General features: G+C 43.4%; 1 protein-coding gene across 1 annotated transcript; it reads left to right on the forward strand.

Moving 5' to 3' along the window:
* Positions 1-2,836: 2,836 nt before the first annotated feature.
* BLOC1S5 (biogenesis of lysosomal organelles complex 1 subunit 5) lies at positions 2,837-42,378 on the forward strand. The gene is made up of 5 exons (XM_075921282.1): positions 2,837-3,243; positions 5,953-6,035; positions 14,658-14,787; positions 18,147-18,205; positions 37,690-42,378. Exons 1-5 carry the CDS (start codon positions 3,138-3,140, stop codon positions 37,867-37,869), a joined length of 558 nt encoding a protein of 185 aa, XP_075777397.1. The 5' UTR covers positions 2,837-3,137; the 3' UTR covers positions 37,870-42,378.
* The last annotated feature ends 16,421 nt before the right edge of the window (positions 42,379-58,799 follow it).

Below are 58,799 nucleotides of genomic sequence, written 5' to 3' on the forward strand. Positions count from 1 at the left end.
GCTAAACTTTAACTATTCTGAAAGAAATTTCCCATATGACAGTCTGTCAATTTTTTTAAAAGTTTCAGCAAAAATATTTCAGCCATTTCCTAGAACAAGACATGGGAAAAATACATTGTTTTCCCATGTATACAAAAAATTTTCTTATAAGCATTCCATTGGTAAGCTCTAGCACTCCCATTCTTTGATGCAAGAACATGATATTTGGTAAGATAACTTTTTTGGCAGGAATAACAATACAGGAATAACAGAAGGCACCCCCCGCCCCCAGACAGGGACTACTCTCTGGTGAACCTGGACCCGCTGAGGGCAGAGGCAACTTTGCGACAGACTCCCCTACCTCAGAGGCAGTTGGTGGGGGGGGGGGGGGGGAGGGGGAGACTGCACCATCAGTGCTGGGGGACCTGGCTTTTAAGCCAGCTCCAGCTCCTGCTCCCCTTCCTCTCCCTCTGGTAGAGAGGCAGCCAGGGGAGAGGGGGAAGAATTGAGTAGTCAACTCAACTACTCAGGTACCTAATATGATCATGTGTTGTAAGACTGTATATCATGATGCATATTTACAAGGGTGCTGAATTAAGGTTGTACAAGCAAATTTAATTCTGGCATCTCCTAACTTTTGAGTGCTTGATTTTGCAATCACAACAATCTGTGAAGCAAAATACAGGACTATGTAGCACTTTAAAGACTAACAAGATGGTTTATTAGATGAGCTTTCGTGGGCCAGACCCACTTCCTCAGATCAAATAGTGGAAGAAAATAGTCACAACCATATATACCAAAGGATACAATTTAAAAAAATGAACACATATGAAAAGGACAAATCATATGTGTTCATTTTTTAAAATTGTATCCTTTGGTATATATGGTTGTGACTATTTTCTTCCACTATTTGATCTGAGGAAGTGGGTCTGGCCCACGAAAGCTCATCATCTAATAAACCATCTTGTTAGTCTTTAAACTGCTACATAGTCCTGTATTTTGCTTCAGCTACACCAGACTAACACGGCTACATTTCTATTACTTAACAATCTGTGAGTAATTGTTCATATGCACATGCCATTAGAAGTGCATCCCACACTGACAAATTCAGTCTTTTTGCCAGCAATGTCTGTCACAGCTACATGTGTACCTTGAGTTTACTTGTACCCCATATAAGGACATAAAAGAGTAGAGCAAACTAACATTCAGTTCCTCTCTCTGTTTCCTGGCTTTAAGATGGACCTGCTTACTGTTCACGGAACTGCTGGCTCTTTCTTCAGTTTCTACAGTACAATTAGTTGTTGCCAACTGACATTTCATTAGTTTTGATTAGAAATGGGTTTAATTTCTTTCTGATATTAGCAGGGCTCAACAAATAATACAATCTACTCGCCCATGGCGAGTATAACTTCCCAGGTGTCTTTATGATCATCTTCTGCTTCAAAATCTGGCAAGTCAACAAGAAATGGGCTGCAAGAGAGATGAGCAGAGATGGGGAGATTCCAGACTAGGTCCCTTACTAAGATCTCCTTGAAGACTTCTGCAAACCACTGAGAGACTTTCTGGCCTAGTATAGTTACTGCTGAAGCTTGACCTCAGCATGGTACCAAAGCTTAAGTATTACACTGGTACTATTTGATGGTCTTCTTCCACCAGAGACTAACCAATCCCCGCCTCCAAACCAGGCAACATTCCACAGAAAAAGACTGATTGCCTCTGCTGCTCATTCCATGCAACTCAGGAGACCTGGATTCTATTCCTGACTTTGCCACTGGCCTGTGAGGTGGGTCACTTTGCCTCTCTCTGTAACCTATAAGGATAATGATACTCACCTCCCTTGTAAAGCTCTTTGAGGTGTATTAATGGGAAGTATTTATTGTTGGAACACAGTGCATAAAGAACCTATCAGCTGATTTAGCCTCAGTTCCTCTTACAAAGACAGGAAAAACAGGTATTTCTGACTTCTCAGAATAACTTCCTAAACCAGGACTCCTCCTAAATAAGAGAAAGCTCAACCACTTGAGGGCTGACTAGAGTTGCACACACCTGGCACTGTAGCACAAACTCAGTCAGCATGTATCAAAATGTGAGGCCCAGAAGCTTGTTTCCCCTTAGGATGCTATTACACATTTTATAAGCATCCTTTTATCTCATTGGATGCTATGAAGAAAATTCTACAATTTTTTTTTCTTTTAAAAAACTACTCTTCTGCATGATTTTACATGAAGGTATTCTTTACAAGAATCCAGACTCTTGCAGTGAAGGCTACTTAATAAACAGCAAAGTACAAAAACAAACAAACAAACAAACAATAACCCAAACCCACTTCTATGTACTTTTACTCCGGCAGTGCCTGGCAAAGATGATCTGAGGAAGTGGGTCTGGCCCATGAAAGCTCATCATCTAATAAACCATCTTGTTAGTCTTTAAAGTGCTACATTGTCCTGCATTTTGCTCCATTTGCAATGCACAGGCACAAAAGGGCAGAGTTAAGGTTGCTCGGGGAGATTTTATTCTGAATGTCCTCCTAGGGCTCTGATTTTCTGTGGCTTTACTTTCCGAGCTGCATCGGCTCAGCTGTTGTACAGAGAACACCATTTTGCACTCTGCCGGCCGCGGCAGGCGCGAGATTACCCCCGGTCCTATGAACAGGGCGAAGTCGGGGCCCAGCTGTCACGGGGAGGGCGGGGCTTGCCCGTATCAGGGCCCTGCCGCGGCTCCGGGACAAGCAGGCGGGGGGCAGAAGCCGCTGCCCAGGACTAAGCCAGGGCCGCACTGGGAGAGACGCGGCGGGGGGCGGGGTCAGCTTAGCGCCAGCGTGACACATGTGGGCGGGTCGTCACGTGACGGGGGCGTGTACTCCCCGCGGCTCAGTCAAGGCCGAAAGGGGGACCACGGTTACCCCGGCAGCAGCGCGAGCAGGAACTCCCCTGACGCGAGGAAGGGCGGCCCAGCCCGGCGCAGCCCAGTGACGTCACACCGAGGCGTTGGGAAGGAAGAGGAAGCTAAAGGGCTGCAGAGGGCGACGTGAAACCGCGGGGACGCCTCAGCGCAGGCGCCTCCCTCCCGCCTTGCCCAGGGTCCGCGGCGCATGCGCGTGGTGGCGCCCGTAGCGCGGTCGGGCGCCCCTGTGCGGCCGGCGCTGGACGCGCGGCACCATGAGCGGCGGCCCCGGCACCCCGGGGAAACCCGCGGCGGCACCCGCGCTCCCCGCCGGCCGGAAACGGGACTCGGTGGGGGCGCCGGCCCATCCCGTTATCAAGGGTAAGGAGCCGCCCTGAGACCTCCCGCCGCTGCCCCGCCTCGCTGGCTCCGCCCGGCCCCCTCACCCCGCTGCCCCGTCCCCCTGGGCGCCTCGGCGCTGGCCGGGAGTCGGGCAGCAGCAAGTGGGGCCCATCAGGCCGGTGGCTGCGCCTGCACGAGCCAGAAGCCCCAAATAGCGGGACTGTCCCCACCTGGTCACCCTAAGTTCTCTCCTTTCTCCCCCCCCCCCCAGCCTGCAGAGCGGCTGAGCGCTCAGCAAGATCCAGGGAGGAGCGAGAACGGGGTTTGGCTAAAGAGCACCCGTGATCATAGGTCCTGGCATTGTGGGTCAGTATCCTGGGACTGGAGCACTCACGGGGATAAATGAGTGGGTGCAGAGTAGGGATGTAAAAGTATAACCATTTAAATGGGTCTTGTTAACTGTTATATACAGGCTCCTGCCCCACTCCTGGTGCACAGGCAGAGCAGGGTGACAGTAGGCAGGAGCTGGTACATGCCAGGAACTAGGGATGTTACATTTAAATTAATCGAATAGTCCATGGAATGTCCATCAACTGACTAGTCCCTTCGTCTTTGAACTGTAGCAGGAGCTGGGCAAAAGTGCAAGCCCCTCAGGGAGCGCAAAGCCAGAGGGGGACTGGCCCCATGCTCCCTGCGCCTCAGCCGTTGAAATGTACAAGAGGGCCAGCAGAGACTCCCTGCTGGCCCCTCACTTCCTGCTGTTCCTCAGCCTTTGTAATGTACAAGAGCCTGGGTGGGGCTAGCAGGACTTTCTACTGGAAGCAAGGGAGGGGAAGGAAGCAACTAGTTGAGTAGTAGCTTACATCCCTACTAGGAACCATCTTAAAAGCTGGCTTACAGCACATACTGGCTCCTGGAGAGCTGGCTGTCACCCCACGCTGTGGGTGCGTGTAGCCACTCAGATTTTCAGTGGTTACATGGTTACCTGATTACCGGCTTTCTAACATCCTTAGTATGGAGTACCCATGGTGCCAAGTTCCTCACCCCCTTTCTCCCCACTTCTTGTCTGTTAGTGGCCCTGCTGATCTATGCCTACCCCACGTCTACACAAGCCACCTGTTATTTCGAAATATTTTTTGAAATAATGGGCACGCTATTTCGCCATCCCGGTAAACTTCATCGCATAAGGGATGTCTCCAAATAGTGTGGTGTTTTGAAATTTGACTCGGTGTAGCTAAACTATTTTGAAATAGTTTTGAAATAAGATATACAATTTGTGCTACACAAATTGCGTATCTTATTTCAAGTTTAGGGTGCTGTGTAGACACACTTTTAGGGACACATTATGGCATAATTTTTCCGTACAGAGTTTCTTGCATCTTTCTCTATGAATCAGTTCATACTTGATCAGAAACCATCTGGTTCTGTATCCTATCTCTGATAGCAAACTAGCCTGTTATAACAATTATTTTATAACACTTGTTTTTGAACTCTTCCTTCTGATGCTACTCTCCACTTCTGAAGTAGGCCTAGCAAGAATGTCATTTTTAATCACTGGACAATACTGTTGCCTTTTCATTTCCTTTCTAGCTTCTGCAGCTCAAAATGCGGTGGTGGCCTGATTTTCGTAGGCTCTCATGTTCGTGTGTTTTCTTGTATTGCGTTCACCCATTGAAATTATATCCTGTTTCTTTGTACTAAGACCCATATTCTCAGATTTAAGTGCCTAATTTTAAACCCATTAATTGTTGTATGGATCTTCAGAGGTGCTGGCCATGCAGCTTTGCTTTGAACAAGTCAGTGAGATTTTCAGAGCCCCACACATTGGAAAATGGATTTACTTAATGAGATCCCCTAACAAACCTCTAACTTTAAGAACCCATATCTTAAAAATGAAGACTTAGAGATCCTTGCACCTATCCTTTAAAATTTTCCACTTTTCTTGCCTTCCTTTTCAAGGGCTGTATGCTCTTCAGATATTAAGTAGAGGTTGAAGTAGGACAAAAATCAGAATTTGTAAGATTCATTAAGTGATGATATGTAGCATTTTACCATAAACAGTATTTATTGCAAACTTTGTCCATAATTTCCATTTTCCCAAACTTGAAATAACTCACTTATCTGGGGCAGGTAGGAAATATTTGTAAGCAAGTTCCCTCAACTGTAGAATCAAGGCTTTCATTTACAAAATATATATCTTAGGCACTAGAGTTGCAAAGAAAACCTTCCAAATTAGTTCCAAACTGGAGTAGTATTGTCTTTTAGAGTTGCAGATGTGCCTTCACTGATGCGTACAGCTTTCCCAAACTGTAGCAGAGTGGAAACTGACAAGAAACAATCACTCTGCTTTGCTTCTTGTCATATCTAAGTAGCATCAGAAGCAGATATTACAGCTATCCTTTGGGGGTGAAACCTCCAACAGTGGGTAATAGGTGGGGGAATAGAAACCCCGCCTGTACTCTCACAGCAGCCAAGAAGCACCTGTATGGCAGAATATTGTTTTTTTTGTGACATTTGTTTGAAGATGGTGGGTTTGTTGAATAGCCAGGAAGTCTATCTAATTTAATACTATCACACAGCATTAGTTGAAATCTTCTATTAGTTTGCTTGTCCTTTGGATAATGGTGTATTTTTATTTTTAACTTCTGCTTTTGTTGACATACATTATGCTTCACAGTGTTCTTTAGCCTATTTCAGATTACTGTATGTATTTAGAAAATAAAACTTTGGATTTCATTACTCTTCTAGATGTTGGAGAAATTTATTCCCGACTGCTGGATCACAGGCCAATTATTCAAGGAGAAATACGTTACTTTATTAAAGAATTTGAAGTAAGTGTTTGTTTTAAAAGAGAAAATGTAGTATAAAATGATACTTCATTGATATGTTTTATATTTCCAGGGACCTTTCTCTCAAACTCATTGTGTAAGGGGAGAAATAAATCATCTTCTATCATGACAGCCATATCTATACCTGTTCCTTTCAAACACAGGGGACAGGGCTTTTACCAATGTTCCCTCTAATTTTTCCCACCAATGTGCAGAGTGCATTTTTAATGTGCACCAACATAGAGGTGTGCAACACATCACCTTCATTTTAGTGGTTGGGGTGGGGCCGAGGTGTTTGCTTTATGGGAGGGAGCTTGAGACTGAGGCAGAGGGTGGAGGTGCATGGGTGTGAGGACTTCAGCTGGGGGTGTGAGCTCTGTGGTAGGGCCAGAAATGAAGGGTTTGGAGTGCAGGAGGGTGTTCTGGGGCTATGGCAGGGAGAGAGGACTTCCTACAGCTTTTTCATCTCAACAGCAGCATCTGGACTGAGGGGAGAGATGCCTCTCCCCCTCATGGGGATGGGGTAACAGGATAGGCACTCTTTCTCTGGCCTAGTAAGTCTGGGCTAGTGCTAAGTTTGGGTCAGGGGAAGGGCGCCCTGGCTATGGCAGGTCCAGGCTGCTCTGGCCATGGCTGGGTTCAGACTAGGGGAGGGGCACCATGGCAGAGAGGGGCCACAGCAGAGTTGGGGCAAGTGGAGGGGTGCTGGCTGCAGCAGGTCTGGTCCAACCCATTACTTTCTGATCCAGAAGAAAACTGGTGGTTGGTGCCCCATCCTGGACCTTTGATGAATTTGTTTAAAATGCAAACTGCAACTCTACAAGATGGTTACTCTTACCACTATTATTGCAGCACTGGAATTATTATTATATTTTTGCTCTACTATTATTGCAGAACTGGTTCTTGACCTTCAATCTTTAAGATGCATTCTTTCATATTATAATTCACCCTGTCCAAAGGTGATTTCTCTGATTTGTTGTAAAAAAAGACTACTATCACTACAGTGTACTGCCTTTCAGGCTGTTAGCAGCCCCCTGGGGGTTCTTCAAGGTCTTTTTGGTTTCCTTTGGAAGAAAACAAGCATTGTCTTTCCATATTTGGATAACTGTCTCCTCAAGGCCCCATCAGAGACTGACACACTCTGAGCCATCTGCATGACAATAGACTTTAGCACTGGTATAACACCTGGAATTCATTGGTGCACAATTGGATGCCATACATGACACTCCAGTGGTGACACAACTGAACAAATTAACGTAAGGCAGTGGTCCCCAACCTTTAGAGGCGCCCGGGGGCAGGGCCACTCACACGCCGGGCGCCCGGGGGTGGGGCTGCACGTCCTGGGGCACGCCAGGGGTGGGGATGCCCTTGCACCCGGCGCCAGCATGTGCCCCGGGGCCGCCCGAGCGCCTTGTGACATCAAGATGCAGACCAAGATTGATGTCTACAATGCCGTAGTCATCCCAGCGTTGTTATATGGAGCTTAAGTTTGGACTCCCTATAGATGACATATTAAAGATCTGGAGAAATTCCACCAAAGGTACCTCAGGAGAATATTGGGCATCACATGGCAGGACCGATTGACCAACATTAGTGTCCTTGCAGAAGCTGATTCCTGCAGCATCGAGGCAGTAGTCGTCCACAGGCAGCTATGATGATCTGGGCACATGGTCAGGATGCCTGACACATGCTTGCCTGAACAAATTTTCTATGCTCCGCTGAGGACTGGAAAGAGGTCTCGTGGTGGGCAGAGGAAGCACTATAGGGATGTCCTTAAGAATACCTTGGTAAAGTGTGGCATTGATGCTGACACCTGGGAGAGGCAGGTGAAGTATCAGGTAACCTGGAGGACCACCATCAAGAACAGTGCACGACACTTTGTGATCAAGTGACGTCTCCATGGAGAAAGTCAGAGAGTCTAACGTAAGGAGGATGCCTAGGTCCGCATCAGCACCGCTGGTGTCGGCGCTGACAGAGATAGAGATCTCACATGCACCCACTGCCAGAGAGTGTTCCTTGCCAGAATTGGCCTATCTTAGCTACATACTCATCAGTTATAGGCGTTCAAGGGAAAAATCTGACTCAATTTGTGGGATACCAGAGAGAGAAACCTGAAGTAAACTTGACCATTTTTGTAGTCTAAACAAAACCTATGTTTTACAGTGTCTGCAACCTAGTGTGGAAGTGCAAAATAGAACAAATATATATTTGTTATATATAGAACAAAATACCTTAATATTCCAGACACCTCCAAATGCCTAAGTGTATTAGAGAGAGTGTGTATTCGTAGGTGCAATACAAATATTTCATCTATTTGGAAATGTACACTGCACTTATCACCAAGGCTTCTTGGTCACTCTATATCAGTGGTCCCCAACCATTTGGGGTTGCTGGGCACCAGGGGGCGTGGCCGTTCACCCGCCGGGGGGGCGGGGCCCCCCCATAGCCGCATTCCGGGGGCCCCCATAGCCGCATTCTGGGGGCCCCCATAGCCGCATTCCGGGGGCCAGCGCTCTACCCTCAAGCGCTGCGCGCCCGGGGCCGGCGCTCTTTCCCCCTCCCCCCAAGCGCCGCGTGCCCGGGGCCGGCGCTGGCGCTCTCTCCCCCCCACCCTCCCCCCAGCGCCGCGCGCCCGGGGCCGGCGCTGGCGCTCTCCCCCCCCCCCATGCGCCGCGGGGGTCAATCCGCGGCGCCCCCAGGGCCGGCGCTCACCGTGCGCCCCCGGGGCCGGCTCCGGCACTGCGCATGCGCCACGTGCCCGGGACCAGGCCAGCCCTGAGCACCGACAAATGTCCCCGCGGGCGCCCGCGGGCACCGTGTTGGGGACCATGGCTCTATATCAATGCAAGCAATGACACCAGACCACTTACTGCTGGCTTAGCATGGAAAGGTGTCCTACCCTGGAGGTGTCCTACTATGGAGGATGGAATAAGGCTGCCCTCCAGAAACCTTGTGAGAAGGCTCAGAGCATTCCTATCTGAGGGTATGTCTACACTACAGCGCTAATTCGAACTAACGCATCCAGACTAAAAAACTAGTTCGAATTAGCGTTTTGCTAATTCAAACTAGCATGTCCACATTAAGTGGACCCTGAACCGGGGTTAAGGATGGCCGGAAGCAGTGCCGGCAGGGACTCAGATGAGGACTTAGAGCGTGGAGCTGCTGTCTCAGGCTAGCCGAGGGCTGTGCTTAAAAGGACCCGACCCCCACCCCGGACAGACAGTTCTCAGGGGTGCCCTGCTTGCAAAGCAGTCCTGGCTTGGATTGCCCGGAGTACCCACACTGGGCACATCACAGCACTAGGCCATCAGACCGGCTGCACTTGCCGCAGGCTGCCATCTGGAGGGGGGCAATTGGGGGGCTGCAGGAGAGGTTCCACCCCCAGAAGCCCGCAGAGACAGCCCAGTCCTCCCCATCGGGGGCTCATACCCCATTCCTCCCTCACCTCCTTCCACTTACCCTTCCCTAGCCCCCCTTCCTGATGTACAAAATAAAGGACAATTGTGTTCAAAAATAGACTCTCTCCTTATTGAACAAAACTGGGGGAGACTGGGAAAAGGAGGTGGGAGAGGGGAGGGCAACTACAATGATGAGGGGTTTGGAACAGGTCCCATATGAAGAGAGGCTAAAGAGACTGGGACTTTTCAGCTTAGAAAAGAGGAGATGGAGGGGGGGATATGATAGAGGTCTATAAAAGCATGAGTGGGGTGGAGAGGGTGCATCCAGAAAAGTTCTTCATTAGTTCCCATAATAGAAGGACTAGAGGACACCAAATGAAATGAATGGGTAGCAGGCTTCAAACTAATAACAGAAAGTTCTTCACAAAGCAAATAGTCAACCTGTGGAACTCCTTGCTGCAGGAGGCTGTGAAGGCTAGAACTAGAACAGAGCTTAAAGAGAAGTGAGATCAATTCATGGAGGTTGGGTCCATGGAGTGGTATTAGCCAGGGGGTAGGAGTGGTGTCCCTGCCCGAAGTTTGTGGAAGGCTGGAGAAGGATGGCACAAGACAAATGGCTTGGTCACTGTCTTTGGTCCATTCCCCTCCAGGGTCCCTAGGGTTGGCCGCTGTCGGCAGACAGGCTACTGGGCTAGATGGACCTTTGGTCTGACCCAGTACGGCCATTCTAAGCTCAGGGCTCAGGGTCGGGGGTCTCAGTGGACCACCTTGATTTTCATGCAAACCTGCTCCTGGGTGGCCAGGCTGGCAGCTCTCCTGCCCCAGACGGCCGCTTTCCTGTGCCTAGTGCGGAGGTCGTGGACGAGGTCCACGATGTCCGCACTAGACCAGGCGGGTGCCCACCTCTTGTGGTCCTGGGCAAGCTCCCGGGAGCCGCCAGCCTGGTCCCGGGAAGAGGGGGAGGGCTGGGGGGCATCAGGTGGGTGGCTCGATCCGTGCCAGGTGCAGGGTCTGCTGGCTGGGTGTTGGCAGGCTTGCACCTGGCACGGGCACCGTAGCCAGCCCGTGCCCCTTTAAAGGGGCCGGGGCCGGGAGGGGGGCAATAGAGTTTCCCTGGTGTTGGCCAGAGTGGCCACCAGGGAAAGCTGGGGAGGGCTAGCCTCCCACTAGTTCGAATTAAGAGGCTATACACCCCTTAATTCGAACTAGTAAGTTCGAACTAGGCTTAGTCCTCGTAGAATGAGGTTTACCTAGTTCGAACTAAGCGCTCCACTAGTTCGAATTAACTTTGTAGTGTAGACATACCCTGAGAGTTTCATGGAGACATGCAGGGAGGATTCCTGCTCCATCTCCAGATGCATTAATAAATTGTTCTGGGCCCCCTGTACTGTGTAAACATAGTGTGTACCACTCATCATATCCAATTGCCTTAGCCTGCTTGTAGCAAGAAAAAAATTGTGAATTCACCAGATGTGCCATTCCCAGGATCAGTGCCCGACTGTGAGGCGTCCTGGGAGTAGGGGATCGTCTCCAAGGTTATAAAAAGTTCTTGGCTCTTGCCGCTCACTGGCTGGCCATGTTCTGTGTCCTCCTCCTCCTCTTCTCCCCCCCCCCTCCACTACACTGTCCTCCACACTGCTGCCTTGTGTCTTGGGAGGATTCCATGATCTAGCTTGGGAAGCTGGTTGGATCCCCTGTAGGAGCACATGCAGCTGGTCGTAGAAGCGGCATGTTTGCAGCGATGCACCAGACAGCCCACTTGCCTCATTTATCTTGTGATAGAACTTCCTCAGCTCCTTTATTTTAACTCCACACTGCTGGGCATCCCTTGGCATATCCTTTCTCCACCATGCACTTGCAATCTTTGCATAGATATTGGGGTTTCTTTTGCTGGTTCAGCATTCAAAGAGAAAGGATTCCTCTGCCCTTGCCTCAGTGAGGTTTAGGATCTTCTTCATACTCAATGCTGGTGCTCATTTGGAGCTCATGGAACTTGAACTCATGGCCACATGTGCTGCTCAGGTGTGCTGCCTGCTCTGAGGTATACTTGAAATGCTGGTCACATGGGAAATGAAATTCAAATTTTCCCAGAACTTTTCCTGTTCATCTGGAGAATAGTAAAGGTTCAAGTTCTGGCCAAAGTGGTCACAGTGGGGCATTGTGAGATGCCTCCTGGAGGCCAAAAATGTCGACTTTCACAATCCTGGGTCTACAATACTGTAAATTTGACCATGCAAGGTTGAATTTTGAATTGCTCAGTGTAAAAGCAGGAGTACTGAAATCAACTTCAGTGGCCCTTAGAGTTGACAGAACGGGCTTGGTAGTGTGCACATATTGTTTAGAAAATCACCCTCATATGGCTAAATTCAACCTTAACTCCTAGTTAGACCAGGTCTAAGTGAGTGAATAGGTGAGTTTTCCTTGATTGTTTGGGAGCTGTGAGCACAAACAAACATAAAGGATCAAATTTTGTTTGGCATATGAAGGGTTAGTCATTTAATGTGTGCAACTACTTACAAGTGTTGATTTGACCAACCTTGTTACTGATTTGGTCTAATGGAATATTTTAAAAATATGTTTGCATGAAAGTGTGCTAGATGCAATCTGTGCATAACATATGATATTACTGGGTCTTAAGCTAAGCAAGGTCTGATTGGCTAATTAGTTCAGTGGGAGAGACATCAGTGAATATATTGCTAGATATGATACAGTATACAGTAACCTTAATTCACAGCGTAATTTGAAGGGGACTGTTATGAGAATTGAGATGCTGATCCTAAAAATAAGCATGATCATTTGTGGATATAGTTGCTATGAGTTCTTTCATTATTGCTGTAGCTATTACCGAATTTGGACTTCTGTCTGGATACAGTAAACTTCCGATAATCTGGCACCTTTAGGACCCAGGGGGTGCCGGATTATCAGATATGTCGGAGTACTGGAAGGGGGACTATGAGGAGTCTGGGGTTGGGGGGTCAGCGGGGAACTGCGCAGTGTGAGAAAGGGCAGTGCTGTGGGACCAACCCGGCAGCACTCTAGGGCTACGTCTACACTGGCCCCTTTTCCGGAAGGGGCATGTTAATTTCAGAGATCGCAATAGGGAAATCCGCGGGGGATTTAAATATCCCCGCGGCATTTAAATAAAAATGTCCGCCGCTTTTTTCCAGCTTTTAGAAAAGCCAGAAAAGAGCGTCTACACTGGCCCCGATCCTCCGGAAAAAGCGCCTTTTTCCGGAGGATCTTATTCCTACTTCAAAGGAATTCCTACTTTGAAGTAGGAATAAGATCCTCCGGAAAAGGGAGCTTTTTCCGGAGGATCGGGGCCAGTGTAGACGCTTTTTTCCGGCTTTTCTAAAAGCCGGAAAAAAGTGGCGGACATTTTTATTTAAATGCCGCGGGGGATATTTAAATCCCCTGCGGATTTCCCTATTGCGATCTCTGAAATTAACATGCCCCTTCCGGAAAAGGGGCCAGTGTAGACGAAGCGTAGCTGTTCTGCCCCTGGCTTCCTCAAGTCAGCCGCTGGTCAGTTTCAGAAGCGGCAGACTTGGGGAAGCTGAGGGCAGAGCAGCTGGGGTGCTCTGCCCTAGGGCTTCCCCAAGTCCACCGCTGCTGAAACTGACCAGCGGTGAACTTGGGGAAGCCGGGGGCAGAGCAGCTCCAATTGTCCAGCTGGTCGGAGTACTTCTGGGTTGCAGTTGGTGCCAGACTATCAGGAGTGCCAGACCACTGGATGCCGGACAATTGGGCTATGTCTACACTGGCGGCTTCTTGCGCAAGAACATCTTGTGCAAGGGTTCTTGTGGAAGAAGTCTTGCAAAAGAAAATGTCCGCACTGCCATGTGCGTGCTGTGCTTTTGCGCAAGAGCTCCCATGGCAGTGTGGACGCTCTCTTGCGCAAAAAAGCTCTGATGGCCATTTTAGCCATAGAGCTTTCTTGCGCAAGAAATCCCTGCCGAGCATCCACACTGCCCTCTTGAGCAAGAGCTCCTGCGCAATAGGGCTTACACCTGATAAAAAAGAGCGTAAATCTTGCGCAGGGAGCCCTCTCTTACCACGCCGTACTGTAAATTTCCTTGTGCAAGAGCGGGCGGGCAGAGTGGATGCTCTGCAGATTCTTGTGCAAGAACAGCTGTACTTGTGCAAGAAGCCGTGAGTGTAGACATAGCCATGGAGTTTTACTGTACTTGGATTAACTGCTTCTACAAAAGTATTAAACTTATCTGGTAGTTTACTAAGTACTGTATTCTTTAGTTCCAATCCTATTATGTTGTATAGGTGCTGGTGATTGGTTTTAAACCATTACTAGTTTCATTTGTGACATTATCTTTGTTACACTAAGACTTATTTTACAAACAGATCTTTGTGGGAGGACTTCTGTTATCTGCCTATATGTACCCCTGTTTGTATCAGTTATACCTAAGTGCAGGGTTTTGCTGCATGGGGCGGTTTGCAGGTTCAGCGCATGAATATATTTGTGAATGAAGAATTCCTGACATGCTAGTTTACAGATTTATTGGGTGCAGAAAGAGGTACAGGACCCACTTGTATTACAACATTCTAACCAGTGCTTTGAATCATAATTTCACTGGCCATCAAATTTACCTGTATTTTTTTAAAATATGTTTTCAGTTAATTTAGTTTTTAGTTCTGTATGGTAGAAATGTCCTTGTTCCATTCTGTGTATTGTTACATTTAAAAACAAATTCAGGCTTAATGTATTATGTGCATATATACATGTATATTTAGTTGCTTTAAGGATGTTGCCACAGTATGATTAACTTCTTGCAGAATATTTAGCTATTGATTCTTTATATTTTTACAAAAGGTAAGAAAACAGTTAAAGAATGATGAATTGTATCCAGCTGTTAACGAATAAGGTTGATGTATTACTGAGGTAAAGGAGAAAATGTTAGTTAGACAAGCTTCATTTTGAACGAGTGAAAAATAATTGCCACAAGATGGCAGTAAAACTTTAGCAAAATAAATAGTATTCTGAGGTTTTAAAAGATTATTTCTAAAAATAATTATTTTCACACACATTTACATTTTGAAGGAAAAGGGTATGGCACTGAAAAGGTTAAGATCTACATCTTATTAGACTCCTTTCCTATCCAGCCTTTCTTTAATATTTGTGCTCATTTTTTTTCTTTTTACAATCATTGTAAAGAGCCACATATGGTATGTGCTAATGAAAAGAACTTTCCATTTTCACTTTTCCTAACAGGAAAAACGTGGCCTCCGAGAAGTGAGAGTTCTTGAAAACCTTAAGACCATGATCTGTGAAACAAATGACCAAACTCTCCCTACATGTGAACAGGTGATGCGTGACAATCTGAATGAAGCATTCAAGAGATGTAAGCAAGAAGTAGTTAGTTTTCTATATCATAGTATTTAAAAAATAATAATTTCAAAAAGTTGGAACTCAAATTATGATCCTTGCTAAAATTGCTATCATATAATAAGTAGGGCTGTCAATTGACATGCGTTAACGCCTGCGATTAACGCAGTCCAGGATTAACACGTTAAATTTTGTAATGCATTAATCGCAGGCGTTAATGTTGCACTGCCCCTTTGAAGCACCGCTGTGGCGTTCAAAGGGGCAGCGCAACGTGGAGCCCGGGATCAGCTGGGGACTCCCCAGCTGACCCCAGGCTCCATTGCTCCTTTGAAACGTGCAGTGGCAGTGTTTCAAAGGAGCCGCCGCCTCACAGCTGAGCCAGGGATCACAATTAAATTTTTTAGTTGCTTGAGAGCCCTAAGAATAAGTCTTGTGCATAAGTCACAGAGGCAGCAGCATGGGCAGGGTCAGGTGGGAGCTGGTGCTTGAGAGGGGGCAATGTGGTGCTCTGCAGGAGCCAGTACACAACCACCAGCTCCCACGGAGCCATTTGGACATCCCCCCACTCCCTGCACTAGTGTCTCTGTATAAAAGGCAGCAGCATGAGAATGGGAGGGGGCACAGGCAGGAGCCATAACACACAGGGAGCCATCTTTTCCCCACTTTGCTGCCTCCCACAGAGGCAGCAGCGTGGGGAGACAGGTGAGAGCTAGTGCTCGGGAGGAGCCAGCTCCCATAGAGCCACATTTCCCCCCTCCCCGCTGCTGCCTCTAATAGAGATAGGGTGACCAGATGGGTATAAAAAAAATACCGGACACACATGATCTCAGAACGGGGGGAGGCGGGAGTCGGCCAGCGGAAGGGGAGTGGGGCTGGTTAGGAGCGGGTTGGGGGGAGCGGAGCTGTCCCGGGGGAACCAGCTGGCAGGAATCAGGGCTGGCCGGGAGTGGGTTGGGGAGAGTGGAGCTAGCCGGGGGCGGGGAACCGGCTGGCAGGGAGCGGGGATGACCCTGGCGCACGCAGATCCCAGGTTGCTCCCTGTCCTGCGTGCGGTCTTAGTGGGGTGCACGGGCAAGTCCAGTCCCACCCTGGCCCCGCCTCCTTTCCTCTCTACTATGTAGCTGCGTACTGCCTGGCTGGTAGACATGCTCGCACTGCGTGAGCATGTCTACCAGCCAGGCACTACGCAACTACATACTGATACTCCTGATAATAATGAAACGTACTTAATTAGAAAATACTGGACATTTATATGTCCAGTATTTTCTCAATTTGTTTCCTGGACAGAAAGCTGAAATACTGGACTGTCCTGTTCAAAACTGGACACCTGGCAACCCTAAATAGAGAGGCAGAAGTGTGAGGGGTGGGCAGGCAGTACACATGGAAGCCGGCTTTCAAGCTGGCTCCCTATACACATCAGCTCTGCAGAGCTACCTTCCCCCTCCACCCTCATGCTGTTGCCTCTGTATTTGGGGGGCGGGCGAGCACCGGCTCCTGCCTGGACCCCTGTGTGTAGATGTGTAACCACAGAATTTTTCAAATTCAAAAATAAACATTTGCTAACATCCCTAATTTACATAGTAAGTTTGGCTGCATTTTTAGAGTCTGAAAACTCCTAGTGAAGCCAATGAAGAGGCTTTAAAGTAATCATAAAAGGAACTGAACTTTCTGTTTTAAACTTTTGGATGTTGAGTGCTCTCTCCGTCATTCTTGTATGTGGATACAGTGTTAGTTTCCTAGTCATAACCATCCAGTTATATCATTTATAGCTTAGACTTTATGCAGTGAAGACTTATGCCTATGCATCCCGCTGGGACTGCACGCGGGACGGGCAGCACTCTGGGGGTCATCCCCACTCCCCACTGGCCGGTTTCCCCCTCCCGCCTCCCCTCCAGCCCCCCTCTCCCCAACCTTCTCCCGGTCAGCTCTGCTTCCCACTGGCCAGTTCCTTCCCCCGATCTCCCCCGGCCAGCTCCGCTCCCCCCAACCCCTTCCCAGCCAGCCCTGTTTCCCACCAGCTGGTTCCTTCCCTTAATCTCACCTGGCCAGCATCGCTACCCGCAAACCCCTCCTAGCCAGCCCTGCTTCCCGCCAGCCGATTCCCCCGGGCCAGTTCTGCTTCCCCCAACCCTCTCCCGGCCAACCCCACTCCCCTTCTGGCTGGTATCCCCACTGTTCTGAGATCATGTGCGTCCGGTATTTTTTTGAAACCCATCTGGTCACCCTATCTCTATTAGAGGCAGCAGTGGGGGGGAATGTGGCTCTTCCAAGGTTTGTATTTTATTAGCTTTGTCACAGCCTCTGTATTTTATACTTTAATTTCACAGCCTTTCTTAGGCATAAATCAAAAGATTATGTAATTAACTACAAAATTCAATCTTGCTGTAAAATTATATAGTTTATATTTTATTCTGTTATATTTAACTTTTAATATGTATATACTTTAATTTTCATGTGGTTTGCCTGGGCTCTGACATATATAAAGTAATACATAGTAGGAGACGCTACATATGCAATAAAAATTGTAGAAAAAATGTATACTTCATATACTACTTCTCAAAGAATACAGTCATGTAAGTAAAGCCTGTAACCAAATATATGCACAGTAGGGGGCATAGCAACTTTGATATTTCTATTGCCTGATTTTTAGGTGCTTAGCTGTGTAATCTGTATGAGAGTACTGCTGCTTTAATGATTATAACGAGAAATGAGAGACTGATACATATTTCAGGAAACTAAGTTTTGTATTGGTGAGTGCAAGACACCTATTGAGGGGGAAAATGAGCGTGTTCCATTGTGCACAGCATGTATGCAATACGATGACCAACAAATCTGAAACTGGCTAGGTATACAGTTACCATTGTCACTAACGCATTTTTGCAGAGCTAGAAAAACAATAGAGCAGAGACTGGCTCCAATTTAAAAATGCTCTCTTCTTATATAATTTTTTGTATTAAATCATTTCTATTTGGGGAAAAAATGAAAACAAGTTATAAAGAAACAACCAAACTTAGTGTTCACCTCATCTGGATCTAGTTATTAGTTTATAAGATGTTTAAGTATTTTGAGGTGCTGAGTAGTGCACAGTAATTTGTCAGCAATATTGTGGAATATGGGCACCGGAGGACTTGGCTGCCTTTTCTTTTTGGCTTCTAGAAAGCACAAGGGTGCAACATATTTAGCATTGTAGAGTACCTTCTCCAAATAATGACCAAGCTTTGCAATCCAAAGGTAAGTGACCCCAGTGAGCAAAACCTACAGTATTTATATATAGTGATAGTCTCACAGTAGCCTCGTGGGTTTTAAGCTTATTTCAGTCTGGCTTCTCTTTGAGCTAGGACAGCTGATTAATAAACTGCAATTTATTTGTTTCAGTGCAAGCAGCCAATGATAAGATCCACAGACTCCAGCAGAGGGAGCAGGAAGAAAGAAAGGTAAAGACCGATGGGTGTATTTATAATATAACCTGGGGTGGAAAACCCTTTTTGGGGTTGAGGTCCACTGATCCTTGGAAAAATCATTTAGGAGCCACACACAAGTGAGAAGCCAAAAAAAAAGCCAACCTTCTCCCCTCACTCCCCCACCCCCCAACAAAAACAACAATCCCTCACTGACGTGGTCCCTGAATGAGAAGGAGAAAGACACTCCCCACATTCTCCCACACACCAGAGCCTGGGGGGGCGGGGCCCAGACTAGCAGATTTTTTGTGTTCCAGCCACTTAGGGGAGGAGCTGGTGTGAGGCTGGAGTACCAGTGCGGGGGCCAGATCCAGGCAAGCTAGGAATTGCATCTGCCCTCCCCTCCACCCCCCGGCCCTTAGGTTCCCCAACCCTGATGTAACCCAAATAGAAGGCTCTCACACTCATCCACAGCAAATCTTCTTGCTACCTAAAAATCCTTCAGTATAATATGATTTAGGAATACATTTTTAATGTCATTTACTAAAAATGCAGCTTCCTTTGGAATAACTTCTTCATATGTAAGAAGGAGTTGAATAAAGCAGACAATACATCAATGTATGTTATAGGAATACTAGCACATTTACCCAGCATTGCTTAGGTCCTTAATTCAGTTGAGCTTGTGCACTTTCCCCTTGCTCCCTGACAATGATGAAGTGAAACAGCTAGCATCGTCCCCATACAATTTGGGGAGAAGGGTTTCACGCATCCCCCACACACTCTGCCTAACTGGTGCCTAGGGATGTGAGCCTACCTTTCACCTGCCTGATGAGTCTGTCTCTTTTTTGAACAGTTTTATGAGAAGCAGTCCCTTTCCAGGCACATCCCATTTTTCTGGCACGACCAAACCCTTACGTTGCTTTATGTTATAAGAGCTGTATACTGAATTTGGTGGCCCTAGCTCTTACCATTTAGGAGTTCTTGAACAAACAGACAAACATTCTAAAATATGTAGTAGACAAGACTAATAGAGCCATCAGCTCCTCCCATACTCTTCAAATATGTGGAAACATCTTTAAAAATTTCTCTCTCTTTGCTCAGAGTGTGGTATTTATCACATATGGACAAAATTTAAAAAAAAAAACCAAAAAACAAAAAAACCCTTATTTTCTGTGGAACAAAAAACATCCACGAACCTACCAGAATGGAAATGTAAAGCTTTCCTGGTTAACTGAAAACATTGAGCATGTTATTGCTTGTTGAAAAGGAAGCATTTCATGCTGGTGCACTGGTTATTTAATGAAAGGCCATATTATAGGAATATGTGAATCACTGGAATCCCTCAATGGGCTGCACTTTTTGCTTGTTTGAATTACATCTAGTCTAAACCTCAAATTTGGAAAATTGTACAAGAAATTAGTTTCCTATGGTACTTCTACATTTTCCCATTTCACCTTTCATGATTGTATTTGAAAATGGTACTTTATAATTATGTGGAGATGCAGAAAATACCAAAGCTCCGATTCTGGCCTAGTCATATGAACTAAGACATGCAGTGGTGTGTATCAGCATTTGTTCACAATTTTCCTTCTTTTCCTTGCAATATGTCCTGCTTTTGATGATCAGCAGAGATGACTAATATAGTTGCAGTTGGGTACTGGCACTGTGCAAAGTATGTTATAGGCTTTGCTAACATTTGGATTCATTGTACCTAACAGTGAAATGTAGATAGAAAATTAGAGGAATCTATTGCCTCTTGGAATTCTGCTTCTTTTTTCTGAGGTGAAATTTAAACAGGTGGCTTGTTTGTTTCAGAATGTTCATTGTACTATATCTCCCCGCTCAAGTATCAAGTTTATAAGTGAAGTATTGGTCATAGCTACAGTTAATGTTGTGTGCATGTTTCTTTTCAGATTGTGTGGCAAAACTTTAACTTCATATGTTGAAACTTCCCATATCTGGTCACTTTCAGGGAGGGTGACTTTTATTTATTTAATTTTATTTTAATTTGAATGACATTATTTAGCCCCTTGCAAATTCCTTTGGTGCAATTCCACTTAGTTACTATTATGAAACTTCTAAATGAAGAAGTACTGTACTGTTCATACATAGTGGGTTAATTTAGGTGTAAAGTGATTTCTGTGTGCCTCCAAAAGTATCCGTTGAATGAGGTAGCATTCTATAGGTTCTCATGTTTATCCACCACTGAGTGTCTAGTCATATATTTCCAGTCTGTGAAATGTTTTTCTTTTTTTCCTGACTTAGGGGATAGATAGGACACCATAAAAATATCCATCTTAAAGTTTTGAGAATGAATTCATATATATATGAATGAGGTGGAGCAGGGCACATAGATAAGATTACCTAACATTTCAAAGTATAAATTCCCATTTCCAGTTGCTTTTAATTTAGATTGAAATGTTCTATGTTTGGACTCTGCCTCAGTTTGAAGCTTTTTGATAGTTTCAAGAAAAATAGTTTAACAGTTTCAAGAGTGAGGTTAGGGAAAAATGAGTATTTTTGCCAAAGTGTGGCTTGTTGTGGTGTTTTGGTTTGCTTGTTTTGGGTTTGTTTGGTTTTTTTTGGCATTTCCATTACTTTTTCTCATAAAGAAGTTAACACAGATTCAGAACAGGTGTCAAATGTCTCAGCAATACTCTAGAAGATCTTGATTTTGCTACCAGCATAACTTTGTGGCAGTTCAACCGATATAAAAAAGACAGGGTTAATAATTACATATGAAAAGCAAAACTGAGAAACTCCAGCAACTCTGAACCAAATATTTGCTTTATGTGGAAAAGGAATACAAGAAATTAGTCAACTTGCATATCTTGATAGTAAAGTACAAGTTAATGGCGATGCTCCCAAGGAAATATCACAAATTGGCAAAGTGGCAGTTGTACTCACCAGTTTAAACAAGATTTGGTGATCAAAAATCTACAATTTAAAGAACAAACCATGAATCTTCAACTCAAATGTTGGTTTCCTCTTCATGTGGGGATGTGACAACTGGAACTTCACCAAATGGTACAGATATCTAAATGCCATCCAAAATAAATGTCTTAGAACTAGGTATTAAATTTAACCACTATATAATAAATACTATGATTCGTCAGAGAGTCCTTTTTTTTTAATCTGTGAATTTCCCAGAAAAGAAGACTATAGACATTTTAAGAATAAAACTAGATAGTCTACCACGTATGTATGCTATTGAATAGGTGGAAGAATCTGTAAAAGGGGTTGATCAAAGGAATCCCTCCAAACCCCACTCTCAAGGAAACTTTATGGTATGGAACAACAGAGAACATGTAAAGAGAGAGTCAGGCAGAGGTTTGTTTGTTCACTAATTTTGTGCATAGCCTTTGATAGAGTAGGAAGAATTCAGAATTTTTAATAATTAAATGTCCGCAGTGTGGAGCAAAAAAATTAAATTTCTAAAGGGATAGCAAGGAATCTTTTGCTATCCCTGTGAAAATTAGGTGAGATTCTGCCAAATTAACAAATAGCCAGGGAAGTTGCCATTTGCATAGCATAGTAGAACTTTTTTAACCTGGATAAAATCTATGGCCTGTATAATGCAAGAGGTCAGACTAGATGATGGCCCGTTCTGGCCTTAAAATCTATAAAAATGTCACTATCTTCTCTAATGAATGATCCACATCGAAGGTAACTACCTATTACTGCTGTAAGTGAAGTTACTCCTTGAAGTAGTTAGAGATCTTTGGTGTTGATTTTGAATTCTTTTGTTTGAATCCTAATGAGGTCTATTATGATTGCATACAATAGAAAATGAGGTGTTTCAAGTTATTTTATTAAAATAAAACTAAGAATAAGGAAAGAAATCCTGTAAGCAGCCTCATTAACTATGTAACCCTACACCAGGAACAGACAACCTTAATTCTAGAATTTCTTGTCTTCTGAGGGCTTGACTTTACAAACGTAATGTTTTTAACATATTTGTTCGATATGGAAAAGAGATACAGACATAATCTACCTTTATCCCATTTATTGCAAACTTTAAGAATATGGTTTATATGTTTCTCTTTTTCCCCCCAGATTAGATTTTTATGCCATACCTGTCACTGTGGTACCAAGTAATCTTAAAAACGGTAATATTGTGTACGTACAAGAAGCCATAGTGGGGTTGCATGTGTATTCTGAGTTTTTTGATCTCTGATGTTTTTCTTAATTCTGACATACCTTGACCTCAGAATTTCTAACAGTGCAACTTTACCACTCTCTGACTATAGCTTTGCTTATGGACTATATTTTTCATATGCCGTATAGTTGCATTGATGTGGTTTAGTCTACACAGCTTCAGAATTTAACAAAGTTCATAAAATAGCTTTCTGTTTTTAAATGTCATCTCTTCCCAGCTGCTGTCTCTCTCAGAAACTTCAAATGGTACTAACCTAACTCTTGAATTTTAAAATATAGTTGAGGATTATTTTATTTTAAAAAATTACATTTGAAAATTCTTTCTTATTCTATCTGTGGGTAAATGAAATACATTGGTATATTATTCTTCCTGTGTGTGTCATTCATTTTTCTGCAGAGCAGTGTTACAGAATTTTATAAAGTGTATGTCTTTTAATGCATTTTCTTTTTAAATGGCATTTTTTCTTTAGAAAAAATATTTTTGTCCAGTATCACCACATTGTTGTGAACTGTTCTGGACATATTTGAACAGCAGGAATTACTGGCTTGTCTGATGTTTAAGGTATAGATTCATACTTATAGATAACTAAGGAGTTAACATTTGACCTGCCTAATGATTCTTGGCTACATGTCCTAGCAGAATTGTGATATATTATGAATTATTTAAGACTTCTTTTCTAATCAAGTATAGTTATGTGTGCATATATGAACTTATACTTCAGTTCTTCCACATGTAAAGAGGCATTAGCATGTCATGTAGTAATGTATCTTTGTGTGTAATATAGGTCAGGATGCAACTTATTACATATGTGGTGATGCATTATACTGTAACCTAATAACATTTGTAAAGAAAATCATGGAGCTTCTTGTGTGTGGATTCTTTGATCAATGGACTGTGATTGTTAGGTAATGCCATCTTATATTTACTTAGGTCTGACTTTAATTTGCTTTTTGGAACACTAGAACATGTATTTAAACATTGGCAAACACTCTATTTTAACTTGCATTTTGGATAGACCTTCCAAAAAGTTTTTCAATACAATGAAAGAATTTCTGTATAGGCAGTCTCATGAATTAGGATTGTTGCACAAATGGAGTTGAGTGAAAATTAGATTATATTTTTTAAAAGCTTCTTTGTTTTTTCAAAAAAAAAAGCGTAGTGAGTTCATTCTTTGTGTCTCTTATCCCAGACAAACATTGTCAGTTTGCAAGTTAAAATGTCTTTTCTAACCAGCAGCCCTGTAACTTTGAAGTGAGATTTGAAAATAAAGTTGTTGTTTTTCTGGTTTATTCATCATGTGCAATCCAGAATCTGCAATTGTAAATTTTAAAATTTTAATCTAAAAATACCCCCACTCCTTGGAGGGGAAAAGTTTACTCTGCTGGTTTTGTCTCTGCCAGAGTATAATCAAGCTCAGGCTACAGCTACATTGCTTCCATAATGCTAACAGAAGTAAAAAGTAATAAAGGCTTACAGAAGAGTAAATAGTTGTTACTGTGACTGCATATAAGGAAAATAAATCTGAGGTGGGGGTAGGGGAAAAGGTGCTGTTTTCATAGTCACTTTTAATACTATAATTGTACTTTAATATCTATAGGTGTGACGGGGCGCTCCCGCCCCGCTCTCGGGGGGGCCGAGGCGAGGGCTGGAGAGCCCGTTGGGTGGCGGGCAGTCAGCCCACCGCGGGTACCCTGGGACGGACCGCGGACCCAGGGGCTGGCACCACGGGACGCGGGGAGCACGGGACGCCGTCGGAGAATGCCCCTGGGGGCGGGGCTAGGGCGGTGCGGACAGATGACGTCATGGGAGGAGGGGGGCTGTTTGGCGTCTCAGGTGTAGTGACGCCAGGAAGCCAAGCCAGCACGGGGTTTAAAACCACGCCTGATCCAGCCTGCGAGAGGGAAGGAGAGGAGGACTGGGCGACGCTGAGCCCAGGGAGCGAGAGTGAGCAGAGGACTCTCGGAGGGGACTGGCCCCTAGGTGGGACGGAGTAGGAAGTGGCCTAGGGCAGGGTCGTGGAGCCCGTGAGCGGGTGTGTTTAGGGGCACTACCCCCATCTGCTAGGCGGGGACCGGCAGCCCCTGCCTTAAGGGCCCTGGGCCAGGGTTTGGAGGGAGGGTGGGCTCGAACCCCCCTACTTCGCCCGGCAGGGCGCAACGCTTCCGTGGGACCGGCGGTTCAGGTCGAAATAGGAGCTATAGGGGCTCGGGATCAAGGGACTGAGCCCTGGGATTACGGTGGGGAAAGGTGACTGGCTAACTGGTGGTTGTAATAAAATAGGCACCGAGAACTCACTATTGGCGAGGGTAGCGTGAGTTCTTTACAATAGGTGTCGTTTATAACTTTGCAGTAGTAAAGACTTTGAATTTAATAAGCCAGTAGGAGTTTTCTATCTGTGTTGACATTTTTTGAAGATTCCAGAAAGTCTAATCCTTTTAGCTCCTAATATGTGAACGTGAATTTATTCAAGGTGCTTGATGCACTTGTTGTGTATAAATAGATGCTTCTCAGCTGGAGTACCTGCATTAAAAAGGAACTAGCAGACTTATCTGGCATTGCCTGGGTCCTTCGGGGCAGGGCCTTGAGAATGTGGGGGGGGGGGCAGGGGACAGGAAGCTGGGGGCCAGGGATATGTTCTCTCCTCTGCAGTATCCCCCTAGCCTGCCTGGGACTGGTTCTCTCCTGTCCCCTGGGCCACCCCCAACCTGCCTAGGGCCTTTTTTCTCCCCTCCGGTCCAGCTCACCACTCCAGCCCATCTAAGGTCTGTTCTCCCCTCACCTTTGTGCTGTGGCCCCCCAGGGAGGTTACTGGTAGGCAAGATAGCAGAGCCGACCACTCCTTAGGTGGGTGGTATGGGAGGATATTCTGAAGAATAGCTCCCCTTTGAGGACTTACTGCCTCCAGTGGCCACTCTTATATCGTGTCCCTCAATAATTAGCCCTTCTATTTGCATGTTATGGAAAACTGCTTTTCGCAGAGCTTCCCGTTGTGTTGGCACAACCAAACCCTGACCTTGTTTCTGATAGAGATGCAGCAGCATGGAGGGTGAAGGGGGCAGGCTGAAGCCAATACACGTGGGAAGCTGGCTTTCAAGGAGGCTCCCCATGCGTGCGTATTGGCTTCCATGGATCCGGCACTCTCCTCTCCCCTTCCCCCCTTTCTCCCCCCCCGCCCCCCGCTGCCTCCTACAGAGGCCGTGAGGGGAGCAGACGGGAACTGGTGCTAGGGGGAGCTGGCTTGAAAGCTGGTTCCCGCACACCAGGTCCATGGTGCCACCTGCCTCCTCCTCCCCCCCCCCCCCCCCCCCAGCACTTCTGCCTCTATTAGTGGTAGCAGCACAGGGCAAGGGGGCAGGGGAGGCTTCTGTGAGGCAGTCTCTGTCCGCAACAGCCCAGGCCCGCTGCACACAGAGGCTGGTCTGTGGCAGCAGTCCCTGTCCACTGGGGGTCTGAGCTCTCCATGGACAGAGGCTACTGCTATGGATCAGCCTCTATCTGTGTGGAGCTCAGACCTTCATGGACAGGGCTGCTGCCATTCTGCACTGCTGCCTCTGTATCAGAGGCAGCAGCGCAGAGCGGCAAGCAGGATCTAGTCTGTGCGGGGAGCTTGTTTTTTACACTGGCTCTCCTGGCCGACCAGCTCCCACCTGCCACCCCGCACTGCTGCCTCTGATAAAGAGGCAGCAGCACAGGGTGTCAGGGGGCTCCTTGGGAGTGGGGCTAAAAGTGCGCTGGCTGCCGCCCCTGCCCCCAAGGACTATCAAATAGTCGTGTAACCACTAAAATTTCATGCAGTTTCATGATTAGTTAACTACATGATATATAACATCCCTAATTTATACATGTGTAGAATTCCATAATGATCTTTTAGTTTGGTAGTCACTTGAATTTAAATAAATCCCCAGAAAAAATACCAAATGCTTGGGTGTTTCTGTGGCAGATTGGATGCTTCTGTGGCACATTAGAGAGAGAAAGTATAATCTGTTCTAAATTATCTTTGGCTTTATAGGAGAGTCAAACAATAACATTTAAAAATTCTGTAAATAAATTACCCAGGATATTTCTTACTAGCATTGCTAAAATTATAAATTAATGTTGTAAGGCTCCCATTTCAGAATCCCAGTTGCTCTAAGCTAGTGGTTCCAAACTGTGGAGTCTGCCCTTCCGCGGACGGAAAGGGGGACAGACAGACAGAGAAACATTTGGGGTGTGCAGCTCCCACAGGGGGTCAGATAGTACACACCACACTTCAAGACCAGCTCCCTCCCTCTCCATCCTCGCTCTTCCCCTAATCTGTTCAGCCCCAGTCCTACTCCACCTCCAAGACCTGGACCAGCCCCCAACGGAATGGAGAGGGAGCGAAAGGCTCTGCCCTCAGCCCAACTCCTGCCCCAACCACAGTTCCATCCTCAGCTCCACTTTCAGCCAAAGCTCCACTGCCGAGAAGTGCTGTGCAGTAATGGAGGACGACACAGACAGGTACTGTTACTGGAGTGCAGGAAAGGGGCAATGAGTGACTGGAAAAGTTTGAACGCCACTGCCCAATGGCATCCACAAACTTCAAAGAGCTGATCACCACAAGTGTCAAAGTTAGACAGGACTCACAGATTTGTCAGACCACTCTGTTTATTCAGCAAAGCTCTGCTAAAATGCATCCAGAAAATGTGAGCACCATAAAATGTTCAAACCCCTTGATTTATACAGTCAAAAAAAGTCAAGTTAACAGGATTAAAAGGAGGGGCAAAACTTCACATGATTAGTGTGAGACTTAGTTAAGTAGCTTCATTTCCACATCAAGGCACACAGCAATCTCCTGTCCATATCTACTTGGTTCTCAATTGCTTTCTCCCTAACACCTAATGTTCCTTTTCCTATTAACTCTGGCTAGCACATTGATCTGCATACCTACAAACAACATTAACATACTTTTCTTCTTCCTGTTCAGAGACAAACAGTATTCCTTCAACTTATTCAATTATTACAGCACAATTCATCTTTCTCTTACATTATAATTCTTTCTACTTTCACACAAGCATAAACCAGATTAGCTGAAAGAGAACTGTGAGGTACTCCAGTGCATGAGGAATCTAAGATTGTTGTCTGAACAGTGGTTCTAGTTCCTGCTGACCTGAAATGCCTGGTCACCAGACTGCTAGGCTAACATGTTAGTCTTTTCTTTTTTTTAAGGCAGTACGGAGACTTTTCAGCCAACATTAGCACTGGAACTGTGAAGCACGTGAGCTTTTCTTCCATAAAATCCAGTTATACCACCGTGTTCACAGTATAGGCTGATTAGCAGGAGTATTCAGCACATAAATCTGCCAATTGATGAGAGAATAGCTCTCGCTTTACAGAGACCCCCTCAGTTTTATGCAACCTCCTATAAATACTGAGAGGTGAAATACAGTACCTACTGAAGTACAGTATTGGTCACCTTCTGGACATCAAAAAATCTTCACCAAGATATCTCTAAGAAGTATTTCTTCAACTAGGCAAAACAAAGATTCTAGTTCTCAGAAGTCTTTTTTGTTCTTTATTTCATACTGCCTTAATCTCAGACAATCACTTTTCTCCTTCCGCTCTGGAAAGAGTTTTTCTGGCTGCAATATCAGCCTTTTATCCTTCAGTTCAGGAACTGATGTATTTTCTCATGTGCTATATTGCCAGGATTCCTAAAATGTCAGCTTCATGTCTTATGTCTGGGAATTACTGCTGCCTTGGGACTTAAATGCAGTGCTTGCCAAACTAATGGAACCACTGCTTGACATGTGGTTTGATCACTGTCTGCACCATATCTTATTAAAGACTGTTCTTAATGATAAGCACATTGGTCCAAAGAGCTTATGAGATTCAGACACTAATGGTTGACCTACCATATACCATGTCCTTTCTCACCTGAAGTTCTCTTCTTGAAGTCATTTCTGATTTCCACTTACATCAGTCTGTTAACATGCTTGTGGTTAACCTCTGCTTCCACCTGTTTCCCAGCCTATTGTGGAGGCTCTGAATTCTTTTATGAGTAAGATTAACCCAAACTGTAAGTCACCCAGAGTATGAATAACATGGAGATTATGCCCGGACCCAGTCAACTTCCACTCCAGGACTGTCAAATTCGATGGAACATTGAATCCATGCTTGAGTAAGTAGGAATGCTAATGCCAGCTGATCTGAGAATGCATTCCTCCATGTCTAAGGTGATCTGTACTGAATGTCTCTAACATACAGGTCATATGCAAGGCTTCTACCCAATGTTTCCTCTGATTTTTTTCCATCCATGTGTGGAATAAGTTTTTTGTTATGTACACTGTGGCACGTGCAGATACGCACCACCAGCTGAAACACATGCTGCCGGCTGTGGCCACTCTGCTAATCTGCTAGGCAGCATTTGAATCTTTCCTGGGTGACCACCCAAATGCTCAGCTTACAGGGAACACTCTTGCTACCTGAAATTCTATCCATATATTACTGCGTTGCTCCCTGGAGTTAGCATTTAGATTTGTATACTCAATTTGCTAGAGTTAGACCTTTATTCTCTTTCACATTTCAGGAGACTTCTTGAGACTCTCCTCACTGAGGTCTAGTGAACAGCTAGTCATTCACCTACTTGCAGGCATTTTCAAAGAAAGAAAAATTAGATGTTTACCATACTAACTGGTTCTTTGAAATAATTGCCTGAATCCACAATTCCCATCCTCCTTCCTTACTATTTCAGAGTTTTACAATAAATTCTTTAGTGAATGGAAGGAAGCAAATGGCATTTAGTGCTGTGCTGGTTTATATGAATGTATGTATTCCTACACCTTTGTGTAGAAATAACTATCTTGTATGCTCTATAGAATATTCTTGTTTTAATTGTGATTTTTTAAAATGTATTTTGAACAAACTGGCAAGTTCTTCTTGGAGTGCTTGTTTAGAATTGATATGAACAGGTGTGCATCCATGTATGTGCATGGTAGCTGGAAGATTTTTCCCATATCTGTAGGGTTGGTATGGGTACCCTCTGGAATCATGCCTTCATGGTGCCCAGTATAGAGCCCTGCCAACCCACTACTCCTTCAGTTCCTTCTTATCACCAGTTATGGTAGGCTGGAACTTCCCATAGCCCCTGCTTTCATAAGCGCTTATATCTTCTGTCATTGTTTCCCACCTGTATATAGTTATAGTTTCTGCCACATTTTTTCTTTTGACTCCCCAGGACCATGGAATGCCCTGGGGTTCAGAAACTCTATGGTCTGCATGAAGTTCATGCCAAAAAGAGATCCTCACTCTTCCTGTTTAAGGGATCATCAAAGGGATTACTGTCTGCAGCGAGTTCCATCCTAGAACTCGTAGAGAGAACAGTAGCTTAAAGTTATCCTCATGGAGGCAGGTCTTCATCCCCATTCAGACCTGGGCTCAGGGGACCCAGCTCTGATCACCTCCTTGTCAGTGTGGAGTGCCTAGCCACCATCTTCTAGTTTGGAGCTGGAGAAAGACTCTTTATGGCACCAACATGACTTGAAGTCTGACAGAGTAGGCACTGATTCCATTCACTGGTACCTCAGAATAGAAAAAAGCTGAAAGGGCAGACCTTGGCTAAGTCAAAGAAAGTAAGAGACTTTTAAGCCGACTCCCCCCAGCACCATCTCCTGCTTCCTTTCCACCCCCTGTTGCTGCCTCTGATATGGAGGCAGCAAGCCGGGGGGAAGCAATAGTCGAGTAGTGACTTGACTACTCGAGAAGCTTAAGCTTATCAGGTAGTCAACTACTAGACTAGCCACTTGCATCCTTATTTCAGAGACCTCAGGATTGGAGTCCAACTCCTACTATTCTAGAAAGAGTTCAAGTCAAGGTCAAGATGGGATTGAAGGCAGCTCCAGACATGCTGGTCTCTGCAGTGGCAGTGTGTGCTACATTGGCATTTCTGGATCCCCTGGGCATTCCACCAAAGCCAGGGAGGGTTCCTGGGACATCACTCAGCACTATCTTCAGTGCTTCAGCCACATTCATCGTATTGCTGTTCATGCACTATACCTGGGTGCCCACCTACATGCCAACACCATCAGTGGCCGCGACAGCTACCTACCATGCTACCACCAACAACCATTTTGACATCAATACTTCTGTTGGCACCATGTGCAACCCACAGCAGTGACCACTACCCCACCTCTGATGGGGTCAGTACCACTGACTTTGGCACTGACATCAACACAGGCATCAGCTCTGCCTCCACCTCTCCAGGAAGCAAGCTTGACACTAATCCCTTTCATGGTGTCAATGGAGTAACCAATGTCTGTACCAGCATTTATTTCTGCATCTCCACCCTCAGTACCAATAGGTGCATTGTTGGTACCAGAGCTGGTCCAAGATCATTGAGAACAATGCGTTCTACCAGGAGTGGACAGCAGAGACTACGCCCCTGTGCTAGTGGCTTTCTCCTTGTGGTCTCCTGATGAGGCATTGGCATGCATGGAAATAGCACTTATGCTATATGACAACAGGGTATTGCAGAATTTCTGCAGAGGGTGGTTCATGGTCTGGGCATTAAGGTTAAGGAACTGAAGAGGCCAATCAAATAGTGTATATTCCTGCCCTCAGACCACTCCTGTATCATACTGCCACATATTAAAGCCATTGTGGACGACACCAAGATCTTATGGCAAACTCCAGCTTCCCTCCAGCCCACTGCCAAGCAGAATGAGAGATACTATTTTGTACCCTTTGTACCCTCCAGACAGGGTCTGCTTTGCAGCAGCCTCCCCTATCCCTCCATGAGAGGCAGCAGGGAGGGGGAGCAAGTGCATCCTGGATGTGGTGCTGGGGGAACTGTCTTTTAAGCTGGCTCCCCCCACAACACTGGCTTGTGTGCCCTCCTCCCACCCCCCTTGCTGCCTCTCATAGAGTGGTCCCTACTCGCTCTGTGTTCCCACTGAAGCGCCTGCAGTTGGAAATGGCATGAATGGGGACTGCTTCAGTCCCTATCTGCTCTGTTTCCCTGCTGTGCCTCTGCCTCTCCTGCTCCGCTTCCCCCTCCCCCCTTGCTGCCTCTGATGAAGGCAGCAAGCGGGGGAAGTGACTAATCGAGTCACTACTCGATTATCCGATAAGCTTGTGCTTATCAGATAGTTGCAGCATGAAATATTAAAACATCACCACAGTTTTTATTTTAACTCATAAGAGAACTTGAATAAGCGCTCATATAAACAAATTGAGATGATCTAGACCTCAGGACATAAAGTTTGGCTGTTTGATATACCTGTGTCAATTAACTCCAAAATACAAAGCGCTCTAACTGTTCCTTTAATTTTTTTTAATTTAATTTCTAGCTTACATTAGCAATAGGAGAGGCTATATTTGTCAGGGGTATAACTGGATCTCTTGTGTGATCAGATCACCTTTTAATGACATGTAAAATCCTTGTGCAGTGTATCTTTTACTCAGCATGATGTGAAAATGAAGTAGTGCTTCACAGGGAATCCTAAGTGTCAGCACTAAGAGGTTAGTGCTTTGTCTAACTTATAAATTAATACATATTGCTACAGTTGTGCCCTGGACTAGTAAGTGGTTTGACTTTGAGGTGTGAAAAATATAACATTAGTGTGTGGAGTATGGAAGGTTCCCATAAATTAGAATATGATTTTGTTGGTGGGGATAATTTTGGGTGTCAGTGAACAAAATATTAGAATTAAGGCTGAGAAACTCCTGGTAATACAAACATTTTGCAAGGGGAGAGGGAACTCCTCAAGATAGTAGGAGAGAACATGGGCTATATACTTTCTAAAATTGTAGCATATGTCAAATGTTTAGGATTGATTGCCCTAGAGAACCAAACCCTCCATTGCAGGAGGCAGCAATACAAGCTTCCGCATAACAGCACTACCTTGTGTGCCTGGGCCTGCAAATAGAGAGGAAGAGAATAGTTCATTCTTTGTTCCTTTTTTTTTTTTCCTGCTGAGCTGCCAAAAGGATGCCAATTGTGAAAGTGTTCTTTGTGAATGGATACCTGTCCTCTTGAATACATTTATTTCACATAGGCCACTCAACAGCCATCAAATAGCACTAATTTAGGGGTTTTTTTCTGAGTTAGGTCAGAGTTTGAACATGTGATCTAGAAGTGAAAGGCTCAATACCCTTAGCCATTCATTCTTTTTTGAGGTTGAAATGTCCACATCACTGTTTGGATGGTCTGTCAGTCTGTCATTCCTATTTGTTGGCTCTGACATAGGCTAGTTTTAAGTCCTCTGAACTTTCTGATTTTTAAAATGTGTAGTGTTCATATCTTCGATTTTTCACTTATATTACCAGCTCAGATCCATTTACAACCTTGTGGACTCATTTTTATTTTGCACATACAATCATTACTCTACTCTATGGAACCTAGGACAATTCTAGTAAGACTAGTCAATTAGCCCGTCATAAGATGGGATTTTCAGGTCTTCTCTCCTGAGCACGCGCGCGCTCTCTTTCTCTCTCCTACTGCCTCCCCCCCCTCTCTCAGCTCTCCTCCACCTCCTGCCTCTCTCTCCGTTTCTTTCTTTCTCTCCTCCCCCTCCTGCCTCTCACTCTCCCTTTCTCTTCTCCTCCTCCTCCTGCCTCTCTCTCTCCTCTGTCTTTCCCTGCCCCCTTCCCCTTCCCACCTGCCGTGGCGCTTGGCTGAGTGCTGCCTGTTCAGCTGGGCTGCCATGAGGGAGGGGGGCGGCGCAGTAACATACATGGCCAGGGAGCAGGGCCGCTTGCCGCCGCTTACTACCCCGCTGGAGGCTGACGGGAGCGCTGCTCAGCTGGGAGCGGCGCAGCGTGCCACAGCGCACCAGGCAGGGAGGGGAAGAGGGTGGGGCTGGCCGGAAGGGGGGTGGAAAGCAGAGCTGGGAGTGGGGATTGGAGGCTGTGGGGCTGGACGGGAGGATGGGGGGGGGCGGAGGAAGGGGGGGAAGCAGCGCTGGTGGGGGGAGTGTCCGGAGGGCCCTGCGGCCGCTTGCCGCCTCGGAGCGAGGGGAAGGGGGGCGCTGACGTACATGGCCAGGAGGCGTGGCCATGTACATCAGCATTACAGACGCACAGACACTGGGCTACTGTATATAAGATATGTTTACTTCCTCATTAGCATGTTGCCAGTATTTATGTAAAGGATGGAGATTATGATAATTATTTTTCAGCATTAAATTGTTTAACTATATTTGATCACATTTTTGAGGAAATCCAAGAGCCTGGCTGTTAATATCCCTCTAACAATGTCATTTCTTTAGTTCAGAACAAACTAGAAAGACTGTTTTGGAGGAGAAGAAGAAGGGGAAAAAGAGTGGGGCAGGAAGCAACCTTCTGCTTTAATTTTGATCAGGTAGTTTAATGTCTTAAATAATTTGGGGAGCCTCAAATACAGGGCCACTAATGGGAGGGGGAAGGAGCAGAGAAATCAAAAACAAACTAGACATCATATAGTGTAAATCTGTCTTAATTTGCTAAAATATTGGATGAATGAGTTTGCACAACTGCATTACTCCTGTGCTGAACTACTGTATGTAGAAAAAATTAGTGGATAGATAAAAATTATGTACTCTCACCCATGGAGGATCAACAGAACGGATATAAAAACAATTGTACAGAGTTATTGTGATTTCTGTATTCTTGGAATAAAATACTTGAAGGTCAGACTGTTACTATTGTTTACAAATATTCAGTGAAAGCTTAAATGTCTCTACACCTTTGTGTCATCCTTTTAAGACAAGGGGGTGAAGAGATTCCTATTTAACAGTACCAATGAATAAGGTAGAAGCTAGAGGGAAAATGCCCAATAAAAATATGTATAAAAACCATAAGGCAAAGTGAGAACTTGATGGCTAAGGGAGAAACACAGTCTACCAATTCCCAAAAGTCAAAATATGAAAATAAGAACTACAAAGATGGTCTGTCTTTTCCTTTGGCCTTAGAGGTTCCTTAATCAAGACTTGTTTATAGTGTTTTAAACACTTGTTTTGTTTTTAGTTTAAAAATATCCATTGGCATACTGATATGCAAACATGTTCTTGTTTCAGTGAACTAAATATTACTTTTTATATTGAGGTTGATGTATAAGTTAATGACCAATAAAAAATGTAACCATCACCATAAAAGGTAGATTGAAATACACTGTATGTACCCACTATTTTGTTACCCATCTTGGTTTGTTGTATAAAATTTATAGTTGTGATGAAATATCAGCCATTACAAGAGATAAAACTTTGAACTTGTCCTTGTGATGTTTGAAGAACCACTTTTTATTCAATAGTGCTGCGAGTTAGGAATCCTCAGTGCAGATATACATACTAAATTGACATATTTGACTGCTTAAAACTGTACTTTATTCCTCTTTCACAGATTTGAAATATAGCGGACACAATATTTTCCAAAAATAACCTTTATTAACACAGACTACCTATATTTTGCAAGCATTGTTACTCGTAAAATCACCTATGCGTCTCTCTGCTGTGCAGGCATAGCTCCATGACTGGTGAGAAAGAACTGGGCAAGTATGTTTAAAAAAACTGAGCTGGGGTTTACTTAAACAATTCCCCTCCCAATTTATAAATTATCCTGAATTAGCTTAAAAATTCTTAAATTATGAGTTGTCCACTAGCAATAGTACTTCCAACATCCCAGGGTTATTAATACAGGCAGTCCCCGACTTACGCGGATCCGACTTATGTCGGATCCTCACTTACGAACGGGGCTTTTCTCGCCCCGGAGCTCGCGGGCAGCGGGACCGCCCAGAGCGCAGCGGTCCCGCCACCGCATCCTCCGGGGCGAGAAAAGCTGCTCTGGGTCTCCCTGGTGTGCTGGGGGGGACTCCCCAGCACAGCAGGAAGACCCGAGCAAAGCCGCACAGGGGGCGGGACCCCGCTGCCCGTGCGGCTTTGCTCCTGTCTCCCTGCTGTGCTGGGGGGGGCGGCTTTGCTCGGGTCTCCCTGCTGTGCTGGGGGGGACTCCCCCAGCACAGCAGGGAGACAGGAGCAAAGCCACAGAGGCGGCAGGACCTCTGTGCCTCCGCGGCTTTGCTCGGGTCTCCCTGGTCTGCTGGGGGGGGAGGGGGCGTAGCTAGTGCGTCCCGCCCCCCCCCCCCCCCAGCAGACCAGGCTTTTGTTGCGGGACGCCTGGGGTAGAGCAGCTGGGGTGCTGCCGGGTTGGTCCTGCGGGGACCTACCCGGCAGTGCCCCAGCTGTTCTGTCCCAGGAGTCCAGATTCAGCCGCTGTTGAAACTGATCAGCGGCTGATTCCAGGAAGCCGGGGGCAGAGCAACTCTGCCTAGGGCTTCCTGTAGTCAGCCGCTGATCAGTTTCAGCAGCGGCTGAATCTGGAGCCAGTTCCAACTTACATACAAATTCAACTTAAGAACAAACCTATAGTCCCTATCTTGTACGTAACCCGGGGACTGCCTGTACCATGGACTATTATCATTGGATAACAAAAATTACTTGGATTATGCCTGAAATGTAGTACTAGCTTTAGTGTTTTATTTTATTTTTTATTTTTTGGCGACTAGACTAGAATGGAGACAAGTTGTCATTGGTTATATCAGTGGTTTTCCAAATTTTTAATGCAAACCTTTCCTCAGACTACCAGCCAACCACCCATGATGACAGAATGCCTTTGCTTATCTTTAAATACCTTAAATACTATATTATTCATATTAGGCTACTGGAGCATAAAAAAGTAAATATGCAGCTATATTATAAGGGGGCATATATAACTGGTAAGAGAGGAACTATTATACATCAAAATCATTAAACAGATTAAACACTTTAACTTTATCATGTTAGTTTACAAAAGTTCATTTTAAATACAGTAAAATATTATTTTTTGTCCAAAACAAAAGGTTTCAACATTGCTTTAATTTATGGCAGGTGTGGGGAACCTTTTTTGGGTTGGAGGTCACTGATCCACCAAAAAATAATTCAGGGGCCTTACAAAAATTAAAAACAAAAAAATAAATAACAACTCCCCCCAACCCTCACTAATGGGGCCCCCAACTGAGACACTTCACACACCTCAACACTCCAGCCCCATAGGGAGAGGGAGGAGGGAAGGGAGGACAGAGGTTCGAAGCTCCGCACAGGCCAAATTAACTCTTCTGGAGTCCCAGGGCTAATAGATTTTGTGGGCCCCACTAGGCTCTGGAGTTGGGACCAAAAATGAGGGGCTCAGGGTGCAGGAAGAGGCTGATAGGGATGGGGATGCAGGAGCAGGATGGGGGTTTGGGTAGATGGTGAGGTGCAGATGCGGGTTGGGGGTGTGGATCGGGGCAGGATATAGGGTGCAGGAGTAGGTTGAGTGGGTGGGGGTCTGACCCAGTAGTTTGAGTGTAGGAGAGAGCTGGGAATGGGGGTCTAGCCTGGAGGTTGGATGCAGGAACAGGCTGAGGGTGGAGGGTCTCAGCAAGAGGTGGGGTGCAGGCAGAGATGCAAGGTCTGGGCATGAGGGAGATATAGGAGCAGGATGAGGGTGCGGGGTCTTGGTGACAGAGGGTGTGTGTGAAGGCAATGGGTATGCAGGGTCTGGGCATGAGGGGGATGGGAGTACTTACCTGGCTCCGCACACCATGCTCCTCCCGTGAGCTGGATCCAGTCCACATGGCTCTGGGATCCCTCACCCCATATTGGGAAGCTGGCACTCCAACGACACTGGGAGGATATGAGGTAGTGTCAGTACCTTGCTGGTTGCTGTGCTTGGGCTGTGGATGACCCCTTCTGGCCTCTGTCTGTAAGCACTGCCCAGCGGGGGGCACCTTGAGGGCCCCCATGACAGTGACCGAACTGGTTCTACTGGTTATGGGAAGGGATGGAACAAAAGAAGGTTGTGTTGGGGGAAGGGTCAGTTTCTGGCTGGAAAACATGAAGGGAACAACCTAACCTGAGGACTGAGGGTCTAGGGTGGGGCGATGGACCTCCTAATCTCAGGGGTCTGAGGCAGCCTGGCCTTGACTCCTGTAACCACATCACGTCTGTGCTGTGCTGTATCCCGGAGAAGCAATAAACCCTCTCTATTCTACTGGCTGTCTGAGTCTGTTCTTGCTGCTACTGGGCTGCATGATCAGGGGGACCCACCAAATCACCGTCACAGAGGGGCGTAGGGTTGGAGAGCCAACATGGGCTCCCCGCTGCAAGACGATCCTGGACCTTTAGTCCACAGACAACACTTTGATTGCTACTGGGTTATGTGATGAGGCTGCGTGGTTATCACTTTTCTTTTGTCTTGTGTGTGACTAGATGAACATAATTTCTACTTTCTGGTGCTATAGTGAAAGCTGGTTTCTTTATTATGTTTGTCTATGTAAGTTCATCAAGTCTGCATTAACCCACTGTCTTCATCTAGAAACAGTTTTTATAACTTTCCTTTCTCCTCCTCTCAGGTTCAGACTGACACACTAATGGCTGGCGAAAAGCAGCATCTAGCCCACTGGGAGGTGTTTATGAAAGACCAACACAGCAAACGAGCTGAAGTGGATGAAGAGCACAGAAAAGCTATGGAACGCCTTAAAGAACAATATGCTGAAATGGAGAAGGACTTGGCTAAATATGCTTCTTTTTAAGACCTTTTTCTTTGTGATTTTTTTTTGTGTGCCAATACTCTCTTGCTGCAGACTTATCAGAACAACACCGAGATTCTTTCAGAAAGCCTAATCAAAATAGGGGCAACATCCCTCCCCCACCCATCCTCTTGTAACTATAACAAACGTTTGTTTGAGGAAGAAGAGTTTTGCATACCTCCCAACTTGAAGTGCCTCTGCAATCTTATTGTGGTCAAGGTGATTGGTATATCACTCTTTTAGTTTGTTAGGACAGGCAGGTCTAGAAATGGTATTCTACTTTTATACCATGGCTTCATCAATTCAGGGAGTTGCAAACTACAATTCCTTGGTTTTTGAAGACAGTCTTGTCTTCGAGGGGAAAAAAATCTTAATTTAGTTTTTGCTATCTCTATATAAGCCCTCAGCACTGCCTAGAGAGCAGGTATTATAAATGCAAGCCATGCTTGGCTGAAATTAGAGTGTACGCATACTCATCAAGTTATTGTGAGAAAAACCAACATGTCCTGCAAAACAGAGTAGGTTCTGTAAGAACTAGAATGTGTTACTCAGGTACAGTTTTAGCTGCACCATTATGAAATCAAGAGGAAATATTGATTGCTTTCTAAAATAGTCATTACAAGAGTGGCTGTGAGGTCAGAGGAAACAATGTTTACAGTCCTGAGAAGCCTTCCTCCACCCTCACCTGCCAAAAAAAAAAAAAGATAACTTGTAAATCAGTCCTTCCATTATCACTTTATCAGATACAGTATTTACCTTAAGTATTTAACTTATCATTGGTGCTCTCAGTAGGATGAGCAGTGCTCCTGTGTTGGGACTTACCTAAAATGTGTTGTAATTACCTTAAAACCATTGAGGAAAGATCTGTTTTTGTCAGCATGGCAAGTGAGTAAGTGGCATTAAAAATGAAGCATCTTCAATATTAATTTGTGTTCTTATTAATGTGTATTAAGGAGTATTTGCAACCTCCTGTCATCACAGTGATTTTTTTTAATTTAAAAAATTAATATAATAGCAATAAAACTGACTAGCGTAGCCAAATTTTCCTTTTGTAAACCAAGTGAAATTAAATGCAATAACTGAATGAAACTTGATGCAAGCTCATCTGAGTGACAGGAAGATCTTTCTAATATTATTTTAACTACTATGCAGTATAAAATTAAAAGCAGGTAAAAATAAACAGAACTTGCTTATTATCTGTGTTGTAACTACACTATGCAGACAATGGTTGCCTGTGTAAATTTATGGCTTGGTGTCAAGGCTCCATTCCTGGCAGCATGTTGATAATATGATTAAAGTTAGCAGAGGAGATGGAATAAGTATTTGAGTTTTCTTTCAATAACACTGAATTCCTGCCAAACTGCTCTATCCGCTACTGTAGGCCTGACAGCTTCATCAATCATCATCTGGTAGGTACCTGGACTGAAAAGAGCCCTTGCTGACACTGAAGCATGGTGGAATGTTGTTAATTCTGTTGTGGATGGAAAAATCATAGATGGATCCAAATATTTCACGTATAAAAAGTATGGGGAACCTACTAATGAAAAACCCCTATTGAACAGAAGGTGATTTCTGGAATATCTTTAAGCTTATGTACCCAGTGATGAATTGATGCTGTAACTGAAAGCCTAGATTTACATGTTTCATCAGAAAAACAGAAGATACTGTTGCCTGTCTTTATGGTCCAGAGTCTTGATAGCTTTTGTTCATTTTAAAGATAAACTGAAAGTACTCTCTTCCAAAAGATGTTTTAAAATGAATGCCCTCAAAACTAAAATAATTTTCTGACAAAATGTACTTTGTCTCCCTTGGCACTGAGTGAGTTTGATTTGTGTGTTATTCCTATAAAATAATAATATCACGTTCATTCAGTTTTGAATAAAAGTAAACCTACCTATGCCTGACTGAAGGCTAATAAAATGATATAGGTGTTGCAAGACTAGTGTATACTGCACATCTGTACAAGAGTAAAAATTTTAAGCCTGGGGTCTGTACTTCATTGACCAAGAAAACGCAAAATAGATTAAATGAATGATAATACCCAAGGATAACTATTTTCAAAAGCCAGCAATACTTTGAGCTTTTGAAAATTCCCCCTCAAGATTAATTTTGGGAATTTGTGCATTTAGGAAATATCTTGAAGAAAAGTGTTTACAGTTGATCTTTAATGCACAAACAAACAACAGTCTGTTTATTGGCCTTTAGTGAGAGACTACAAGGAAATATGTATCTATTCAGTAGTCTTCATTTTTAAAAAGTATATTGTGCTGTAGTTTTTAAAATCAATTAACAGTATATACACCTGGACTTTAGAGTGGTTTAGCAAGTGGAAGAAGAATAATGCTTTGTTCTAAAGCATAAAAGGAAAACTGTAGTGCTTAGTTATAGCTTAAATAGCTAAACAAGTTCATCATGTCTGGATATCTGATTTTTTTAACCTGTCTTTCAATATTTGTTTAGAGAATGAGGCTATGGTCTATCAGGAGGCTAATGATACTTCTCAGCAGAGGCTTTTGCTTTTTTTGTTTGTTTGTTTGTTTGTTTTTAAATGAGAGGGTAGGATTTGAAATACCTGTTACATCCATTTGGGGGAAAATTCATATGAAAGGACTTTTAAAGTTGTGTAATAAGCTACATTAAAAAATTACATGTTTAGGCTGGATTAAAATGTTTAAATTATTAACAATTAAGCTTTACAGTTGGTTTTTAAAAAATCTCGGTGGACTCTACTGGTAGATAGATCAGACAGACTTTTGATTTTTGCTACTTTTGAATGATGAAGCTAATGTTTGCAAACCTGCTTCATATTAGACTGTTTGAATTGCAGTACTTTTATATTTAGTACTCCCGAGTCTAAACTATATTGTTTTATTCTTTTATGTAACTAGAAATAGTGGGTAGAATATCCTATGCACACTGGAATTTTTCTAACATTTTAAATGAGCTTTCTGTTTTGACATCTATACAGCAAGAAAGCACTCACTACTTCCACTTCAAGGATGGTACAAAAACTGCTTCTTAAGTGATAATACTCGGCTTAAAAGTATTAGTTATACCAATAGTTGAATAGTCATACTGCTTTTTTAATTTTTAATATTGATCAACACCTTGTTTAAAAATACATTTTAAAAATCCTGTCTCCAGCTATTCTGGTGCCTCTAATTTCATTGGTTCCTGAAGCTGACCTTTTAATAGGGGGAAGAGGAAGATACTCTTGCTTAGATTCTCACCTATGCTAACTAACCCTAGGTGATACCTCTAAGAGAAATTCCACAACCTATGACTTGGGATTGGAATATCACATCTTCATTGGCTTTTATTTATAAATAAAATTTCAAACTTGTATTAAACTTGTATTAAATTGGAGAAAATAAATGAAAACGTTATCACCCATGATTCATTTCATTAACGGGTTAATTCTTCAGTTGAAGAGGGTCCTTTACCTCTGTACACACCCTGGACCTTGCAATTTGCAGGTACTCACAAATAGTGAGTCAAACAGCCATTAATCATACTAGCACACTCATCTCATGTGGCCAAACTAGAGAATCTACTATATATTTCAGAGAGTTTGTGTGTCTGTCTGTCTGTATCTCAGCTGGGGGACATGCATGCTTCCTCTGTCTGTGACCATGGCAGCTGCAATGGCCATGGACAGGTGCTTTTCACCTGGCCCCAAGTTGCTGCAGTGACAGTGAGCTCAAGTTGTCCTCTCTCCCCAGAGTGGCTTGCACACTCAACCCCTCATCCCCAGCCGTACCCAAGAATGATATAAATGAAGGAAAGTAAAACTTATTTGCATTAAGGATCTGAGCAATGATATCTAATTGAGCCAAAAAAAACCCCATATAGTAACTCTTGTACCTGTAAGTATAGAGACAAATATTAAACAAGCTACAGATATTCTACACAAAAATAAAAACATCTTACCTGTAGCATTTTCCTCTGTGTTTTGAGGACCAGTAGTGCTACAAATGCTTCTTGCCAATATCATTTTTTTTAAAGGTGTGCTTGTTTGGCAGATATATCTGACAAATTCCAAGTAGCTTTTTTGCCATTATAGATTTTATTTTAACAAAAAGTTTAGCCTAAATGTGTGTCTCAAGAGGAAGCTGACATCAGTAACTGCCTCCTACTTGCATTTGTTACTGCCATCCTTGTATAAACAGTGGATCAAATTGTATGAAATAGCTTGAATTAAAGAAGTGAGCTCTTGTTGGAGAAAGTCTTTGATCTCTTTAATTATCCCATATCGATAGCACATACTGGAATTATGTAGTCTTTTCACAAACCAGATTGCTATACGATGGCATGCAATATTTGATTAAAACACACACACAGTAATCTTTTAAAAGTATTTCAACATTGGTCAAGACAAAAGGCTGGTGTTTGTGTTCATTTTAAAATCTACTGTACCCACTGCTATATATGTGCTATAGAAATTAGTAATAATAATTGGAAAAATGTATTAAGCCACAGTAGCATTTTAAATAAAAGCCTTTTAAAAGGCAAGTATCACTTATTTGAAGAAGAAAGGGCATAAAATACTGTATTTGGTGCTGTTAGTCCTTCCTATATTAAGGCATTTCCAGCTACAGTAGTGGCTGCTTAAATTTTTTGCTGCAATTAATTTTTGTGCTGACCTCTTTTTATCAGTCTTTCTACAGTACTGTCCTTCTTCCTTGTTCCACATGACAGAGATTGTGTGGAGACTGAGGGGTGGAGACAGAGGGTCTGGAAGATCCAGCTCTGCTGATTAAATGTAGCCTAAGAATCCAGGTGTTTGGGAGACATAACCTGTTACAGTGGACCTCTAGAAACCTGCCCAGGGAGGGATTTCTTTTTCCAGCACTCTGTGTGGCGAACCTCAGGAAAGATCCTAGTGCTTTTGTCAATTTTTCTGTAGAAGGGGAGTATCTGGTCCAATGTGGCTATCAGCAGGAGAAATGGTAGTCAATTCTGATAGGGTTCAGACTTGTGTTTCTGGAAATTTCAGACCAGACGTTTTGGCAACTCAACCATTTCATCTCACAAATATGTGAATGTATGTCCAGTAGAGAGGAACTGCAAATAAAGAGACTTGCACCATACATATGACATAATGGAGCAAATAACTGAAAGTGGGTGGGTTATGTTATGTTTTGAATAACTGCAAACTTAAATTTACTAATCTACTGGAATTCAGAGCCCTTCCATCCTCTCAATCCTTCTTTCCCCAGTAACTCAATAGACATGCACGATGAATCTACAGCGTATTAGTCTTTTTAAAATGACATCAATTTTTAATTGGGTGGGAAAGAACTAGAATACTTTCTGGCATTATTTTAAAAGATGCATCACCTACTTACAACCAGAGCTAATACCTTGAGACAGGAATGAACTAAAACCATTTTCCCAGTCTGTTGTGACACATGACCTCCCATTCTGTGATCTGAAGAATAAATTGTTCTTTGAGCAGCTCTATACATTCCTGCTTATGGGTACTGCCATAGGTAAAAACCTCTTACAGCAGTTTCAGGTAGAACTCTCCTGTTCCCCTCTGCCTCTCCCCTCAGTGTCCCCATGTACTGAGAGTTATACTATAAAAGTGGCAAAATACTTTCTCCAACCCAATTCTTTCCAACCACATGTCTGGATGCATGTGAACCTCTCCAGCCTCTTTCAAATGGTAGTTTTTTCTGCTTAGAAATAGTGTTAGTTTGTTCACTACAGTTTGTGTATAAGTTTTTTCCTGGTTCTGGGTTATAGAGGAACTGAGGAAGCTGGGATTTAAGACATGTTCTTCCTTCCCAGCATTCAGTGACCATGTTGGGTTCCTCAAGTGCCTGATAGAAAAATTCTCCTAGAGAAACTTGCAGCTCATTCTTTTAAGGGAAGGCCTTGACGCTAAACCATGTGTACCCAATCAGGCCTCAGATCATAACTCTAGAGACCATTCTCTTATCCCTGTACAAACTGGCTGCCAGATTCCAAGAAGTCATAACCCCTGTCATGGTCAGATTCCATGCCTGTGGCTCCTCCCGTCAAGCCCCTGAGCCTACATATGTCCAAACCAAGGGCCATGTGGTCAGATGCAATAGTCCTAGTTCCAGAAGAGGGGTTGAGAGAGAGTTCACCCACCCTCATCAGTGCTGTACCTTGTTCCTCCCAGGTATCTGACCTTGATGGAACACCTGCAGCTGCAAGACCAGGACCAGTTCTGACTTCCACTTCTGAATCCAGAAGATAGATTTCCTTAATGTGTCAAAATCTGGACCATCAGTGCCTTTGGTTCTTTCTGCCATGGCACAGAGATAAATGGCTTCTATTAGCAGTGCTGGTTCTTGTGCATCTGTACTGTCAGATCTGTTAAATTCTGGCAAGACTGCTATGACTCTGAAACAAAGATCAATCTTCGGCAGCAAGGGGAATAGATTTGTGTCAAATGTTGTATCTGATGTCACGTCTTTGGATCCAGGGTCACTTCCTGGGTCTGTTCCAGCTACATCTTTGGTTCTGGAGAGCTCTCTTACTGTGGCAGCCCAGGTTCACCTTCTGGCTTCACTTGTGTCATTGCTTCTGAGGGGAGAGACTTGGATTTCCAAAAAGAGACATTTCCCCCTTGTCCAAAGATCATGTTCCTTGGTCCCCATTAAGTAGAAGAGGCCAGAACACACTGTGGGACTTCTCCTGGAAGATCTTTTGCTTCCTCTTCCTAGAACCTCTATGCAGGATCTCCACAATATGGCGGCTCCCTAGTCTTCCCTTCCATTCTACTGCTATCACCGTTATACTCTATATTGGATCCAGACCTCCTTGCTAGGAAGAAGACAGAAGAAGGATACAGAGAACAGTGGCTCATTTTGTACCATCCTATGATCTACCTCCTACACATTGCCAAACCCTAGTTGCTAGGGGAGATAGGCCATGGGCCCTAAAATTGCCATATTGGGGCTACCTCAGGAATTATTTAAATTACCTTCCAAATGGATGGAGAAGTAACATTTAATCTAGCTGTCCATAGATACTTGGATCTGACTCCTCTGGATCCATTGTCATAACTGACAGTGATGCCTGAAATGCTGTCTGAAGACGACAACGAGGAGGTAGGTCCTCCCTTTGGTCAAGAAAATGTGGAAACTGACCATGAACCTGGTTCATCACTGGATGGTTTTGGGGGTGGCTTCAGTCTCTTCCTCTTCTGAAGATGCTATACCGTTCAATGACTTGGTGGAGCAAAATTCCACTTTAAATCTTCCTGCAGTACCTCTGGAAGAGATTTCTCACCTGGTATTTGATATCCTCAGGAGTATTTTGAGGAACAGAGTATCCCAATCGATTTTGGATGGTTTGCTACAGTGGGCTAAATCCATGTGGACTACACCTGCTTCTTTTCAATCTGTTTCTAAGGCTATGTCTAGACTGCAGGCTTCTTTCAGAAGAAGTTTTTCCAGAAGAGATCTTCTGAAAAAACTTCTTCCAAAATAGAGTGTCCATAGTGCTAAAGCACATCGAAAAAGTGTTCTGCTTTTTCAAAAGATAGCGTCTATTCAGTGTGGACACTATCTCACATTTAAGATGTGATTACTAGGGCCTGTGCTTTTTCCTCTTCCCTTTTCTTTCCAATGAACTCCCTCTTCCCTGTCCACACATGCTTTTTTCCGAAAGAGCTCTTTTGGAAAAAGGCTTCTTCCTCATAGAAAGAGGTTTACCAATGCCAGAAAAACCCCTCTCTTCTTTCGATTTTCTTTCTAAAGAACATGATTGAAGTGTGGACATAAGTGAAGTTTTTTTGGACTGATTGATTCAGAAGGTAATAAGGAAGACCTATTGGGACAACGTAAGGATGATATTCATTGGGCCGCTTGGCCACCTCAGCAGTGATTTACTCGTCTCCTTTAACCGTCTGGCAGTCTTTGTGTCTTCCTGTGTCCCCCTGATTTCCTATCCCAACAAGAGGGCAGGATCTCTCAAACTCTTCTTGATGGAGTGGGTGGTAGGACTCTGACTATATCTGCCCTTAAACAGTCATGTTCTTAGTCTGTGTAGGGCATACTAATTTAACTCTTGAAGACAATCTACTAGAAACTGTTACCACCTAAAGTGGTCCAGATTTCCGATTTAAATGCAGGGACAATCTGATTCTCCTGTATCTACTTCCATTCCTTGAGTTTTGGAATATGTATTGTACTTAGAGAATCAGGGGTTATCTGCTGGTAACAACCAGCATGGGTTTGTAAAGAGCAAATCATGTGAAACCAATCTGATAGCTTTCTTTGATAGGATATTAAGCCTTGTGGATAAGAGAGAAGCCATGGACATGGTATACCTAGACTTTAGTAAGACATTTGACACAGTCTCGCATGACCTTCTTATCAATAAACTAGAGAAATACAACCTAGATGGGGCTACTGTAAGGTGGGTGCATAACTGACTGGATAACTGTTCTTAGAGGGTGCATAACTGGCTGGATAACTGGTCTCAAAGAGTAGTTATTAACGGTTCAGAATCATGCTGGAAGGGTATAACAAGTGGGGTTCTGCAGGGATTTGTTCTGGGACTGGTTCTGTTCAATATCTTTATCAGATATTTAGATGATGGCATAGAGAGTACAATTATTAAGTTTGCAGATGATACCAACCTGGAAAGGATTGCAAGTGCTTTGGGGAGGATAGGTTCAAAATAAAAAATGATCTGGACTAACTAGAGAAATGATCTTCAGCAAATAGGATGAAGTTTAATATGGACAAATGCAAAGTACTCTAGTTAGGAAGGAACAATCAGTTTCACACATACAGAATGGGAAGTAATTGTCTAGGAAGGAGTACTGATAAAAGGAATTTAGGGGTCATAGTGGACCACAAGTTAATATGAGTCAATAGTGGGACACTGTTGCAAAAAAAAAAAAGCAAACATGATTCAGGGATGCAATGTAGCCAGACACAAACCCCATCTTGTTCCCCCTCCCCCTCCCCCAGAGAGCAAGAGAAAGGCAGTCAGCCTTTGATGCCCTGGGAATGCAGGTGTGCTGCCTGTCCCTGACTCTACCATAAACAGAAACCAGACAGTAAATGGGCTAGCTGACGACCCGGGGCCTCCCGTCGCCCTGATGGCTAGTACCAGTAATTGACACGCCTGCACTGTCCCAGGAGAGGAATCTTCGCCCATCACATACCAGAGGTGCCCATTGTCTGCATTTTCCCAGGTGTAAATTATGCTTTGCACACTTCGTGGGAAACTTGGCATTCAAAGCCATTTTTCCTAATTGGCCACTTAAGACCAGGAAGAAGCCTACATAACCCAAGGGGTATAAAAAGAGGTTCAGCAGCCCACCCCATTTGAGCTCCAATCATCTATACCTGCTGGCAGGTATTGATTGTCTCCCGAGGTCTGTGGGACGCCCAACCTCGCCCTACTTCTTCCCGAGGGATTGAGAGAAAGACGCTGGCCACGCCAAGTCTGGAACGCAGGGGTGAGAATATATATCTGCTATGTGTCTATTTTGCATGCATTTAATAAGAGCTCAGAGAACCAAAAGGGTTTCATGGTACCTGTAAGTAACTTATTAGTGTATTTTCTGTCCTGTCCTTTGTAGTGTCTGTGTTATCTGTAACACAGCAGTAGCATTTAACACCTAAGTTTACCCTGTAACAATAAAATAGTAACTGTTTAAGCTTTAACCTGACTCCTTCAGTTGCTGTAACAGAACCAAGCACAATTTAAAAGAACTTCAGCCGGTCATAAGGGACTCACTGCCCTGACCGTCGGCTGACAGGGTCATAGTGGACCACAAGTTAATATGAGTCAATAGTGGGACACTGTTGCAAAAAAAAAAGCAAACATGATTCTGGGATGCATTAATAGGAGTGTTGTAGCAAGACATGAGAAGTCATTCTTCTGCTCTACTATGTGCTGATTAGGCCTCAACTGGAGTATTGTATCCAGTTCTGGGCACCACATTTCAAGAAAGATGTGGAGAGATTGGAGAAGGTCCAGAGAAGAGCAACAAGAATGATTAAAGATCTAGAGAACATGAGCTATGAGAGAAGACTGAAATTGGGCTTGTTTAGTTTGGAAAGGAGAAGACTGAGAGGGGGCATGATAACGGTTTTCAGGTATCTAAAAGGACGTCACAAGGAAGAGGGAGAAAACTTGTTCTCCTTGGCCTCTGAGGATAGGACAAGAAGCAATGAGCTTAAACTTCAGCAAGCGAGATTTAGGTTGGACATTAGGAAAAACTTCCTAACTGTCAGGGTGGATAAACACTGGAATAAATTGCCTAGGGAGGTTGTGGAATCTCCATCACTGGAAATATTTAAGGGCAGGTTAGATAGACATCTATCAGGAATGATCTAGACAGTGCTTGGTCCTGCCGTGAGGGCAGGGGACTAGACTTGATGACCTCTTGAGGTCCCTTCCAGTTCTAGTATTCTAATAAAGACCCACTAAATCAAACGCTGAGGGTGCCCCCATTGCTGGTGGTATTCCTTGCTGTCTTAAGGAGTAAGGGAAGTCAGTGAGAGCATTTCTCCTGTTGACCTTCTGGTGTGAGGCTGCCCCAGAAAATCGATGCAAGGTACGTTGACTCCAGCTATGCAATTCATGCAACTGGAGTGGCATATCTTGCATTGATTTTCTCCACCAGTATAAACCTCTTTGAAGAAAGTAAGGCCAGGTCATGCAACCATCATTGCATGGTTATTACTTTAGGTCATTATCACTCAGGACTCCCATTGAATTGGTTGCCTTAAAGAGAAAGCTTAACAGAAAACTATTTCCAAATACATTTATACAAAAAGATATTATTCTTAACAGATTGTGATTTCTTACTCGTATTCTCTTTGTGCCCTTGAGTTCTCAGACTAGTTTGTCCCCTGTGATCAAATAAGTTTAACTTCTCCCAAGGGTCTTTCATGGTCATGTTTGATATCACTTAACATAATAAGTGCTTTACTCCTATATTATAAAGGGTTTTGTTTTAGGTTTCTTTTTTCCTGAAAACAAAATGGTGCTTACATACGTTCTCAAAAATGCTTTCAGTTATGTAAAATATGAACAAGTTGTCTGGGGCCAACCTCTTATCTAGACCAGATTCAGAAAGTCTGAGTTCAATGCAGTCACCAGACTGCATGTTTTTATTGTGTTTTTTTGCTACTTTTAAAAATATGCAAGTATGTGCCTTGCTAAAAAACACCGCTGCCCCCGTCTATGAACAATGCGACACTCACATCATTTCCTGAAAGAATAGAGTTGGAAGGCAATTATCTACGTACCAAACACACTAAAAAAATAGTTCCTGATATTCTTCTCAAATATTTCAACTTCCCAGGAATCCGGAAAAAATAATTCCATGAGACGGTGTTATGAATGAAGGTATGACATTTCAGTTTCCTTTACTTGGAATCCAACATCCAGAGGTAATAAATTATTGTGCACTTGGCACTGTTTTTTTCTGTCGGGGGGTGTTCTGTCTGTGGCAAATTGTTTTTCTTTTCGGAGCAGGAACAATGAACTGCTTTTACATCCTCCTTTGTATGGTGACAGGCATGGTTTCTTTCTCAATGGGCTTTCAACAGCAATTGCAAGAAACTTACAACAGAGTACTTTAAACTGACTTGTTTCATGGGTAGGAAGCTGATGCTGTAATAGGAACAGTCTGTCCCTTGCCATTTTACCTCTGCAAATTCACATCAATAAAATAGGTTGTGAACCGAGCTCATAGGAGTAAAATAATTGAATAAAAGAAAGATCAGAAGTGAGAGAGCATGTTCTGTACCTTATTTTCTTTCTTTTGAGGGAATACTGCTTTTTCCATCATTAATTTGGCTTCATTCAAATCTGGTACATCCATTGCTTTGATAAACTTGTGGTTCTTTTTGATATGTGTAAGGGAAAAGCAATAGATTATACAGTGTTGAGAGAGATTCTGATTCATTTTTTATTATGATCTTTATCTGTTTATTAACTAGTTCTTAATTGAATAGGTTTTTTTAATGGGACTCTGAAGGTTCCTTCCAGTTCTATGATTCTATGATATCCTCAACCTATTCCAGTTGTGCCAGGGTGAACATCAAGGGTGACATTCTGGCTCCATTCAAATCAATGGCAAAATTCATATTGACTTCAGTGGGGCCAGGAATTCACCCATGTCAATAAAATCAACAGGGTTGAAAAAAGTCTCTTAAAGCCACGTTTCTCAAACTGAGAGTCCCGGCCCCTCAGGGGGTCACGAGCAACTTAGAGGGGGGTTTGACAAAGTTTGAAAACCCCTGTCTTAAAGGGTAAAGATGAAACAGTATTGTATAAGCTCTGGGCACCTCAAAAGTGTATTTAGACTCACTTCATGTTAATGTAGCTTTATCGTTATGCAGGATAGGTTTTTCTAATTTTCACACCCAAAATCATTTAAAGATTAAAAATGGATTTTTTTGAAAATGTAAAAATATGTCATTTCTGAATTATAGAATGATGCAAACATTCATTTTATTTGTTACACTAAGCTTAAATAATTCATCACAACTCAGAATTGGCTTTGTTTCAAGACTTCAAAGTTGCCAGACATTCAGTCCGTAATTAGTACAAGTGCCTTTGACATATTTTACAGCTCATAAATAAACATGTCCATGTTGGAAGCAAATATCAAAAAAACATAGTGGTAGCCTGAAAATTTAAAATTTTGTTCTGTTCTGAAAGGTGATCCTGCAAAAAATGGTATTGTAGGTTTCCACTGTCATCTTTGTTATTTCTGAATTAATTATGTTCTGTTTGCTACTTTAAAAATCCCTCCTCCCTCCATACCCCCACCACCAGCCCTGCAAGCATTTGGAATCTCAAAGTGAAGATGTTCTTGCATTCCCTCTGGCCTGTGTACCATCCGTCACTCTTGATAAAAATGTTGCAGACCAAATATTGTTCATGGTTACATATGTGCAGGCTAATGATTTTAAATAAAAAAGCATTATTTTCAAAGGCTCTCAGTTGTGACACGATTTGACCCTTCAGTGAAAACTTCTTTTCATCTATGTTGACTATATAATCTTGAAGAAGAAAAAAGTAGTAAAACTACTATTCAAGTAATAAATCATGATTTACAGTACCCGTAAGGACGGTATCTGTGTAAATATGAGGTGCCATATTTAGTCTCTACAAAACAGAATTTAATTTCAGGGACTATTTTTTCAAAGTATCAAATATGTGTGTTTGTATATGTCTATCATATGCATGCCAATAAGTGTGGCAAATCTACTTCCAGATGTTTGTGCAAATGTACATGCCTATAATCCTAAATCTTTCACAGTGCATAGGATTACATAGAATTGAAAATTTAAAATGACATAAAACATTGTTCCGATATTTCAGATTCTCCATCTTTGTATTTCAGGATATCCATATCTACTTCAGCTTTACTAAACCTGTGGAAGAGCATAATTCCCAGCAATGGTTAGTCTCCTGTGTTATCTTGCTGTATTACAGTGCTAAGACCAAGGAAGTGGTCATCAAAACTGTGGTCTTCTATGTGTGCTAGGTGTAGGGTCCTTCCTACCCAGGGTTCTCTCTAAGAGTTTCCATCCATGAATGGAGTGAGTTTTGTCTTGTGCACCTATATTGAGGTCATGTGCGCTTGTTCGGATGTGTGCCACTGTGGCAACCCTTCCCCACCAGTTACTAACAAACATATTTCCAGTTACTAACAAATATCCTCTCACACACGCGCGCGCACATCCACACACATACCCACCTCTTTCTCTCTCTCTCTCTCTCTCTCTCTCTCTCTCACACACACACACACACACACACACACACACACACACACACACACACACACACACACGTTATGGAAGAAAAAATACTAAAACAGCCCTTTCCCAGTCACAATGAATAAAATGACCTATTAAATCAGCACTTTCACCGACACATATTTATTACGATGGTTGACCCTAAGAGCCAGTGTACTGTCTTTGTCCCGCAATCTGCTTATTGAGTACCCCTGCACGATGTGATTTGTCACCAAATCCTTACAGCCATTCTAAAGGAAAAGGGGGCTTCCTAACAAATTAGCCTGTAAATAATGAATTGTGATGGTTGTAGCAGGTGCATGAACAATCCCATTTAAATTGTTTAACTATAAAAAATTTAGTTAAGGTCAGATGGCTGAAACACGAAAGAAAAAGATGGGACTCAACATTGCTAAAATACAGAAGTTATCAAAACCCAGGGCAAAAGATCTCAGCTGGAAAAAAAAACCAACCTTGGTCAAAGCTTAAATATAAAAATGAATAGCCATTTAGAAATGTAAGCAACTTAAATAAGTCATTTGTGCATAACTTGCAACTTATACATACGCCCGCCCCCCAGCTCTTTGAAAGTCTAAAATCATTTTAAAACAAAAAAGTTAAAATTTCAGCAAGTAAAACATAAGCCAAGAAAGTTTAAAATATTTATTCTCTCATAATAAATATAGCAAGAGAACTCAAATTAAAAAAAACCTTTTTAATTTAAAAAATATATATCTAATCTAATCTAATCTCTCTCTCTCTCTCTCTCTCTCTCTCTCTCTCTCTCTCTCTCTCTATATATATATATATATATATAAAATAAATCAGCTTTTTAAAAATTCCACTAAAATTCCATTCAAATGTTTTATTCAAGATTTCAAAACAGACAGCTACACTTTATCTGGCAGTGAGCATCTTCTGACAGCCTTACCTTTGTTACTTAACTCTTCACGTATCCTGATGCTTTCAGAAAGTTTTTTTCTTTAATTGCTTAATATTAAACATAAAATAAGTGAAAATAAAAAGAAGAGGAAACCCAAAATAAACACTCTAAATTCCTTTCTCAATAATAAAACAAATAAAACAATAAAAATTATCATTAAAATAAAAATTTAAAAATAATTATAGGTATTCCTATAATGTACAAAAAAAAAACCCAACAAACAAAAAAAACCTTCCTACTTAAAATCTTTTAAAAGCTAAAAAGGCCACTGGGTGAGTGGTTTAAAAACAAAAACCAACCTAGTACATGCAGACGCATGCATATTCACACACAAAATCAATAAAGCCCAACTATCAAACTTATACAAAATAGGGATGTGAATGGTTAACATCATGCTTACTGGGTGACGCGTACTACTTACAGTCAACCGGCAGACTGCTCCAGCTCTGTGGGGCCTGGCATACCACAGGCAGGGATGTTCCAGCCTCCAGCGATCAACTCTCACCCTAGCTGGGGCTGTTGGAGCAGCTGCCGTCTGTTACAAGGCTGCAGCTCATTCTCTGGCCCCATCCAAGGCTGCAGGAGGAATAGCTCCACTTCCCCCACAGCTTCTGCTGCCATGGGGAGTGTGGTGGGCTGACCTGCTGACATGCAGCACCTTCCCTCCCTCCATGGTGATCCCCAAAGTCGTATGCTCGGGGAACGGAGTGCCATGAGGGTGGAGTGGGCAGGGCGATAGTGGGAAGGGTTGGGCATGGGGACCATTAATGGATATGTCCCCCAGCCTGTGGATTGTTTAATGGCGCTGGCTGGGACTGGCCCATGGTCCAGGAGTTTGAGACCCCTGTTGTAGTTTCCAAGACGGGGAGTCCCAAAAGCCTATTGGGGGGGGGTCACAATATTGCCCCCCCCCCCCCCCCCCCGGTTTCTATGATGCCTTCAAAGATAGTAGCAACTGCTGGCCAGGAGCCCAGCTCTGAAAGTAGACCCACTGATGGGAGGGGCAAAGGGGACAATTGCCCAAGGGGCCAGGCAGTTTAAAAGAACCCAGGGGACCTGACTGATGCTGTGGTATTTCTGCCTGCTCTGGGAAAAGCGTCTCATGATTCAAAGATGCTTTTGATATGCCTCATACAGGTTCTGGGGTGGTGTTATTGGGCCCTGGAACCTGGATAGGGCATATCAAAAGCGTCTTTGAATCGAGAGATGCTGCTGACGGTTTTCCCTAGCAGGCAGTTTGGGTCAGGGGAAGAAAGGGGGTGTGTTGTACAGTTGCCCTACGGCTCCTTCAAGCAAGTGGTGGATGGAGCCTGGGCCAGCCCAGGGCTTTTTTGGTGGGGAGAGGAGAGGTTGCTTGGGCCTGAAGGCAATGCTTCTGCCAGCAGCAGCTATTCAGACATAAGGGTGGAATGGCATGGTATGGCCACCCTTCTGTGCTGCTGCTGGCAGCAGCACTGCCTTTGGAGCTGGGCAGCTGGAGATCAGTGGCTGCTGGTTGGGAGCCCACCTGTGAAGGTTGCACTGCTCCTGGTGGTAACACTGCCTTCAGAGCTGGATGCCTGGCCAGCAGCCACTGTTCTCTGACCACCCAGCGCTGAGGGCAGCACATAAGTAAGTCTGCCAATACTGCAACCATCCCTGTAATAGCTTTGCAACTTCCTTTTGGGTCAGGACCCCTGTTTGAGAAACACTGATTTTTAAGGGCTTTACATGTTTATATTTTGCTGGTTTTAAATACAAATTCATGCTTAATTATAACACTGTGAAATTTAATATTTAAATATATGAAACTGAAATTAAAGATTTTTAAAGTGCTATGACCATGACATTTCTGAAAATGGGCTGTGAATTTTGTAGAGCCCTAGCTTCAAAATTTAGGAACATATTTAATCTTCACCTTTTGCTTCTTTCATTTTGGCTCCCTGTTACACTTCATAGTGAACAATGATGCCCTCTGACCTCTAACATTCCTCATTTATGCATTTCATCTTTGACCGTGTTCTCTAACAAATCTAAATCAGAGGTTGCACAACTGAGGTGGTTTTTTTAAGTATGAAAAAATAAGATTGTTTTCTTTTTACTTTAAGTATAAGTCTAAGACATTAATGGAAAAGATGGATGTAGAGTTCCCTCCTCCCCCCAAAGTTTAAGGTTAAATGGTGACACTTACAAATATTGGGGAACTCTGTTTAATATATGTACTAATGGTTTCAAGGAAAGTGCAAACTATAGGGTAGTAAAAATCTCAAACTGATAAAAATTATTCAGAAAATTATGAGGAAATTAAGAAGGCCCTAACAAACACTAGGCAACTGAACAACATAATAGAGGTCATCTGAAGAAGTGGGTTGTACCCACAAAATCTCATGATACCATGTTTTGTTAGTCTTTAAGGTGCTGCTAGACTATTTATTGTTTTTTTTAAAAGTTTTTCCAGTTACAAGCTAACTTGGCTACCCCTCTGAAGCTTTTGAACATAATAGAGGTTAGATTGTAATTAAGTTTTTCTTTCCATCTTAAGCTATTCCTACAAACTAGAGTCTAAATTAATGGTACTTGTTATTGTGGATGGCTCATTGAAAATAACTCAGTGTATCATGTTGGCCCAAAACCAAACACACACAAGGGTTAGGTTGTATTAAGAAAAGGTTAGAGAATACTAAAAATGAACTGTAATTTTATAAATACATTATGTGCCTTTCCTTGTTAACTTTGTACAGCTTTGGTTATCCAACCTCAAAAACAATTAGCAGAAAGAGAAAAGATGGGAGTGAAAATGCAATACAGATATGGAAAGACATTTATATGAGGAGAAATGTTAAAAGAATAAGACAGTTTAGTTTAAAAAACAGATAAAAGGGATGTGATGAAAAATATTGAGAAGCAGTTACTAGTACAGAGAAAGTCAACTGTATTTTCTAGTTTTTTTTTCATGATTCACAAATAAGTGGACACACTGTAAAACGAAAGCAATCCATTTAAAACTGATGAAAGGAATGCTTTTCTACATAACCTGTAATTGACTTGTTGATCATATTACTATAAAATATTTGTTCCAAGTCCTTACAAGGGAAAATTCTCTGCAGGAGATTGATATTCTTTCTTAAGGGTCCTGTTGAAAATAAAATATGATTATATAATTAAAGACCTGTTCTTAATGTTTATGCAGAGGGAAGCAAACTTAAAGTTGCCAGCATTAAGGTAGATTCTGCATTTCCTTACTTTGGGGTGCTTTCCTTTACAACAATATCATCCTTTCAAGGTGGATGGATTTTTTTTGTATGGAATTCATTTCACCAGGTAGTCATAAACAATCCGCTCCAGCATATTTGTTATAACGTGAATAATTAACATTCTTAATATTTCTCATGATACATTTTGTTTTCTTTTTCTGATCAGTTGGACAGCTCCTGTGTGTGTGTGTGTGTGTTAGCCATTTTCCCTGCAATGTGCGTGCGTGTGTGTGCGTGGGTGTGATAGTGATTTTCCCTGCAATGTGCTACATGGTGGGATTGCACAAAATACTACATGGGAGAAGGTTTATATTGGACATCATTTGGCTTACCTCAAATATTACTGAAGGCTTTCAATTAACAGAGTCGTATGGCAAAGGCTGGTACAAAAACATGGTAAAAGTCAATACTTAAAAATAAATCACCAGCAACAACACACTCAAATACTTTCCATGTTAGGTAAGCAATACATTAAATATTTAACCTGATTAAAATTTGATAAACTATTAACTTCCCCACTTCTTTGATAGGAAGGCTGTGGAATGAGATAAAGCAGTGTCATGCTGGAGAGGACAAACTTCATAGCATCCAGTAAACTTTTTATACATGTATTTTGTTAAGACGGGTTCACATTTCCTCTGTGACTTTGTTTATAAATGAATTGACTCACCCAGACTCAAAACAGCTTGTTTCCATACCAGTGAGATGGATTTTCACTTCAGCCAAGGAGAGTCGAGGCAGAGATAACAGCCAGCAACAACAATAGTCTTCCTCGGTTCATTTGCCAAGAACAACTGGCAGACAAGACTTGTGGAATAACTTATCATGAGTGCACTAAATGGCTCTGAAGCTCTGGAGGCACAGGATTGCTGCTTGCTGGCCACAGATAAACAGCAGGCTACAGCAAAGAGCCAAACTCATGCTAAAAATGTTACCTGGCATGTCTGAGTCAGTAAGCAGCCTGCTAATACAGTGTGACCTGTTCGTTGGTTCATTTAAGTCATGATATAATAGGCTAACAGAGTAAATTATTTTCACTCAAATCAAATTTAGGTCAAGTGGCTCTTGTTTTTTGAAAAAGGTCATTTGGTCTTATAGCATATTGTTCCCAGAAACGCAGAATAAAAATGCATTTTTGTATTGATTTAGGTTATTTAAAAAATATAGAAATAGAAATGGATTGGTTTTGCTTTAAAAAGGTGGCAGTCATATGGCATCTATAGGATTCTGCACGATGAAAGAAACTCGGTCCTAATAGCTTGCATCTGCCATTGTGGAGCTGCTTGTCCAAGGGGGTCTCTCTGCAAAGTCAAGCAGCCATTTAAATCAAGTTAGTTGTATTCAAAGTTCTTGGATTTCTTGTGCACTTTAAATAAATAAATATTAAGGCAAATGCCCTTCTCAACTATATCACGTCACAGTCAATGTTCTAAAATGACATCATTGCCACACAATTTTTTTAAAGCAAATCCTAGTGCCGGCTAATGGGAAAAAATCCCTATTTCACAAATGTGGTAGAATCCCAGGGTCCCAGGCGATTGCAGCTATTCCATGGTAATTTTGCATGTCTTCCTGCAACAAGCAAGCTTTCTATTAATTAGGATTTAGAACCTAATTTTAAAACAGAGGGGATCAAGTTCATGTGATAGTCGCAACATAGTTGATAATGAAAATATCTAATAATTTTAACAACACAGTGGCATAGCCACCTGTTGTCCCTTCACATCACTGTAATAGATCCCTTGCCCAAAAATATTCAAAATACTCCAGATACCAGGAGCATGTAAGTTGCCAACTTTCTGATTGAACAGAACCAAACACTCTTGCCCTGCCTCATCTCCAAGGCCCCACCGCACTCCATCCTACCGTCATCCTGATTTTAAGAGGAATAAGGGACCTTTCGGAAAAGGCTTTATTTTCCGAAAGATCCCTGTCTAGACTGGCGCTTTTTTCCGGCAAAGCCCCGAGCCGGAAAAAAGCGGCAGCCATGTTCATGCAAATGCAGCGGGGAAAATGTAAATCCCCACTGCATTTGCAATTCCGACTTGTCTAATCTGCATCCCTTTTCCGGAAAAGGGGTGCAGTGTAGACACAGCTGTTGAGCCCAGTGTTTCCTGTAAGCTGTGTGCTTGTGCAAACCACTAAGGAGAGAGTCAAATGCTGCTCAACTGACAAGCAGAGCAGCCACAGTACAATTCGCACATGCCTCAGTGCACATACAAATTTATTCTGCACATGGATGGAAAAGATTAGAGAGAATATTGGTTGGGTCACCTGGGGAGCCCCCTGGAGTGGCACCTTCATGTTGGTGTATATAGGTACTTGCCAACCCACTGCCCACCCAGTTCCTCCTTACTGCCAGTAACTGTTATTGGAGCAGCTCAGTCTTACTTATGGCAAACACCTGCCCCGTGGTCTTTCTTCCAGAGTCGTTATAAATAGTTCTTAGTTAGTTGTTAGCTAATTAAATAGTAATGGTTGGGGAAGTTTCCTCACATCCTGTGTCAGGATCTGCTATGACCTGGCCCAATTTCCAACTCCAGCATTGACAGTTCACTCCATGAGGGTGCAAGCTTCTTTGGAGGCGTTCCTGTATAGTTCCGATTTTTAAGAAAGGGAAAAAAAGCGACCTGGGTAACTATAGGCCTGTTAGTTTGACATCTGTAGTATGTAAGATCCTGGAAAAATTTTTGAAGAAGAAAGTAGTTAGAGACATTGAGGCTAATGGCAATTGGGACAAATTACAACATGGTTTTACAAAAGGTAGATCATGCCAAACCAACCTGATCTCCTTTTTTGAGAAAGTAACGGATTTTTTGGATAAAGGAAATGCAGTGGATCTAATCTACTTTAGTAAGGCATTTGATACAGTACCACATGGGGAATTATTGGTTAAAATGGAAAAGATAGAGATTAATATGAAAGTTGAGAAGTGGATAAGCAACTGGTTAAAGGGGAGACTACAGCGGGTCATATTGAAAGGTGAACTGTCAGGTTGGAGGA

Source organism: Pelodiscus sinensis, chromosome 2 (genome assembly GCF_049634645.1).
Source record: "Pelodiscus sinensis isolate JC-2024 chromosome 2, ASM4963464v1, whole genome shotgun sequence".
Classification (NCBI taxonomy): domain Eukaryota; kingdom Metazoa; phylum Chordata; order Testudines; family Trionychidae; genus Pelodiscus; species Pelodiscus sinensis.

Excerpts from the sequence above, each read along its gene's own strand:
- BLOC1S5 (XM_075921282.1), top strand. The coding sequence starts at position 3,138 with ATGAGCGGCGGCCCCGGCACCCCGGGGAAACCCGCGGCGGCACCCGCG. Across the intron at positions 6,036-14,657 it reads ACTTTATTAAAGAATTTGAA|GAAAAACGTGGCCTCCGAGA; the intron begins GTAAGTGTTTGT and ends TTTTCCTAACAG. Across the intron at positions 18,206-37,689 it reads GGGAGCAGGAAGAAAGAAAG|GTTCAGACTGACACACTAAT; the intron begins GTAAAGACCGAT and ends TCCTCCTCTCAG.